The following is a 72,089-nucleotide window of genomic DNA, read 5'->3' as shown; positions in this document are numbered from 1 at the left end:
CATACACACACACGCAACAACTTATTTAAAAAAAAAAAAAAATAAAAAAAGAAGAAAAAAAGCCCTTTAACGACAACCCAACTCACACAATAATAACAACAACCGCCTTTCCCACGAACGACAACCCCACACAACAACAACAACAGCAACAACCGCTATGCCCACGAACGACTACCCCACACAACAACAGCAACAACAACCGCCTTTCCCATGAACGACAACCCCACACAACAACAACAGCAACAACAACCGCCTTTCCCATGAACGACAACCCAACCCAACACACACACACACACACACACACATACACACACACACACGACGACGACGACGACAACAACAAGCGACAATAACAACAACAACCGCCATAATGATGATGATAATTACAACAACAACAACAACAACAACCGCCATAATGATGATGGTAATTACAATAATGAATACTTGTTGAGCGCTTTACAAGAAACATTAAACAGACAAACACACGCAAGAATAAACATCACACACACACACACACACACACACACACACACACACACACACACACACAAAGTCTGTGAACGACAACCCAATTCACAACAACAACAACAACAACAACAACAACAGTGATGAGAAAGAATAGGGAGAGCTGGACAGTACAAGGTCTTCAGAGAAGAAGCCTCCCTCTCCCCCTCAGTCAAGAGTTTCGGCCCTTAACTCCTTACACTCTAAGGGGGCCGGGCCGCACCCAGGTCATGACTCAGGGATGCCCTTGCGTTACCAACAAAAGAACATTGCAGAGGAGAGACGAGCAAGTGAAGGAGGAGCTCCGCACCCTCTTGCAGCGGCACGGGGAGACGCTTCAGCAGGTGATGAGATCCGGCCTTCAGCACCTTCACCACGAGCTCCAGGGGCTGGGCCAGGACGTCAGCGGGCAGCTGGATGCTGTGCTGGAGGTCCTGGCATCCTCCTCCTCCTCCTCTTCCGCCTCCTCCTCTTCCTCCTCCTCCTGTCCGAACAGGCAGCGTGTTGGGGAGGATCGTGCAGTAGTCATGGACTCTGACGTGAAGGAGGTCATGGACAAGATTGTCGACCTCATTGGTGAGTGGGGAAGGGGGGGGGGTGAGATTGTCGACCTCGTTGGTGAGTGGGGGGATGGGGGGGTGAGATTGTCGACCTCATTGGTGAGTGGGGGATTGGTGAGATTGTCGACCTCATTGGTGATTGGTGAGATTGAGTGGAGATTGGTAAGATTGTCGACCTCATTGGTGAGTGGGGATTGGTGAGATTGTCGACCTCATTGGTGAGTGGGGGATTGGTGAGATTGTCGACCTCATTGGTGAGTGGGGGATTGGTGAGATTGTCGATCTCATTGGTGAGTGGGGGATTGGTGAGATTGTCGACCTCATTGGTGATGGGTGAGATTGTCGACCTCACTGGTGATTGGGGATTGGTGAGATTGTCGACCTCATTGGTGAGTGGGGGATTGGTGAGATTGTCGACCTCATTGGTGAGTGGGGTATGGGTGAGATTGTCGACCTCACTGGTGATTGGGGATTGGTGAGATTGTCGACCTCATTGGTGAGTGGGGGATTGGTGAGATTGTCGACCTCATTGGTGAGTGGGGATTGGTGAGATTGTCGACCTCATTGGTGAGTTGGGATTGGTGAGATTGTCGACCTCATTGGTGATGGGTGAGATTGTCGACCACATTGGTGAGTGGGGGATTGGTGAGATTGTCGACCTCATTGGTGAGTGGGGTATGAGTGAGATTGTCGACCACATTGGTGAGTGGGGATGGGTGAGATTGTCGACCTCATTGGTGAGTGGGGTATTGGTGAGATTGTCGACCTCATTGGTGAGTGGGGATGGGTGAGGGGGAAGGATTGTCGACCTCATTGGTGACGAGGTTGAAGAGGGGAGGGGTGACTGTCGACCTCTTGAGACTTGGGGTTGGGAATGTGGAGGGGTGGGGGTGCGGCTGTCGACCAAACTGGTTGATAGGGGTTGGGAACGGGTGAAAAGATTGTCGACCTCATTGCTGAGTAGGGGTGACCTTATTTTAAGAAATTAAGGTACAAAAAAAGAAAAGAAACAAACAGGAAACCAAAATAAAACAAAACAAAACAAAACAAAACAAAACAAAACAACAACAATAAGAACAAGAAAATAAACAACTGAAGGAACAGCAGTTGCACAACCAAAAACAAACAATAAACCAAACCATTATCACCACCACCACCACCACCACCACCACTATTACCAATTTAACTTATTTTCTGACAACCCATGGCCTGACCGGCGCGTTGGGCTTATTCAGATGTCAGGCATCAGCCTTGATGATGATGATGATGATGATGATGATGATGATGATGATGATGATGATGATGGTGGTGGTGGTGGTGGTGGTTATGTTTTTGTTTTTGTTTTTTTTAAAAAATAGAACATATACTGTTGTGTACAATAGATCAATCCACAGACATTGATTCTCCTCTCCTAAAAGAATGACACAGAAACTTTGTGGTTCCCCCACAGGACCCGAGTACGTCCGTCTGGGCAGACGGCTGCACGTGCCGGTACTGGAACTGGAGCTGATAGAGAAGGGGCGGGAGGACTTTGCCGAGAAGACGAGGAGGGTGCTGCAGATCTGGCTGAGGAGACACTGGGAGGAGCAGGAGGAGGAGGAGGAGGGGGAGAGGGAGAGGGAGGGGAGAGACCCGTTGGGGCGCAGGGTGGCCCCTGCCCAAGTCCTGACCCAAGCTCTTCGGGACATTGACAAGGACATTCGTCTCTTCAACCGTGAGGAGTTTTGTTGTTTCATCTACCCCCCCCCCCCCCTCCCGCCTCCTTCCTTCCTGCACTCCCCCTCCACCTCTTTGCTTGAAAGTGTTCTAGTCTTTTTCACAAACAAACCAGATCATGATCTTCTTCTTCAGCGTTCCCAGGCCATGTTCAGACGGTCAGACCAGAGTAGGTTATGAAGTCTGCAGTCCGCTGGAGCTCTGTTGCCGTTCTCCACAACTTGTCCTGGAGCGCTGCGGGACTGGGCCAGATCTGGCGCCTCAGCTTTTTGTGTAGAGGGCAGTCTTACAGGACATTGGCTGGAGTTTGAGGAGCGGTGTCACACGGACATTGGTCTGTGTAGGAAATTTTCAGTTTGTGGAGATGGGAGACGAGCTGGCAGTGGCCTGTGCGCAGTCTGAGGATGATGACTTGCTTGATCATGATCGATTTCATACATTATAGAATACACTTCGTGGCTTTTTTTTATGTTTCGTTTGTTTTTGTTTTTTGTTTGTTCATAGTTTAGAGTCCATTCATTCTTTAACGAACCCACCACATACAACAAACATTCGAATGTCATTAGTGTTCATATTATTATGCTTGTATTGTAAGCATGATGAGCACGACCACATGTTCGTTTCTTTTGAGAGATAATCAAGTTGACTTGCTCGACTGGACGAGTAGCCTTACGAGCTTGTCTTGTTACTTTTAAAATTAAGTTATAGAGTGTTGCGATGGATACGAGTTTTATAAAGCTTGTGTTTTTGATGGTGTTTTTGTCTTTTTGTTGCTGACTGTTTGCTGTTGGCTGATTGGTTGACCAGTCGACTGATTACTTGACCTCTTGAATTTGGATTGGACAGAAAAGATTAAGAGCAATGGAAGAAAAGTATTTCAGTTTCATACTGACTGTTGAATGAACAAGACCTACACTTATCTCTGTTTGTCTCTGCCTTGTCTCTCTCCGTTTGTCTTTGTGTTTATTCATAGCTTCGCTGAGGTTTGTATTGCTCTGTATTGCATTACTCTTTTTTGTCACAACAGATTTCTCTGTGTAAAATTCGGGCTTCTCTCCCCATGGACAGCGCGTCGCTACACTGAGAACACCACTCATTTTTTGGTATTTTTTTCTGCTTGCAATTTTATTTGTTTTTCCTGTCGAAGTGGATTTTTCTACAGAATTTTGCCAGGAACAACCCTTTTGTTGCCGTGGGTTCTTTTACGTGCGCTAAATGCATGCTGCACACGGGACCTTTGTTTATCGCCTCATCCGAATGACATAGCGTCCAGACCACCACTCGAGGTCTAGTGGAGGGGGGAAAAATTACTGGCTACTGACGGTGTGATACGAACCAGTGCGCTCAGATTTTCTGGCTTCCTAGACGGACGTGTTACCTCTAGGCCAACACTCCATATATGCGTTTTCATTGCCCACCCTCATGTTGTTTCTAAAAGTCATCCCGGTGTCTTGGAAGACTTGGAGCTGCTGGAGGTTGACATGAAAACAACAGACCCAGACACTCACTTCAGCTGTAGAGTATCTTAAAACATGACATTCCTATAAAAGCAACAAAAACAAACAAAAAACTGACGTATAACACAAGCAACAAACAAAATGAACATAAAAAAACCCGACTCTCACATTGGCAAGATAAATGTGAAATGGATGATTGATTTGGTTCTAACACCTCAGAAACATGGGCTACACGTGCGCGTCTGTTTGAGCTCTCTCTCTCTCTCTCTCTCTCTCTCCCCCCTCTCTCTCTCTCTCTCCCCTAATCGATTCAAATCGTAACTTGAATCATACAGGTTGTAGAAGATGCATCAGGCCCGATCCTAGAGTATAATGCGTAAGTTGTGTACCTGAATAAGCCAGTGTAATCATATGATTTGACTCATGCAGACAGGGTGTAAAATTCCAACGAGTAATGTTTGAAATAAGCAATAGTAATGGAAGAAGAAAAAAAAAAGATGGAAATTATGATATGAGGATAGGGGGAATGGAAAAAAAATCACACACCCAATTTTGATGATTTTACTGATACTAATGATTAGTGTTTAAAATAAGCGGTAGTAATGAAAAAAAGAAAGAAAGAAAGATGGTAATTACGATATGAGGGTTGGGGACAATAACTCCCCCCTCCCCCCCCAAAAAAAAAGCAACAACAACAAAAAAACCCAAAAAAACCAAAACGATTTTGATGATTTTACTAATGCTAATAATGATTATACCACGATGACCGTTTCAATGGTGATGATGGAGATAATGATGGTGTTTTTGTTTTTGTTTCTCGCGCGCAGATCCCCCGATCTCGGAACCCGAGCGGCGAGCATTGCGCGGTTGCCTGCAGTGCGCCATTGACCACGTGGATCGTCCTGTTGCCGTGCTGGATCATCTGATCGCCCTCAAGGAACTCACCCCCGCAGGCATCACGTTCGTTCAGGAGGTGCAGTCACTGATTGATCGATTTGGATACTTACGATTGATTGATACGGATACTTACAGAGCGTCGATTTGGATACTCATGATATATTGATACGGATTCTTATATGACAATATCATCGATTTGGATACTTACGATTGATTGACACGGATGCTTACATAGCTATAGCGTCGGTTTGGATACCTTCGATTGATTGATACGGGCACTTACATAGCTATAGCGTCGGTTTGGATATTTACGACTGACTGATACGGATACTTACAAAGTGTCAATGTGGGTACTTACGATTGATTGATACGGATGCTTACACAGCTATAGCTTCGATTTGGATACTTACGTTTGATTGATATCAATACTTACATATCTGCAGCATCAGTTTGGATACTTACGATTGATAGATACGGATAGTTAAATGCTGTAGCATCGGTTTGGGTACTTACGATTGATTGATACAGATAATTACATAGCATTGATTTGGATACTTACGATTGATTGATTCGGATAATTACATTGCGTCGATTTGGATACTTACGATTGATTGATACGGATACTTCTATTGCGTCGATTTAATACTCACGATTGATTGACAAAATGGTTTAATTGCATATATGCCTGTGACCCGTTGCAAACATAAATCTAAACGAGGGCAAGAAAATATAATCTTTCGACTTCTCTTAATCAGTTAAAGATCGTCATAGTGAAGGCACCCAAATACAGCTTGACGAAACTTAGTATACTTTCTGGGTTACTCATTGGCACAGACATCTAATGATTCGTTTCGTTAACGCATTTTAATATTGTTGTCTTTATGAGCTTTCCCTACGCTTAAAACCGGAAGACGATTTTGCAAAATAACGAATCTACCATTCAAAATATTTGCATACTACTGACGTCGTGTCAAGTACAACCTTTGTGTACTTTTTATGAGGTATTTCAACCGGAGGTCGCTGTAGTTTGGGCATCCAAACATTGCATGGATTCATCTTCACAGTCAACAAGACAAAGAAGGCAACCCACTTGACCAGCTGGCGAAAAATGATAGGGGTGGCTAACGTGCACAGAGACACAGAGAGTGAAGTACTGGTGTCTCGGCTTATACATCAGAGATTGGCATTAAGCTTAAAGATGGGCCGACAGCAAAGCAAGAGCTGTATGATCAGTGCTTTCTCCACTGCAATGAGAATTCATTTAAAGCTCAGCCTTTTGTGAAGGACTGTGACTCTAAAACTAAGAGCCAAGATGCACTGCCTCTTAGTGTTGCAGCCTTGGGGGCTAGCTGGCCCTTAGGAACCATCCCAACGCCAGTTATCCTAAAGCCCACTTGGTCAAGTGAGTGGAGGTGTAACTCAAGCAGGACGCTCTCTTTACACTGTAATCGAATTCTAGCCCCAGGTAGTAGGGGCAACAGTTGCCTTCACAGCTCTTCTTGGGTGATGATCAGAAGACCCCCGTACGTGCGGGTAATGGTCTGCCTGCTGGTAAATCTACATGAGGCAAGACCCCTTACCCCTTTCCCCGTTTAGACTTACCCACAGGTACACCTTTATCCGCAGGTACGATGGTCAAAGTCGAACAGGACTGACTGTCATACATACCACAGCTGCTGTTCTGATGGTCATAGTCGGACACGAACTGATTGTCATACATTCCACAGCTGCTGTTCTGATGGTCATAGTCGGACACGACTGATTGTCATACATTCCACAGCTGCTGTTCTGATGGTCATAGTCGGACACGACTGATTGTCATACATTCCACCACAGCTTTTCTGATGGAAAATTTGCGTCATTCGGTCTCGCTGAATTCTTTTAAATCTGCTCTGAAAACCATATTTTCCGTCAGCAGTAACTGCAGGGTTTTTTTCCCTGATCTTGGTGTGATCTGGTTTCGGGTGTATGTTTTGTTGTGGAGAGGCTGTTTGCTGTGTGTCAGTGTGTGGCGGGGTGCTGGTGAGTGTCCCTGCATTCGTGCGAGTGCGTGTGACGGAGTGTGCGTGCGTGTGCCACCGTGTGTGTGTGTGTGTGTGTGTGTGTGTGTGTGTGTGCGTGCCCGGTGTGTTGCAGGGATGCGTTTTCTGGAGGGCGTCATGGGTGGGTGGGTGGTTTCCAATGTTCAGTTGCAGTAGTCTTTTCTCAGTGGCAAGTACTTCCAGTGTGTGTGTGGAGGGAGGTAGTGGGGGGGGGGGACAGGGAGGGTGAGGGGGGTGAGGGTGGAGAGAAGTATTGATGGTGGAGGCGGGGATGGGGGGGAACGAAATGTAAAGCGCTTTGAGCAGTATTTCTGGAGAAACGAGCTGTATAAATGTCCATTATTATTGTTATCATTGTTGGACACGACTGATTGTCAAACATACCACCGCTGCTGTTCTGATAGTCATACACATACTGGCGTGTGGGCAGGTGGTGGGGGAGAGCAGGGAGCGCGCGCTGTGCCGGCTGTGGCACGTGACGGAGTACCGAGGCAGCGGCGTCATCTCCCGCCTGGCCCTGGCACTGGAGAGGGCCGGCCATCCCCACGTGTCCAGGCTTCTGACAGGTAACAGACTCAGCAGAGCGCGCGCGCGTGCACATTGCACGTGCACGTGAACGTGAACGCCGCGTACGCGCGCACCAACGCAATATTCAGTTTTCTCTCGCCTTTTCTATCTGTCTCACATTATGCACCCAGTGACACGGCCACGTCACATCATGGACTGCAGTGCGACATGCAACATGCACGCAAAGACTGACTGACGCATGTCCACAGACACACAAATGCGCGCGCACACACGCACGCACGCACGCACACACACACACACACACACACACACACACACACACACACACACACACACTCGCGCGCACTGACAAACACAAACGCACAAACACTGAGCGTGGTAGGAAGAATGGGAGAACAGTGAATGCGGCATGTCGAACAAACACACCCCATTGCATGCGATCACCACGCCGTTGACTGAGTCAGTTGTCCTCAAAGGAGTGGACTCCACACACTGATCTTTCTCCTGCTGTCATTTGAAGCATCAAAATTGTTATTCTTGCTGTCACTGATTATTATGAAACTAGTGATATTAGTAACTATCAATTAGTCACAAAGTCCTTTGGTCAGCGTTCTTTCTCTTTTCATCACTCATCTGTCTGAAACCAACTCCGTGTGTGTGTGTGTGTGTGTGTGTGTGTGTGTGTGTGCCGTGTGTGTGCCGTGTGTGTGTGTGGTGTGTGTGTGTAACAGTTTATCAGTGTAAAGTGCCTAGGGTGCTGTTTACAGAGTAAGTGACATGTGTGAATTAAACTGGCCAGCAGCAGTGTAAAGCTGTATGCCTCGGATCAGTGGTTTCAAGTCTCTTTTGTGAAGGACTATTACACTCAAAAACTATTGAATAAGCAATATTGCACTTGCTCTCAGTGCTGCAGCCTTGGGGGCTAGTTGGTGTTTGGGGACCATCCCGAAGCCGGCAGACTGTCCTAAAGCCGCACTCTTCAAGTTGGCCGAGAGAGTGGGGATGTAACTTGGGCAAGACACACTCCATTATAATCAGATTCTTGGCAAGATACTCTCCACTATAATCATATTCTAGCCCAGACAGTCGGGACAGGAGTAGTATAGCTTCAGTCGCCCGTCTGCTGCACTGGTGGTCAACCAGGAGGAAGGTGGCAGAATGGTTAAGACGCTCAGCTGCCAATACAGAGTCCGTGAGGGTGCGGGTTCGAATCCCGCTCTCGCCCTTTCTCCTAAGTTTGACTGGAAAATCAAACTGAGCGTCTAGTCTTTCGGATGAGACGATAAACCGAGGTCCCGTGTGCAGCACGCACTTGGCGCACTGAAAAAGAACCCATGGCAACGAGAGTGTTGTCCTCTGGCGAAATTACGTAAAATGAAATCCACTTTCATAGGTACACAAATATGTAAGCATGCACTCAAGGCCTGACTAAGCGCGTTGGGTTATGCTGCTGGTCAGGCATCTGCTCAACAGATGTGGTGTAGCGTGTATGGATTTGTCCGAACGCAGTGACGCCTCCTTGAGAAAGTGAAACTGAAACTGAAACTGACTATTAAGCAAATTAGCACGATTATTCATTATCATTCTTATTCCAGAGGAGCTGGCGATCCAAAACGCACGGGTTCACTCCCGCTTCCACCCCTTGGAAGAAGAAGAAGAGGAAGAAGACGTGGACGCCCCCCAGCACGCCGCTTCAGTGGCAGCTCAGCAGTTGGGGTCACGACCTTCACCTCCCAACCTTGGCATGTCAAGGCCGAAATCCGGTTCGACGAGAACCAGGCCAGAGTTAGCCAGCAAGGCGGTGGGCCTCCCTGTCAGACCTGTGTTTTACCTGGAGAGAAACACGGCGCCCGCCGCGCGGCAAGGGGACAGTGGTGACATTGTCTGGGACAGGAGAGTGCCTGCGGGAGCTAACTCCTCAGCAGCTGCTTCCCCAAGGCCTTTTGTTCTGAAGCCAGGGACAAGGGTTTCTAAGGTCTGAACTTTTTTTTATGGGGAGCGGGGAGAGGCGGGGGTGGGGGGGGGGAGGGGAGTTGGGGAGGGGTGGAGGTGGAGGTGGGGTGTTTGTTGGCTGGCTTGGAATAGCTCCAGCATGTTCTTGGGTATTCTATTGAAGGCGGCATCTCTCTTATTACTATTACTACTTTCAAGCCTCCACGTCCTCCTGGTACACTGTGTTCACCCAGGTCTTTGGTTCTGAAGCAGGGGACCACTAGGGTTTCTGAGGTCTAATTTTGTTGTTGTTTTTCTTCTATGCTTTTTCAGTGGGGGTTCATTGGTTTGTTTTGGAACAGCCGGACCTACTAGGCCGCATTCTTGGGTATTTCATTGAAGTCAGCATGTTCTTTAGCTTCTTCCTCCACACCCCCTCCCCTTCCCGCCATGTGGTGGGTGATTAATCAGAATAATTGAGCTAGACAGAAGGTTTACCTCATACTAAAAGAGGAAAGAAATTCGCCCTCTCCATTTTGCCAATTCATTCAGTGGTTTGGAAAAATCATGCAGGGTTTATTTTCACGTGGGTGCTTTCGGGATAAACTGCGTTATAGCCTAGGACCGTGTTACAGACTGTGATCTGGAGTAATTTTGCTTTTTTGGATGGATCCAGTTTTATTCCCTGTCATCGATGGGAAAAAACCCTTTCTGTGCACTTTGATTTTTCTTTCAGCATGGTGCGTTTCAAATTCTTTTAATGCGGTGCATTTCAGTGTGTTTCAGTGATGTGCATTTCAACTTGTTTCAGTGCAGTTCATTAGTTTCAGTTGTCTTTGAGGTCTGTGCATTAGTTTAAATTCCTTTCGGGTCGTTGCATTTGTTTCAGTTTCTTTCAGAGCGTTGCATTGGTTTCAGTTTTTTTCAGGTCGGCGCATTTCCATTTCATTTTATTAACATGGCAAAGGATATCTGTAAATGCAGTAGTCATATTTCATTGTGGCGAAAAGCTGGTTTTAGAATTTAAATTGCAAAATGATGTCAACCATTTAGAAACCCTAGATTGCTTCCCTTGCTTGCTTTATGCGTTCATCGAAAGGGTTGGGGAAAGCAGGTTTTAGATTTTAATTGCAATAGTATGTAAGCCATTCAGAAACCCTAGTGTGCTTCCATTGCTTGCTTTGTGCGTTTGTCGGAGGTTTTGGAGTTGCGGTAGGGGTGCTGTTGCGCGAGCTGAGAAAGCTGCACTGGATCCAGTATATGTGCGATCTCGGTTTTCTTTTCTTTGAGTGATTCCGTTCTGACTCTCATTGTGTGTGTGTGTGTGTGTGTGTGTGTGTGTGTGTGTGCTCTTAGAAAGAGAGAGAGAGAGAGAGAGTGCATGGTGTGTGTGTGTGTGTGTGTGTGTGCTTTAAAAAGATATATATATATATAGAGCTCTTGGATCTCAAATGATGAACTGCTTGTTAAATGAACATTCTCCACTTTTGCTCTGGTAATGTGATGTACAATGCCATGAAGTGAAAGGGACACTTCACTGGGTGTACTGATCGCTGTGTAGTCAGGGTGTACGTTCAGGTGTGTGTGTGTGTGTGTGTGTGTGTTTGCGTATATGTGTGGTGCGCAAGCGAGTGTGTGTGTGTGTGGTGTGTGTGTGTGTATGTGCATGTTATCTTTTCTGTTTTCATTCTTTTTATTTTTTATTTTTTTGTATGTGTGAAATGTTGGTCGAACATGAAGTCTGAAAGCTGTAGTCTGTTTCATTGAGACTGTTGTTGGTTGTTTGTTTGAATGTTTGTCACGACTGCATGGTAAGTATGCAATGAGAAATTCACAGGTGTATGTTGGCCGGTTGGTTGGCAGTGTTTCTGCTCGTTTAAAAAAAATCTGTGCTATCTGTGTGTACATGTATGGATACATGCTCTGTGTGTGTACATGTATGAATATATATATATGTGTATCTGTGTGCGTGTGTCAGTGTGTGTGCCTGTATCTGTGTGTGTGTGTGTGTGTGTGTGTGTGTGTGTGTGTGACACAAGTGATTTTATGAAATAAAATACAACTTTTTGATTCTGATTACAAAAATCCTGCTTTTTAGGATTTTTCTGTGGCTTGTCGCTTGTGCATACCAATACTTTTCTTTTTTCTTTTTGGAATTCTTTTCATGGACCTGAAAATAAAGCTGCAAGCAAGAATGATATTGCCTCGCACTTAAGCCTGGCACAGTTTTGGGGTCACAGATCAAATAATAGTGATAAAAGAGAACAAGGCGGCACAATATCCTCCCCTCTCATCACACATACACACACAAACACCCCCACATGTGCATACAGAGAGGGAGAGAGAGAGAGAGAGACAGAGAGAGAGAATCGAATCTTCTATTCATCGATTTCTCTAAAATGGGTTAAACTTAAGTGTTATCTGTCATTAAGTATTGATGGTAGCGTCAAACATAGCGATGCTGGAATGGAAAGAAGGGAAGAAGATGAAAATGAAAGACACAATTTTATGATGATTATGTTGCTATGTTTCAATTATGTTTATGTTACAATAAAGCTTTGGGTGCTTTCCTGGCACTGGGTGGCCATTGCATTTTGAAGATGCCTGCGTTAAAATCCATTGTGTCCAAATCTGCGTGCAATTTCTTTTCACCAGTTTGCGTGTTGTGATATGCGCTTGTGTGTGTGTGTGTGTGTGTGTGTGTGTCTTATGCATGGATGTATATTTATATGTATGTGTGCATGTATTTATGAATGTATCTTAGTTTGAATGTGACTATGTTGTGCTGTGTGCTCTCTATCTGTTTACTGAACACACACACAAACATACATACGTACACACACGCACTCCCTCCCTCCCTTACTCTCCCCTTCCCCATCCACTCCCCTCCTGTACCACACAGGTGATGTGTCAATTAGGTGCTGCATAGAAGAACTGTCCACCAGATTCCTCCAGGTCTGTCGGTTGTGTGAACCAATTAAACATGAAAAAAAAAACCCCAACCAAACATAAAAAAAACAAAACAAACAAAAAACTGTGCAAAGACAGGGTCTGACGGTCTAAGGGAAAGAACTCACATTTTATAAAATACGCGGTAACTTCCCTTGAGCTTTCTGAAACACGTTCCGACTGTGACCGTTCATGATCGTCTTTTGTTATGTCCTCTGTCCGTCTGTACTTGTCATTTTCACCCCATAAGAATGCGCACATTATTCTCTCATGGTATTATAGTATCATTCTGATTCTGTGTACTCAGTAAAAATCATAATCAAAAGATACATCAAGAAAAGTTTCCATATTACAAGCCAAATCAAACTGATTGATATAATTCATGAAGAAAGTTTGTTGTGGTTTTTGTTGTTGTTTTTTGCTGTAAAATTTTCAACATTTTATGTCAGAAAGGTACATTAAATAAATCTAGATGGCCAGACCTGTCTGTCGTTTGCATTCCCACCTCCTTTCCCTCCGCCACGAACTGGACCTAGTAAAGATCTGTGATCTATGATAAAACATACACATAGGCCTTTAGATGTAATATGAATGTGCATTGATTATGCAGCATCTGTAGATGTAGAACTGAGGTTAAAGACCTTTTGGGTTTCGCCTTAAGCAAAATTAAGGTCAAAATTTTCAGAGCTGGGGTTTTGGTGTTCTTGAGGTTTCATTCTTTGAATGAGTGGAGTCTTGGAGTTTATCTTCAAATATACATAATTCTATGGTTTTTATAACACTGGTTCATACAATTTGTGCCAGACACATCAACGTGAAAGCCCACTTTGGCGCAGAGATGGCTGAATGTGTTTAATCAGTCTGTGCAAATGCTGGTATCTGGTGTACAGTTCGTACATTTCTGAATGTTTATTTGATTTGGTTTGATATAGATACTTATATAGCGCCTTTATCCCTCGGCTGAAGACCCAGCTGTAAGCGCTTTACAAACTTGGGGTCATTTGCACAACAGGATGCCTACCTGGGTAGAGCCAACTGACGGCTGGCACTGGACGCTCATAAGTCATTTCCTGTGTCATTCAATCTGATTTCAGGCACGCACCTATACACACTGAGACAGACATGTAACATTTTAAGTGTATGACAGTTTTGTTTATTCACCCTGCCATGTAGGGAGCCATACTCCAGTTTTGGGGGTGAGCATGCTGGGTATGTTCTTGTTTCCATAACCCACCAAATGCTGATATGGATTACAGGATCTTTAACATGCGTATTTGATCTTCTGCGGGCATATACACATGAAGGGGGTTCAGGCACAAGCAGGTCTGCACACATGTTGACCTGAGAGATCAGAAAAATCTCCACCTTTTACACACCAGGTGCCATTACCGAGATTTGAACCTGGGACCCTCAGATTGAAAGTCCAATGCTTTAACCACTCGGCTATTGTGTCCGTCATGCTTCAGCACACCTATCTGTGCATTGGTAATTATGTGTGAATGCAAAAGAAAGCAAATGTGTGAGCACAAAAGTGCCCAGACTACTGAAATACATGCAAAAATTAAACAGAAAAGCAGTTTCTTCAACACATACAGGTCTTTATTTCTGAGTTGTGACAAATACTGTATTGCTGGCAGTTCTGTGACAAGTTCTGACAACAATCTCCACCACAGTCATTCATTAGGGACATGAATATCATGTCCACTCTTCTGAAGGTGACAGAATTTTCAAAGAAATATGCATCAATATGTGTGCATGTGTGTATGAGCATGTGTGTGTTTGAGAGTAGGAGTATATGCTTGTGTCTGACATATAATCATGTGAATGTGGTTTATATGTAATATATATATATTTTTTTAAAACACTGGAGAGCACTGTCTGGTGTGTTGAAATACGACACAAATAAAATATCCTTTCATTATTAATTTAATAAATATATAACAAATATAATAAAACACATGCCTTATCAACATTTTTAGTTTAAGCGTAGAATACGAAAATTAAAACACATTTGAATAACATATAATAAACATGGTTGTACAAATGGATGGGAAAAAAGTTATTTTGTTAAATAAAAAAGAAGGGAATATGGAGTCATATTCATTGTTTAAAACAACAGAAGTCATAACCAGCTGTTAAAGCAACAAGTTAAATCTGAAACAATGCCATAAATAAATAAATAAATATATATATACATATATATTTTTTTTTTTACATGAGGCACTATCTTCTTTCCACAACTTTAATCCTTGAGCCATAAATATATAACCATTAACTAAACAAGCAGGGATTCTGTGTGTGTGCATATTTCACTGAACAACACAAGCACAAAAAAGAATACTGATGAAGGAAATAATGCATTAAATTGGTATTGTCAGGAAATACTTGAAAAGCATGGAAATAAACAAAGGAAATGAAACAAACATCTTAAACTTCTAAAAAAAAAATTATTAAAAAAACAAACAAACAAAAACAAAACAAGAGAGGCAAGGCCTTCGAGACTCACTTGTGATACACTAAAAAAAACAAAAAAAATCTAATCGTTAAAATGTGTTCTGTATTTGTTATTATAAAGCTTCGCGTTTAAAAAAAAAAAAAAAAGAAGTCCTGAGGTGCAATATTGTTTTAAACAAGATGACTGGAAAGAACTGAATTTTTCCTATTTTTATGCCTAATTTGGTGTCAACTGACAAAGTATTTGCAGAGAAAATGTCAATGTTAAAGTTTAGCACGGACACACACACAGACAACCGAACACCAGGTTAAAACATAGACTCACTTTGTTTACACAAGTGAGTCAAAAACAAACAAAAAAACCCCAAAGGCTTCATTCTACATAAACGACCCACTTCTTTACAAAAATATTCTCTTATACTTACAACAACACTGTACCATCAAAGCTCATACCACTAGCAGGGTGACAGTGTTCCATTCAAGATAACTGAGGCAAATGCAAATGACAAAGTTGACACACTGCAGGTCACATACTTTGGCCTTCAGTGGAACCAGAAAATAGTACATGACCTTCACCTTGGATACCATGTCATAAGAGGCTTGTTAATTTTCCATGTCTGACTCTACAAGTTCAGGTTTCTCAAGCTTCTCATGTGATTTTCACAACGAATCTGCTTCAGGAATGAGAAAATCTGTTCTCTCTTTTCTTTGTTGCATGTTCTCACAAACATTAACATGTTGAAAGTTTGTGACACTGTCAGTTAAGCCAAGGTTTGCTAGTTCTGCGGTTACTTTCTGAGGTTGCTTTCGATTTTCATCGGGTCAGCTGTAATTTGACCATGCCTAAGGGTAATACATGAATAAACTTATAGGCTTATTCCAGGATTTTTCATGAAATTCTGAATATTCAGGCGGTGTGCCTACTAAATAGGAGCACCTCAATCCTTTCACTGCCAGAGAAATATAAATAAATGTTGTTGCAGGGAATTTTCAGTGAAAATAGATATAAATTAACAAAACTTTCTACAGGCTACTTTTTTTGACAAACGTATGCGAACCATGTTTTATTCTGAAAGGAAATTGACCAAGCTTTCCATGAAAAGCACCTCTGAAATTATGGGATGTACAGATTATAATTTAGAGCTGGCTGAACAATCACGTATATTCAAGCTATGTAATTTCACGTTTCTTGCTATATAAAATATACCTATATGATTGTTAATGTTTCAACAAATAATCAATAACAACACAAACATGCAAACAAAGAAAACCCACCGAATGAAGTCCTAATATCGGTGTTGAAAATGAACTAAAATAATAATAATAATAATCAAGACTAACAGACCAGACACATTTTGGAGCAAGTCCAAAATGTCAGTTGTCAACAAAGTCCTTCGTCCCCCTCTTCTTCCTTCTCTCCCTCTGCTTCCTTTCTTTGGCATGTCTTTGACGTCCTTGTGGTACATGCTTTTCCACTTTCCCATGCCCACTCCCCTGACCACACTCCACATAAAAGTTTTTCAACATTTTTCAGGCTTGTGTGATTCACATCACGCCACTATATGTGTAAATCTCAGAACAATCAGTGTCTTCAGTATAATTCTGGGTCATCATATCTGCCTTTGCCTACCTGAAGTCAGCTAACGTTGCTAGTTGTAGTCTGCTGTGCATGTGCTAGCTCGCTTTGATCACTGATCGGGCAGGCTGCTGGTTAATGCTCTGAGCCACAGATCACACCATATAATTCATTACGGCTGTGTTCATGTTTATTCATGACTGAAATTCAGTTTTTCTTTTGGGTTGGACAACAGTTATGACGCCATTTCTCTGTCTGGCTGAATGAAAATTTGAGGAGGCCCAATGATGGATTAACCCATCATGTAGGCAATACGGTCACAACTACAGTATAATGGGTTAACCCATCATCCAGGCAATATAGTCATAACTACAGTATGATGGATTAACCTGTCATGTAGACAATACAGTCATAACTACAGTATGATGGGTTAACCTGTCTTGTAGTCAATAAATTATGGTCATAACTACACACCTGCCATGTAGGCAATACAGCCGCAACTACAGTATGACAGGTTAACCCACCATGAAGGCAATACGGCTACAACTACAGTATGATGGGTTAACCCGCCATGTAGGTAATACGGCCACAACTACAGTATGACAGGTTAACCCACCATGTAGGCAATACAGCCGCAACTACAGTATGACAGGTTAACCCACCATGAAGGCAATATGGCCACAACTACAGTATGATGGGTTAACCCGCCATGTAGGTAATACGGCCACAACTACAGTATGACAGGTTAACCCACCATGTAGGCAATACAGCCACAACTACAGTATGATGGGTTAACCTGCCATGTAGGCAATATGGTCACAAATACAGTATGACAGGTTAACCCACCATGTAGGCAATATGGCCACAACTACAGTATGACAGGTTAACCCATCATGTAGGCAATACAGCCACAAATACAGTATGATGGATTCACCCACCATGTAGGCAATACGGCCACAACTACAGTATGATGGGTAACCCGTCGTGTAGGCAATATGGTCACAACTACAGTATGACAGGTTAACCCACCATGTAGGCAATACGGCCACAAATACAGTATGATGGGTTAACCCACCATGTAGGCAATACGGCCACAACTACAGTATGATGGGTTAACCCATCATGTAGGCAATACGGCCACAACTACAGTATGACAGGTTAACCCGCCATGTAGGCAATATGGTCACAAATACAGTATGATGGGTTAATCCATGAATTAGGCAGTAAACAGATTATAGACTTCAAATGAATGGCAGCAGAATAAACAAATCCCTATACATGTGTGTCTGAAACATCTGGGAAGAACATAGCGTTGAAAACAACAAAAACAAAAACACAACAGAAAAAAACACCCCAAAACAACTAAATAACAAAGTACATGCATGAATAACTCAATGCAGAATATCATATTGTTTTCTGTATTCAAAACAGAATTCTTCATTTTGTACTGTTTCTAACTAAATCAGTAAATGCAAAAATATTACATGTCTTTCTGTATTCAAAAACATGAACCTTCATGTCATTTTCTCAAAGTGTCCTATACATACAGTAAATACATCTTGTACAATATTCTACAGAAGTTGCAACAGTCCATCATGCAACCCATCCACACACTCCTTCTAATGGTGCGCTTCAATGTCACAATATTTTTGTGGTCTTGCTGGGAGTTCCAAAGTCACTTTCTTCCTCTGAATCCAAGTCAAACAGTCGTTTCTTTGGCTCGGGGAGGAACGAATCCTGGTGGTTGGAGTCTGCACGATCCCCTCCTTGAGAAGATGCGTTGGACACGTAACTGTAATTGTTGGGCCTCTTCTCGCGGAACAAGTAGTCTTGTCCCATGTCTGCTGCTGTGAAATCAGGAAGAACTACACTCTTTCCCTGCGCAGGGATGTGGGACGGATTGCTTAAGTGATGGCTGTCACGAATGAGGGAGCCTCCCTGACTGAAGGCCGAGGAAGAAGCGTAACTGGACGGATACACTGACAATCTCTGGCTGGACACTGGTGCTGTCAACCGCTGCCCTTCAGAAGAGAAAGCAGAAACAGAAGGATGTGCTGAAGACAATGACGATGATGATGGAAAGCCAACAGCAGCAGAGGAGGTCGCTGAGGAGGAAGGCAACGTTGACAAATGTTCTGATGAAAATGATCTGGTGAGGTTGCTGCTGCTGTAAGCACCTGACAACAGAGGTTTGGAAGATGAAGGGATGGTTGACGTATGAGAGAAATCGTTTCTTCTTACGTCAGTCAGTGATGATGCTCTGCTGCTGAGCGCCAGTGATGTCCGAGCTGACTGGTCTGGTCTGGACTGTCCGGACAGCAGCCCTAACCCACCTGTCAACAACAATTACAAAATATCACACACTAGATATCATGTCCAGTCACATAACTCTTTTTTTTTCTTCATGACTGCTTGAGAGTCTAAGATATATGAATATTTTCATTACTATTAGTTTTACCTGTCTATATTTGTGAAAAACTATTCACAACAAATACCAGATTTCTGTGCCAAGTCAGTTCAGTGCATCACTTTGGTATGTTTTTAGCCAGTGTGACCAAATGATCACAATAGTTTTTGAAAGTCAGCGCCATCAGTCCACTGAACATTTCAATCATGATTTCGTCTTTGTGACTCAAGTCTGAGGTTTGCATTCTACCAGAGATTAGGTTTGGTTAAGGACACCATGGGTCATTTGATTGGTTCACTACGGGTCATTTTCAAAATTAATGTGTCAGAAAAAAACACACACACACACAAAAAAACAATCTCTTACCACACCCCCATCAGGCCACCCCAAACCCCTGACATTTGTACCTTGTTCATCATACTTGTTGGTATGTAAAATGATTGTGTGTGTGTGTGTGTGTGTGTGTGTGTGTGTGTGTGACAGAATGTAGAGACTATGTGCTTGTGCTCAGTAATTTTTGTTGTGTCATGATGAACACAGAAAATATATTATGGTCATAACTAAACTTTATTCTGCAAACAAAAGAAACAAAAGCAAAGCAGTGCAGCTGAAAGACATCAGATCTCCAGTGTCACTGTCACTTGCGTTGGTCTGACTGTTACTATTATAGTATGAATTCTGGAAAGCACTTCTTTGTGTAAATCCAAATCATCCAAAATGTCTCTATACTTTGTCAAGTACCATGTCAGCATAATGTGCTGTTCTTGTTTATACACAGGAAAAAGATCAAATGCACTTAAAAGATAATGTTATGAATGTCAGTACGTGTAAGTTGGGGTTATGGGAACACGGACACATCCTGAAAACAAAGTTCGGTTGCTCAAATCTAAAATAAAAACGGTCACGCACGCAAAAAGTAAGCTGGTACGCATCTTGATTGAATCTCAGTTTTAATTGTATGGGCCACACTCTTGATAAAAACATTGATAAAGCAAATGCGTAAATTGCCCACGAATACTGAATAAATCCTTCAGATTCCAACTTGCCAGACATGTGCTGAATGGAAGAGACTGCAACTGTTCTGAACGTTCAATCTTTCTCAACATTGGCAGGTCCTTTTGGCGACATGCTTCATGATGCAGATGATGACTTCTTACGGTGAAGTGTTCTACATTCAGTCTAATATCATCATCTTAGATGCACAGACTATAAATAAATAAACGAACGAACGTGTTCTACATGCATCCAAGCCATCCTCAAATTGAAGACTGGCAGGAAAGTGAAAAGCTAAACTGGCACTGTATTCTTCCACTGCAATTCACGATAATGCATTTGTGTCAATGTACCTTGTTTCCTTTCCTGGCTTGGTACAAATTTTGATTCCCCCCCACCCCCTCCTTGATGTTAGTCTGCTCAAGTCGAACTGCAGAGAAACAACAGTAACAAATATATTCAGAGTTTAAAACTGCAATAATGATTGTTTTGCAGGAGAATAAGAGAAATCAACAACAAAAGACCTTTTAGTATGACCAATTTTACAAAAAATCAATAAGTGTCTGACCAGCTGCTGCACTGATGGGTCATTTCAAATACTGTATGTGTCACTGACTGATGACCGAGGCGAAACCTGAACCCTGCTCTACTAAAGCCACTGTTTGAACCTGACAAGAGGTGAGATCATACAGAATACTAACAGTTAACAAAACACCCAACAAACTAACCCTGCATGCAAATTTTTTTTGGATGCTGAAGGCTGGTACAGTGGTAGCATCAAGAACATCTTTCAAGTTTTGCTTGCTAATTTGTTGTGTAATACTTACACAGGCACTTTTGTGTCATAAATCTGTTGAAATGTGTATGGCTGCGTTCACTGAATATAGAAAATCATGAGCTGTTCAAAGTTCACTTGCTAGAAATAGAACTGGACCTTTTTATTATTAAAAAAAAAAAAAAAAAAAAAAAAAAAAAAAAATCAGTCATAAAATACAAATATAAACCCCACACACATGTATGGGTATGCATTCATTGCACAATGTTACGTCAAACACACACACACACACACACAATCTATGATAATGCTGAGCCAGCAGTAAAAGTTTCCATTTGCCCGGACCAGTTTTTGCACACTCAGTGTCAAGCAGTGTGGCAAGGAGACCAGACTCACCTGGCTGGGAAATCCCATCAGAGATGCCCCGCATCTGGCTAGCAGTGTCATGGTGTGTGTGGGGGGCCGCATGCCTGTAGGGGTTCACCCTTAAACTGCTGAAGAAGCCATGCTCCCAACTGCTCATGGCCCCTGTGGTGCCTGGCATGTACGTACCTGCAAACCCGGATGACCCTGAGGAGCCAGGGTATATCCGTTCTACATGACCCTTCCCTAATGTCATCTCCTGCGACGGTGCCGGCAAACTGTGCGTGGTGCCAGGGGGCGCTGACCCGCACCGTCTGTCCAGGGTGGCAGGCTGTCTGGCAGCAGTGGAGGTTGTGCCCCCCCATTCCCTGTGCCCTGACGTCACAGTGCCTGCCGGGGTCACGAGGCACGGCGTTTCGGTGTGACTCACTTTCTTCTCTGCACGGTTCAGCAGCTTGAGGCAGTCAGACAGCTCTGGGGTCATGGAGATGTCCAGATCTTTGAGCTCTGTCTGGATGGTCTGCGTGTCATCCAGACTGGGCTCCTCCAGATTGAAGGAGCTGTTGGAGCCCTTGTTTCTGCTGCTGTCCCTTTGGCCCACAGTCTCTTTGGAAAACGCCCCTCTCTTCCCATAAGACCGTGGCTGACCCAGGTCCAGTTCGTTCAGAGACGGTGGAGTGGAACACCCTGGCTCACTCAGATTACTATTGTTCTTTGGATCTGTCTGTTCCTTTCTGCTGACATGATCACAATGTTTCAACACACTGCTCAACGAACCCTCTTTCATGGCGGAGGAGTGTGATGTCAGTCTTTTGGAGGACAGATCATTTTCTTTCTGCTGGGCCAAGCTGAACTCCCAGTCCCTGGAGGACTGTGACTTGTCTGAGGACCGTGGGGGGAGACCATTCCTGTGGGCTGACTGCAGGCGGGGGGCCACTTTGTCCAGACTGCTGTCCCCAGAAGCAGAAAGAGCGATGGGGCTGGGTGCTTCCAGGTTGAACGAAGAGGAGTCGTCAGATTTCTTTTCAGTCACACTAAAGTGCACTTTTTTGCCTGGGGACTTGTCTCTCTTGTTGGAGTCCGTTTTGGAGGAGGGGTCACTCTTTCTGATGATGGACTCCAGAACACCCTCAGGTCTGGCTGGACTGCTGGACAAAGGGAGGCGGTCAGAAATCTTGCCATCAACGTGATCAGACCTCAGCTTCCCTGTACTGTCTGCTGAGGTCATGGAGAACAGCTGACGCTTCACTGGCAAGCCTGAGTCAGCCACAGAAGGGGCGCCTCTTGCAGCACTGGAAGAGCCTGAAGTCTTGTGGTTGCCATTCACCATGTGGCTGCCTGTGTCCTGGTGATGGGCACTGGGGTCACACCGGTCAAGCTGCTGCTGCAGGGACTCAATGTACTGGTCACTACGCTCCAGGGCTCGGGTCAGACGCTGCACCTCTTTCTTCTGTGACTCCAGCTGAGCTTCCAGAGTTGCTACTGTTAACCGTCCAAACCTGGAGAACAACACACAAGGATGACAAACAGAGCTCCCAGTGAGGAAAATAAAATATCCCTTACATTCTAGGGGTTCTCCAGAAACTTTTGAAATTAACATTCAAGGTGGTGTTATCTGATGCAAATTGGAGCATATACATAGCACTATACTGCCATTAGCAGAAATCTACAATTCGCACAGAGCATCACCAGTCTTACACCTACAGGGATGAAAAAGGCACTGATACATACTTATCAGTTTTCACTGTCACAGCTCCAGTAGTGTCTCATAGAAACAATATTCCAAGTTATCACTCTAACTCTAAGCAAATAAGACTTATTCAGTTCAGTTGCTTTTGCAGCTGCCATTTGCTGAAAAATTTGTTTTCACTGAAATCCCCCCCCCCCCTTCCCCCCCTCGCTGAATCTCATTTTACTTTTTGCTGAAATCCCCAAATTCGCTGAAAAGTGGGAGCCTTGACAAGTCAGCAGACAACATAACAACGTGGACTTTCTGAAAGCAAGCAGTAAAGGTTCAGTTTCAGTTTCAAGGAGGTGTCAGAGCCTGCAGGCGGATCCATATACTGGGTATGCTACACACACACAAACAATTCAAAACAAAAGCCATACTTGTGAGGCGAGCGGCTTGAAATCTCCTCTCGAAGTTTGGCATTTTCATGGGCGAGGTTGGCATTGGTTTCTTTCAGACTGTTATTATCCTGCAAGGAAGGAGAACAAGGATCCATTAAATGGACAGACAATGAACAAGAAAAAAAAATCAATAAGTAATATTCTTTCAAATGTAATCTAGTACAAATCAAGTAAATAATCTTCTTTCAAATCAAACCTTGAACAGGTCCAGTAAATAATGCACTTTCATATCAGATGTAGTATGAATTCTGAAATGGGCAAGAGACCTGATGCATATTTTCTGTACTATGTTGTGGTCGCACTGCGAAAACCAAAAGCTAATCTCAAAACTCATACGGCAGGGACCAGGTACCTAAGTTAAATTTGCTGTTCTGAAGGCTGCACAAACTAAAACATGCATGATCAGGAAATTTGGTTTAGTCTAGAAGATTTACACCTACCTCATTTGTATATGTAGAAATAATTAAAATCTTTTTAAAAAAAATCTATTTATTTATTAAAAAAAAAATTGAATCAGAATTTGGTGTTGCAGAGGAAATAAATTTCTAAAAGTTTACCACAGACATACACACAAAGTCAGGCATATTACACAGACTCACTTTGTTTGCAGAAAAACCACCACCGATGATGTATGTAACTACCTTCTTCAGCTTGGTGATGTCCTGTTTGACACGCTCGTACAACTTCTGTGCATCCTGCAGTTTGGCTGTCAGTAGCTGCAGCTGCTGTTCACTGGTGCCTGTGCTGCCCCCATGTCCTTTAGCGCTGCTGCTGGTGCCACTGCCTGCCTGACCTGACGCCAACTGGGATGCCAGGTGCCCATTTTCAAACCTCAGCTGTCGGATCTCGTGCTCCAGGTGTTCTATAGTGTCCTGCCAACATCATCAGACCATGCATGCTGTGATTTTCTTTCCATTTATTTCAATACATATGTACATACACACACTCACTTATACATACATTCACACACTCATATATACACATATACATACACACACTCACTCATTCATACATACATACATATGTGCGTATGCATGTATGTACATACGTATGTACACACATACATACATACACTCATACATACATACATACATTCATTCATATGTACAACGGTACACATATACATGTATACATACATATATACATACATACACTCATTCATACATGTGTACATAAGTGTACAAGCATTCATACATATATCCCCCCCCCTCCCTCCTCACCTTTTCCACCTTGCACCCAAACTTCCCTGGCCTCCCACCTCCACCCCAACCCCTGTTCTACCAGCAACGCCCTGCAATTTTCAGTAGCCATAAACCATTCATCCCCAGCCACCCGTTCAGCCCTTCCATTTACCACCACCATTCATCTCTCTGTTTTTCCACTCCAAGAAAGCCAACACACCAACCGTAACGCCTTCAACCCCCATGGTCTAAATGTATAGGAAGATTTCAGAAGGCATTCATAAAATGGGTCAGAGAGAGAGATAGATAGATAGAGAGAGAGAGAGAGAGAGAGAGAGAGTGTGTGTGTGTGTGTGTGTGTGAGTGTGTGGGGGTGGGGGTGGGGTGGGGGGGTGGGGGGTGGGGTGCATGGATGAGTGAGTTTCAAACTGTGCATTGGAGCAGAAAGACCTACCCCGATCTTGAGTTAGTCTTGACAACCACCAGCACGTTTGCGCACTTCAGACAAATCTTTTGATTCGGAAGTCATTGCCAACAACAACAGCACACAGATGTGTTAATTTATTATTATTTTTTTTCCATCATTAAGACTTTAATTCTCAAAGCTAGCTATTGAAAAAAAAAATCTGTTCTCCATTAGGCACGGCTAAAAAAACCCTGATACGGTGTTGGTGAGAGTGACTCATAGTACTGACAAAAGGGTTAGACCAACATCATTTCTCTTTCAGTGACAGACCACTGATGGATAGTATGACAACTGAATGATATTTGGATAAAAAGCTCTGACACCATAAATGAATATCAAAAAGGATATCTTCATTTGGGACAAGAAAAAGGTACTCATTTAACTCAATATGAAAACAATCCACAAACCATGAAATTTACATCGAAAGAAAAAATGTCCCACCTCATAGTCTTTGTACAGTAGATCAAATCGAGTTTTACGCAGTTCCGGCGTGCTCTTCTCTCTGTCCTCATTGTCTGCTTGGTTCAATCCTCCTTGAGAACAAGTCAGTGTAAACATCATTTAAATCAATGCTTGGTTTAACTCCCTTCAGAGCAACAACTCAAGACAGTGTGAACATCATTTAAATCAATGCTTGGTTTAACTCCCTTCAGAACAACAAGACAGTGTGAACATCATTTAAATCAATGCTTGGTTTAACTCCCTTCAGAGCAACAACTCAAGACAGTGTGAACATCATTTAAATCAACGCTTGGTTTAACTCCCTTCAAAGCAACAAGACAGTGTGAACATCATTTAAATCAATGCTTGGTTTAACTCCCTTCAAAGCAACAAGTCAGTGTGAACATCATTTAAATCAATGCTTGGTTTAACTCCCTTCAAAGCAACAAGTCAGTGTGAACATCATTTAAATCAATGCTTGGTTTAACTCCCTTCAAAGCAACAACTCAAGACAGTGTGAACATCATTTAAATCAATGCTTGGTTTAACTCCCTTCAGAACAACAAGACAGTGTGAACATCATTTAAATCAATGCTTGGTTTAACTCCCTTCAAAGCAACAAATCAGTGTGAACATCATTTAAATCAATGCTTGGTTTAACTCCCTTCAAAGCAACAAGACAGTGTGTATATCATTTAAATCAATGCTTGGTTTAACTCCCTTCAAAGCAACAACTCAAGACAGTGTGAACATCATTTTAATCAATGCTTGGTTTAACTCCCTTCAATGCAAAAAGACAGTGTGAACATCATTTAAATCAATGCTTGGTTTAACTCCCTTCAAAGCAACAACTCAAGACAGTGTGAACATCATTTAAATCAATGCTTGGTTTAACTCCCTTCAAAGCAACAAGACAGTGTGAACATCATTTAAATCAATGCTTGGTTTAACTCCCTTCAAAGCAACAACTCAAGACAGTGTGAACATCATTTAAATCAATGCTTGGTTTAACTCCCTTCAAAGCAACAAGACAGTGTGAACATCATTTAAATCAATGCTTGGTTTAACTCCCTTCAAAGCAACAACTCAAGACAGTGTGAACATCATTTAAATCAATGCTTGGTTTAACTCCCTTCAGAACAACAAGACAGTGTGAACATCATTTAAATCAATGCTTGGTTTAACTCCCTTCAAAGCAACAAGTCAGTGTGAACATCATTTAAATCAATGCTTGGTTTAACTCCCTTCAAAGCAACAAGTCAGTGTGAACATCATTTAAATCAATGCTTGGTTTAACTCCCTTCAAAGCAACAACTCAAGACAGTGTGAACATCATTTTAATCAATGCTTGGTTTAACTCCCTTCAATGCAAAAAGACAGTGTGAACATCATTTAAATCAATCCTTGGTTTAACTCCCTTCAAAGCAACAACTCAAGACAGTGTGAACATCATTTAAATCAATGCTTGGTTTAACTCCCTTCAAAGCAACAAGACAGTGTGAACATCATTTAAATCAATGCTTGGTTTAACTCCCTTCAAAGCAACAACTCAAGACAGTGTGAACATCATTTAAATCAATGCTTGGTTTAACTCCCTTCAAAGCAACAAGACAGTGTGAACATCATTTAAATCAATGCTTGGTTTAACTCCCTTCAAAGCAACAAGTCAAGACAGTGTGAACATCATTTAAATCAATGCTTGGTTTAACTCCCTTCAAAGCAACAAGACAGTGTAAACATCATTTAAGTCAATGCTTGGTTTAACTCCCTTCAAACCAACAAGACAGTGTGAACATCACTTAAATCAATGCTTGGTTTAACTCCTTTCAGAACAACAAGTCTGTGTGAACATCATTTGAATTAATGCTTGATTTATAGTGTGGAGAGATGGCCTAGAGGTAACGCGTCTGCTTAGGAAGCGAGAGAATTTGAGCGCACTGGTTTGAATCCTGGCACAGTCACCAGTATTTTTTTTCCCCATCCACTAGACCCTGAGTGGTGGTCTGGACACTAGTCATTCTGATGAGATGATAAACCAAGGTCCCAAGTGCAGCATACACTTAGTGCACATTAAAGAACCCACAGCAACAAAAGGGTTGTCCCTGGCAAAATTCTGTAGAAAAATCCACTTGTATAGGAAAACAAATAAAGTTGCAGGCTGCAAAAATACAATACAATACAATACAACAGGGCTTGAGAAGATGACGTCACGTGCGGTGCATTGTGGGACGGGATGCAGTTTTGCCGGCCAGGCGCAACTAACGAAAACAAAACTATGTGACGCAGTGCTAAATTACAATCGTCTCCACAAAGACACTGAACAATGCCACTCACTTGCTGCATTATCGGCTGTACAAGCTGAGGATACAATACTGAATCGGGGCTCACTGGGTATCGATTTTTAACAATTTCCCACAGTTGAAACTACAGTGGGAAGCAGGTTAAAGAAGTCACAGAACAAGGAGGCAGGCATGTATCGCAGCTATCCGGCACACCAGAGTGACGTTTGCAAATACCAGTGAACCTTTGCGTGTTTGTTCAAGACATTTCTGTGGAGAACACAATGTTGTTAGCTACCAAATACAGTGAATTCTTAAGTGTTCTCTCCAAACAGGCTAGTTTTCATCACTCGTGTTGAAACTTTGGCTAACATGAGGTTTTCAAGTGAATTCTGACCCGTGTTCAGATGAACTTATGAAGGCCCACAATCTGTTAGCTTATCATATGGCTTCACTACAGGACTTTGCAAAAAAAAAAAAGAAAGAAAAAAAAAGAGGTTATCCAACAATAACTGATTTTATTTATCTGTGTCTTTTAAGTTTCATCAGTCTTGACCTGTGTCTGTTATTGTTAGTTTCATCAGTCTGGACCGGGGTTCCCTTCTGATGAACAAAGGAGAGATAATTGATGTGGGCCTAGGTTGTCAGTTGCTTTTCACAATTTCAGTGTCACTGTAGATCTTGCTCAGTTGGGAAATTTGGAACACAATGCTCAATAACTGTTTCAAAGAAAACCACAGAAAACTGAAAGAAGACATGTGTCTTCAGATCAGTATATAAAGTGAACATCAAACTGGATGCACACACACACACACACACACACACAAACACTGATGTGCACACACACAAAGTAACACTCACACACACACACACGCACTGATGTGCACATACACATACACACACACACACTGATTGGCTGATGTGTGCACACACACATTCACACATACACAGCAATACGCACAGTGATACGCATATATCTATATATTCATAGAATCAAGCATATATTTCTACTATGAACAATTTGATTGAACTGAGCTGAAACGGTGTGTGTGTGGGGGCGCGCGTGGGGGAGAGTGAGAGAGAAAGAGTGCGAGTCTAAGTGTGCGTACACATGTGTGTGACTGAGTTTGTGAGAAAGAGATTAACTGCAAAGGTCACCATTAAACTTAAAGGTTTAATTATGTTTTCAAGTAGGCCCGCCTGTGATATGTTGAAGTCTCACCCTACTGGGCCCCATCTCTTCACCCTGGGCACAGCAGAGTGAAAATAACAGACAACACCCGACACAAAAAAGTGAAGAACAGGGAGGAAGTATTGAAAAGTTAAAAATTTTACTCATGATTATGATATCCCACTTTTGGGATTTTCCTGACAGTATTACAGTTTTTATTGCCTTCTCTGCCACAAGGGTAGAGGTGCCTCTTCTTGCCAGATGCTGATCATGACTTTAGTGAGACTGTCTAAAATCATGTATGCCGCATCAATTTATATGATCCTTTGGGTAAAAAGTAGCAGCAATAATTGATTGCTTCGAAATTTTAATTAAAAGACCATCTAATCTTCATGCAGGAGACATGACAGATTCTCATTACAAACACAATCATACAGTGATATGTAGGTATAATACGAAAAGGCTGGGGTGGGTGAACAAGTGTCTTGTAAGCACATAAGAGAGGAAAGTGGATTTTAAAAACAACTTCTGCTTGGGGATCTTTTCTTGTTGATTGTGGATTCAATACTGGAGAATAAATGGGACGCTAATGTGTGCTGAAGTGAAAATTCCATCCTTCACCCAAGGCAAATGTCAGATGCATACAAAAGACATAGAACATACATGAAAACTTGCCCACTTTCTTTAGAATGTATACAAATAGAGTAACTGGAAACCTGGGGTGGAAAACAGCAACTTATCCTTATCAGATACTGAGGTAAAATTGTGTGAATTTTGCCCTGTACTGTGTGTGTGTATGTATATGTGTGTGTGTGTGCAGTGTCAGTATGTGTGTTTGTTTTGTGCAGTGATAGTGTGGGTGTGTATATATATGCTTGAGGTGTTGGCTCACATAGCTTGAAACCAACCTCCACACCCAACACACACAGAAGTCACCAAACATACACACACTCTCTCTTTCCTTCCCTCTGTCCCTCTCTAACACAACACACACACACACACACACACACACAGTGGCACACGTTCACAAACTCACACATACAGACACACACACAATGACACAGCACACACACAAAGCACGCAGTGAATCATTCACACACACACACTAACAATTACACTAACACACTAGACACATTGACACACCACTCAGAAACACACACACACACTCACTCACAAGCCACTGGTGTAAATTTTGTTTTGATCAGTGCATACAAGCACATACTGACAGCACACTAACAGAACATGCGTGTGTGCGTACTTTTTTTCCGTCTCAGTGAACAGGCGTAAAATCGAAGAAGAAACACACATGCACACACAACAGAGTGAAAGTGACACATGCAGACACCAGACACACTCACTCTCAATTGAATTGTACTGGTCGAAGCCATTCACAAAGCTAAGTTTATCGATGTATGGACACCTAGCCTCAAGATCAAGCTTGTCAACATTCTTCCTATTTCAAGTTCCTTTGCTTTTCCGTTTTACATTTGTTAATCGATCTAGAGCACAAGATTTTTTTTCACTGTCAGCCGCGCGAAATTTGGCCAAACAGAGCAAACCATAGGCCTAGTTTGCATCAGTTTGACATGGTACAGTATATGACACCAAACATCCCACTTCAGAACTGCAAATCAGTGCATCATTTAATGCTCAGTTCAATCCCCCTTCAGAACGATAAATCAGTGCATCATTTAATGCTCAGTTCAATCCCCCTTCAGAACAATAAATCAGTGCATCATTTTTAATGCTCGGTTTAACTCCCTTCAGAACAACAAATCTGTGCACCCCCTTCAAAACAATAAATCAGTGCAACAGGAGTTTGTATTATACTCCATGTTTGGTGTTACATATACTTACCATGTCAAACTGATGCAAACTAGGCCTATTGGTTTGCTCTGCTTGGCCAAATTTCGCGCGGCTAACAGTGAAAAGACGGGCCCACCCGCTCTCAGCCAATCAAACGCCTCTAAAAACTATAAGCGCTTAATCATTCCGTGGCCATGAACAAAAATGCCCCATGAGAACCACGGCGGAGACGCAGGGACGGACGGGCGGGCATTCGAGTTTGACATGGTAAGTATATGTAACACCAAACATGGAGTATAATACAAACTCCTCCTTTTGGTGTCATATACTGTACCATGTCAAACTGATGCAGAATTTAAAGCAAATGGAGGAGGGCAACGCCTACTGGTTCATATGCGGAGCCCTTGTAACTGAGACGGCAGTGTTAGCCGCGACAAAGGAAATCCCCTTGGAACCGTCAGCCCTGGTCATACGGAAATTCCTGAGGTAGAAGTTGATGAAGGGATTCTCAGACCGCCAGAAGGCTGCCTCCAAGACATGCTGCGTTGGCACTGAGTGCTGGAAAGCAGCCGAAGTAGCTATGGCCCGCACTTCGTGTGCTCTGGGATGAAGACAGCTGATATCCCTGTGTGCATGAGAGTAGGCTCTACGAATGACTTGGGAAACCTGGCGGGAAATGGTGCCTGCAGCGATGTCTTTCTTGTAATTCTCATTGAGGGAGATGAGCAGGCACCTCTGAGAAGAACGCCTATGGCGAGACCTATCCCAATAATATTTGAGACACCGAACAGGGCAGGTGCCTATCCTCATCATCTTGGGCAAGAATATCAGACAAAGGTCTGACCCTCAGAGAGGGGGAAGGAACCTCAGGGTCTTGGTTCTTAGCCAGAAACTCTGGAAGGAAACGAATAGTGATGGAACTATCTCTGTGGAAGGCCAGATCTTGTGGCATTCCACTAAGCACATGCAGCTCACTTCTACAACTGCCTGTGGCCAGCCACAGAAGGAAAGTGGTCTTGAGGGTGAGGATGTCAAAAGGAATAGTCCCCAATGGTAGGAAGGGCTGTTTTCGAATGAAATCCAGCACCAGGAACAAGTCCCAGAGGGGCACTCTTCTGGGGTCTCTAGCTTCCTTCAGAGGGGCACCCCTAGCCACCTCTCTGAGCAGGCAATCCGCTTCAAAGGCGGAACCACCTAGCTGTTTGCATTGTGGTACAGAAGGCAGACCTGTACCCTCGCACAGAACTAGCAGACAGGATGAGAACCGAGGAGCAGAGAGCCAGAAAGTTGGCCAGCTGCATGCTCGTAAGGTTCGTAGGGGTAATGCCCTGAGCTGTACACCACCGCAACCATTTCTTCCAGCGAAAGTCATACAAAGTCTCCGTTCCCTGCCTCCTTGCTCTGGTGACTATGGAGAGGAGGTCAGAGGAGGCACACCCCTGGGTCAGCACAGCCGACACAGAGGCCGACCGAGGGGTCAAGGACTTCAATGGTGATGCTGACAGTTCCGACCGCACAGCAGCCATGCGTGCTGGTGGAGCAGTTGAGGATTGGAATGCGGAGTGCCCGAGCAAGGCTGCCTCAGCAGATGAGATTTGGTTTCAAGTTCCAGGGGTGGGAACATGTGTCAGGGACTGAAGGTCCGGAAACCAGGTCTGGGCTGGCCATTTCGGCGCAATGAGGATCAGCTGCGGGTGTTCCAATCTGTCTTTCCGTATCACCTTGGACAGAATTGGAAAGGGAGGAAACGCGGAGGCAATCAGACTGCTCCAATCTAGAGAGAGAGCATCCACTGCCCACGCTTCTGGGTCGGCAACCGAAGAGACGGAAGTGGGAAGTCTCTTGTTGAACAAGGTCCACCATCGGCCGAAACCACTGTTCCCACACCCCCTGAAGGCTGTCCTTGTCCAGGGTGCACTCTGTGCGTATGACACTCTTGGACCTGCTTAAGAGCATCTGCCAAGAAGTTGGTTTTTCCTGCTCAGTGTCTCGCTGAAAGTGCAATGCCCTTGCTGTGGCACCAACGGAGGAGAGCCTCAGTCCGCATGGAGAGGTCTGCCGAGTGCGCTCCCCCCATTTGTTCACATAACATGCGACTGTCGTCTTGTCCGTGAACAAGCGGATGGTCTTGCCAGTGGCCTCCCCCATGAAGTGCAGGAGAGTCCTGCGAACTGCCTCCAGTTCCAGAACATTGATGTGGCATAGGCGCTCCTCCGGGGACCAAGTCCCTGCTGCATAGAGTGAGTCCATGTGGGCTCCCCAGCCCAGGGAGGAGGCGTCTGTGAAGAGTGCCACCTGAAGAGTAGGTGGGGCTAAGGGCACCCCCTGTGTCCGAAGGGGGGTGATTAACCACTCTGATGTCACCTCGAGGAACCACTCGCCCAGACATATCTGGGTATCCCATGGCTGAGTGCTCTGGGACCGGCGTAACCTCAGTGCCCTCTGGAGAGGGCGCTTGAAAACCCTGTCCAGGGGAATGAGAGGTGCCGTGGACTCCATCATGCCCAAGAGGGAAGAAAGTGTGTGCGCTGTATCTTGGGAGGAGTGGCGCCAGTGGCTGAGGAGGCCTGCCAGACGGTCCCAGTGATCTGGCGCCAGAGAGACTATCATAGACCACGTGTCGAATCTCATCCCTAAGAAGTCGAAGGACTGACGTGGGGACAGATCGCATATCTGCTGGTCCCTGAGGAAGCCCAGTTGGGAGCAAAGGTCTAGAAGTCTGGCCGTATGACTCAGGCACAGGGCCTGCGACTGGGCCAGGATAAGCCAGTCGTCCAGGTACACACAGAGACAAATGGATTCCGAGCGAACGATGGACACCAATTCCCGCACCACCTTGGTAGACAGGAAAGGGGCAAGGGACAGACCAAATGGGAGGGCCGGAAACTGGAACCCCTTGTCCCTCCACACGAACCTCAGGTACGACGGGATGCCGAATGGATGAGTATATGAAAATAAGCATCTTCCAGATCGATAGAGGTAGGCCAATCACCTTGTTGGATGGTCTCCCGAATCTGTGCCTGTGTGTCCATCTTGAATTTGATTTTGGGGAGGAATTTGTTGAGGGGGGACAAGTCCAAAACTGGTCTCCACCCTCCCGAGACCTTTGGAATCACCAACAACAGCCATAAAAACCGGGGCCCGGGTCCGAGAGTTGAGATATAGCCCTGATGAGGAGTGGGTGCGATATCTCTTTTTCTAGGACGCTCTCCTGCTCCGTCGAGCTGGGCACCTAAGGAGGAGGAGTGGATCTTAGAGGGGGGAGGTCCTCCACCCAAGACAGCATGTACCCCGACTCTAGCACCGACATAATCCCGTCGTTGAGTCCCAGAGCACACCACTGATGTGCATGCCGGGACAAGTTTCCTGCTTGGAGGGGCTGAACGACTGGTGGTGCTGAATCGGGGCCCAGTCATTGGGGGTGCTGCCTTCTGGCCTTGGGCATGGCCGGTCGGCTTGGACGGACATAAGGTGGTTTATTCCTCTGCCACTGATTCAGCACACGCTGCCTTGATAGGCGGCGTGGTATATGGAGGGGCCCTGGTGGCCGGTCTCTTCAATGGCATAGAACCCTGGAGCCCATGAGAGGTGTGGGACAAATATGAGGCCACCTCCCTGTTTGTCTCTGCCCTGTGGCTGACAAAATGGGGCGGGAACTGGCCGAAGAGGGAGTGCTGCTGTGCTGGGATGGACCGCAGGGCAGCCCTCTCCTCCACAGGAATGTTAGAGAGGCTGAAAATGGCATCACGCTGCGCTAGCACAGTATTGAAGTGAAGGCTGGTAGCTGTGTCTGCAGCTGCCGTGAGACCAGATGCTACCCTATTGCCAAAAGCGTGTAACCTCTGGTCGGTGAAGAGGCCCGGCAGGACAGAGGAAGGAGACCCCTTGTCCTGATTAACCGGACACTGTTCCCACAGCTCATTGGCCCTGTGAAGGAACGTGTCGAAGGTGTACGCCATGGAAACCTCGAGGGGGCAGCGGCGGGCCAATTTGTCCCACTCTGCTAACGTTTTAAAGGATAGGTTAGCTGAAGTGGGGAAGGTGGTGCGCTGTGAGACCAACATCCTGTCCTGTGCGGAGGGTTCTGCTCCGCTGTAGGCAGGGTGGTCCTGTGTGTACCAGGACCACACCCCTCCCTTGGAGGAATCTTTAAGAAACTTTCCCGGGGAAAAGGCGCCCGGGGCAGAGAGGGACTCCCTGTCTGGAGGAGGGATGGAAGCAGCACCCCTGACAGTGCGGGCTGGCTTATTAAGCCATACCTGCACCATTTCTGGCACTCTGAGTTGCCTTGTGGTTCTGGAGTTAGAGTCACATGGCGTAAGGAGGGTCAAGGGTAACAAAGTAGCCTGAGGGACTGATTCGGCATACGTGACCCTATTGGGGAGGGTCAGTTCGAGCTCGGCAAAGTCCGAGTTTGGTTCAGGCTGGTCCCTAGGGAGGCACGGGCTCAATCTGTCCCCCCTGGGATGTGGGCGAAGAGTGCTCATCTGCTTGTTCGTCCTCATCCGAAGACAGGGGCTCCCACTCTTGTTCGCAGTCCATCCCCTGCTGGGTGCCATCCCAAGTGGATGTACCCACTGGGGCGTCCTGTGAGCTGTGGTCAGCCCAGCGGGATGAGCTGGGACGATCCCGAGCTGGGACCATGGCCGCCACTATTATGTCCTTGACACCTGAAGCGGGTGGGGAGCGTGTGGACCGTAGGTCCAACCATGCTTGGGATGGTGGGTGCCACACCTTTTCAGAGAGGGCGTCCCTGGATGCAAGAGTGACCCACGAGTGCTGTGTGGGGACAAACACCCACTCATCTCACTGTAGGACCGAGGGCTCGGCAGGTGGGGACTGCCGGCTCCGCCGGGCTGAGTAGGGCCCCTGAGCAGCCGTTGGTCCTGACAAGGAGGCCGTTGTGACCGTGGAGGTCACCTGTGGGTTGACAGAGGCCCGATTTGTGGACAGAGTGGCAATATTGGTTGAGGAGCTCGACCTGACCGACAAGAAGTCGATCCCACTTGTCGGGGCTGTGTGTGTCACCCTGTGAGATGTGCTGGGTTGGGTCCGGTGGGGAGCGGACAAGGGGCTGGCCCTTGGTGCTCCCGGCAACCCAGTGTACACCCTAGGTGCGCCCCAGTACGGGTAGAATGGGGGTAACCACCCGTGGGCACCAGCCATACTGTGACCCGAACCCCAAGGGTCACTGGTGCGTTGACCTCCATGAAGGGAACAACCTGGCCAAGTCGGAGGGAGGTCAGGTCCGACTTGGGTGTCAGTCCCGCCCGAAGACGAGCGGGCTGACTGCCCGGAACCGCCTGACACGCACGGGCCTCCCCCAGCAGGGGAGTCCGGCCGGATAGCGGGAAGACCTGCAGAGCAGGTTGCCACGCGCCCCGAATCCCCTCCCGTGGGGAGACTGGGGTGGCTTGGCCCGGGGTGGGCAAAGTAGAGACCCCCCCCCCGGAACCAAATTTTTCTCCCCCCCCAAAAGGAGGTGGGGGAGGGGGGTCGACAGAGAAGGGAGGAGGGGGAACAACAATGGGGCACGTGAGGGCCGTCTCCGAGTGGGGACCCGGGTAATGGCCGGGCGCGGCCTCCCCTTGGGAGTCCGCGCCTAGCTGCGAGTCCCCACAGCACGGAGATGACTTGCCATTCACCCTTCTCCCTGCCTCACGCTGGGACATCTCGGGAGGCGACGCTCGTACCTCTTTCCCCCGGTCCCCTTCATGACCGTTTTACTGGTACGAAAGTCGCCTCCGCGATCAGTGTCTAACGACGCATCGCCGCGGTCCGTATCGGGAGGAATCATGAGCTCCGGGCCTGGGAGAGTCTCTTACCGAGTCTCAATCCCAGCATCATGATCCCCTGCCTTCGTGGTATGGCACACGAGGCATGGAACCCGCGCTTAGGCACCCAGCGAAAATCCGACCCCCAACAGAGAAAGGAAAGACAGGATCGACTTAGAGGCAGAAAAAATCGAACGAATCGAGGGTGCCGAGTCGAATCGAGTACACAGAATGTAAGAATACAATAAACACAAGCCGCATGCAATAAAATAAGGCCAAAAGGATACGCTGAATAGCCGAAAAAAGCGTAAGACGAGACAGAGCGTAAACCTGACAAGATGGCGTGGAGAGCCTTGGCCAAAGGAATAATTAAGCGCTTATAGTTTTTAGAGGCGTTTGATTGGCTGAGAGCGGGTGGGCCCGTCTTTTCACTGTTAGCCGCGCGAAATTTGGCCAAGCAGAGCAAACCAATAGGCCTAGTTTGCATCAGTTTGACATGGTACAGTATATGACACCAAAATTAAATGCTTGGTTCAAACTTCCTCCAGAACAATACATCATTTAATGCTTGGGTCACCAACCAATCCCCCCTTCAGAACAGCAAATCAGTGAATCATTTATAGTCTGGTTCAACCACTCTTGATAACAAGGAACAGTACATCACCAAATCAAATGATCGGTTCCATTCACCCTTCAAAACGACAAATCAGCATTTAATGCTTGGTTTGACTTCCACTCAGAACAATGAAGCAATGTATCATTTGCTCTTCAGAACAACAGACAATACAAAAAACTTTTTTTTTTTTTAACAATAAAATAAAACAAAGGTATAAATGTAAACATACATAGTCAAATACAAAATCGTAATGTCTTTGGCTTTACTTTATCAGTTTAAATATATGAATGTAGATGGTACTGTAGCAGAACTGGTTAGGCTAGGGACTTCCGATCCAGCATTCACCAGGCATTAGGGTTCAAGGCCCTGTTTCTGCATGGTATTGTGTCCTTGGGCATCTATAATACTATATATATATATATATATATATATATATATATATATATATATATGGTAAGCTCTCATGGCCTGACAATCACTTTGGGTCTATGCATAGTTCTGACATCTGCTCCATTTTCTTTTGTTTTCTTACTTTTTTTTGTGAGGCCTCCTTCCTTCTCTCCCCCCCACCCCACCCCCCCACTTTTTTTTTCTTTTCTTTTCCTTTTTTTGTGGGGACTCCATCCTCTTCTTTTTCCCAATTTTACTTTTTTCTTTTCTGTCTTTTTTCTCTCTCGATTAACTATTAAACACACTCTTCACTCACACACACCGCGACTGATAGTTTTCGTTCCTTTTAACTTACTGTCTGGCACAGCAATTGCCCCAGTGTCTTGCAGCACGCAATCTAGGGAATGTTTGATGACTGTATATAGTTGTCTGGGTTTTTCATTGCTCTGGTGTGTTGCTGCATGCGTTCCTGAGTGTAACAGGAGGTGATTTCTGTCTGGGTTTATTATTGCTCTTGTGTGAGTTGCAGTGGTTTATTTATTTATTTATTTATTTTTTTAGCTTCCTTGAAACTGAAACTACATACAGATTACAATATGTATGTATGTATGTATGTATGTATGTATGTATGTATGTATGTATGTAATGTATGTATGTATGTGAATGAAAAAACATTACAATCATCATAGGCTATCACTCTTTTACAAAATTACTGGGAATGCCTGTTTCCTTACTCCTAGTCCTATTCCCTGTTACTTAATGAAAGTCATTGAGAGCAACTGGGAATGTCTGTTTCCTGATCATATCCCCTGTCGCTCACTCTCAGTCATGGTTAGATGGATTCAGAAAGGATGGTGACTTTTTTTTTTATGAAGTAGGACTAAGAGACAAAATGATTATGTCAGAATCTGATCAGATTCAATGAAACCAAACCATTCTTATCCTTTGTCTTTATTCAAATGGTGAAAAATACTTCCCAACCTCCTGTTGTGCACTCTCTCTCACTCACTCACTCTCTCTCTCACACACACACATACACACACTGCAGCAATAAATTATACAACACACACGATCCCTGGAAGCTGACCTCTGATATGTTGGACAGGGTTTGTGTCATCAATGAGAACACGACAACTTGGGCAGCGATGACTCCTCTCCAGCCAGGTGTCGATGCACATCCGACAAAACACGTGGAAATTGGAACATAGGACTGGCTGCCTCACCTGCCAGGTCGACAAACCATGACACTTCTGAATCATCAAATCCTTGTCACTGCTTAATCCTAAAGCAAATAAAATATCCCTTTATTTGAATCAGACTGAGCAAGAGGCAGACTGAAGGATTAATGTAGCAATGGATTATTAACATGTCACACATATATATATATATATATATATAGATAGATAGATAGATAGATAGATATACATGTATATATATAATTATGCAGGAGGAGAAAATGAAAAGTGCTCAATAACTGAATAACTATCTGAACAGTGAAAAACTACAGGAACAACAGAATGACAATTCACTCAATGAAATCCAAGCTATGTCAAATATCATTCTCAAAAACTGTAATCTGCTCAGGAAGGCAATGTGGGGTAATGGTGATGGCCCTCCTGCAGGAAACATGGCCTTTTCACAGCATGATTTCCACACTATGATCCATTATGACACCTGCCAATGCAAATCGTCCAATAAAATAATCAAGAGTTTGTCACATTGCTTTGTCAATCAAGCTCCACGCAGAACAACAATTTTAAACTGGTTCAAAGAATTAAAGACTGGGAGATCAGTGCTCGAAGATCATGACTGTTGTGGTCATCCAGAAATCATTATTATTCCACAGAAGGTTACCCAGGTAAGGTCAGTGACTGAGGAGAATCCAACCTATTACCTATAATGAAACAGAAAATACAATGAATTTTTCATCAGGAAGTATCAATCATTCAATGCCATTTTCCATGATCACTCTGGGGAACTGCTGTGCCCGTTGGGGTCCTCATAACTTGCTTGATGAACAAAAGAAAGTAAGGGTTTACTGGAGCATGTACATGCTCCAAAACTTTGACAGAAGAAGATTAAATTGTGTTTGGGACATAGCAACCAGAGAAGAGATGTAGGAATTAAAGTGTGATCCTGAAACAAAGTAACAGTCAGCAGTCTGGGGCTTCCCAGGTAAGAACCTACCTGTAAAATTTAAAAGATCCAGAAGTGCAGACAAGCATATGGTGCTATATTTCTTTTCAAAATCCAGCTATATAGCCATCATACCACTAACCACTTAAGAAAGACAAAAATTTCAGACAAGAATGCCAACCACTGCCCACATAAAATATTTCATGCATGATGCAGACTGTGTCCCCACACTGGAATCCAGGATCTCCTGCCGCATCATGACAATGCCAGTGCACACACTACTGTGACTACAGCAGGAATTTTTGACTTTCTGGCAGAATATCCCCCAAATTCCCTCGATCTGTTCCCTTGTAATTGATTCCTGCTCCTTTTGAACAAGCGACCAACTGAGTGAAAGGCAGTTCCAGAGTGCTGAATATGTTCAAGCTTTCTTAATGTTCAACAGTGTTATTTTACTATTTTTAGGTATACCTATTCAACACAGTTGGGTGATAAGGACAAATGGTTTAAAGGAATGGGAAAATGCAGGAAAGCTGCGGGAGGATATCAATTACTGAATAAACTGGAAAAGTAATTTATTTCATGTATGTAAGCATACCCACATGGCTGCATTCAAGTACTTATTGAGCGCCCCTGTACAAGACAAAAATAATAAAAGGAAAAGAATGAAAGAATACATACATGCATACCTTGCAAAACTCAGTCAGTGACTCAGTGCATCTACAGATGCAAGTTCTCTCTCTCTACCTCTCTCTCTCTCCCACACAAACATCGCACATAGAGACAAAAATCATTATTGTTATTTTGAAGTCATCTGATTTATGAATTCTTTACAAGTAATTTAACTCTCTAAATATCTTCCTCCTTTTCTGAGGTTCTTGGGCTAGAACTCCTGCCTTCTGTTCATGTCTAGATACACATACACACACACATATTATATATACACACATATATATGTATTTATATACACAAATTTGCAAGTGGACTTTCATGTGTATGATCATATCCTGGAAATTTTGACCTGTCATTTAGGCAGTGAATGAGTGATACTTCATTTTGTGAGGATTTCAGTGAACTTTATATAATGATACTAGTCAAGTGCGCATACCTTATCTATCTTCTAATATAAGGCTGTATGTACAATTTAGTTCTCTTTACATAAAATGATAATTTGATATATAATGTATTCCATGTGCAGCTTAGTTCTCTTCATGATTGAATATGATATTGATAATGATTATATTTTATCTTATCGTTTAAGCGGCACCTGATTTTCAGATGATTTCAGTTCTCTTCATGTAGAATAATATGATAATAATGTATATAATATACATTGTATATCTAACTTAGTTTTCTTCAAATAAGTTAATGTGATCATATCTCTTCATACAGAATAATGAAATTATGTATGCATGTATACCTCAGTTCTCTGCGAATGAAATAATGTATAAATACAAACTATAATGACGTAATGTATAATGTATACCTAACTTTGCTCCATCTGAATCAAAACTGGTAATTCACATAATAAAATGAATTATATGCACAAACATAACTTACTTTGCCATGTTATTTTATCATAATTGCCATAGCTCTCCTCGTCCTAGTTTTCACTCAGTGAATTTGATGGCAACTGAACAACGAAGATACCGAAAGATGCTCAAGATTAAGAAATGTTGTTCAGCTGTCACAACACGGCAGACTCTCTTTTTATTTATTTATTTTTTAATTTACAGTTTTATACTTTATCAAACAATAATGTCTTTCTGAGTTACTTTGTTTCTTAAGTTTCTTCTGTTCTAAGCAAAATTACTTTGTTTCTAAATGTTCTTCTTTCTAAGCAAAATGATGATCGGTAGAATGGGCAAAGAGAATTGCGAAATTACACACCTTTCCAAAACAGATTTGACATGACACAGGAAGAGTATAAACACTTGATGTTTTTTGTGTTAATTTGTCTTGGCCTGTCGGTCCTTTCGCCGCCATGATTGGTATGGACTCGATCAGGTCACATCTTGTTTTCATTTTATACAACGATAAACCGGAACCGAACAAAATCTTCTCCATAGCGGATCGAGGAGAAGAAAGCGTGGGGTTGTCTATATATCGAAATTGGATAGAATCAGTATCAGTCGCCCAGTTTCAGTTTCAGTTTCAGTAGCTCAAGGAGTCGTCACTGCGTTCGGACAAATCCATATACGTTACACCACATCTGCCAACCAGATTCCTGACCAGCAGCCGGTAACCCAACGCGCTTAGTCAGGCCTTGAGAAAAAAAAGAAAAAAAAAAAAAAGAAAAAGAAAAAAAGGTGAATAGATAATATATAAATACATAAAAAACAACAACAAAAAAAACCCCCCCAAACCAAACCAAACAAAAACAAACTACTACCACCACTAATAATATGTATAAGGCGCAAAAACTTGAAGTCAACTACTAGTAAGCGTATATAAATAAGTAAATAAATAAATAAATAATAATTATTATATAAAAAAGGCAGTAATAATAATAATAATAATAATAAATAAGACAACATTGATGATAAATAAGCAAATAAATGTAAAACATTAAGACACATTCACACATACACCCACACATGCATAACAGATATCGGCACCAAACATGCAGTTTCACAGATATGAAAGCACAGTCAAATACACATAAACGAAGATGAGCCCCAACACACACACACACATATTACCCTGCACCTCCTCTACCCCCCTCCTCCACACACTCATTTCTAGGCTACGCGTATCGCAGCTTCCACGGCACACACACACACACACACACACACACACACACAGACAGAGATGAACACTTCCTTGTACAATCGCACACACATACGCCCAGATCCCCCACCCCCACCCCCACACACATTTTTCATGACACAGCCCACACTTGTGACTCGATGTGTCTGCTAAACGTTGCATGAGCACAACGGTCGTCTTCGCGCGGTTTCGCCCGGTGCTATACCAATTTTGGGCCCTCTCTGTAATTCACTAATAATTCAATAATTAAACAATATCAGTAGCTCAAAGAGGTTTCACTGCGTTCGGACAAATCCGGATACGCTAACCACATCTGCCAAGCAGATGCCTGACTAGCAGAGTAACCCAACGACGGCGCGTAATCAGGCCTTGAGAAAAACAAAACAAAACAAAACAAACAAACAAACAAATCATAAAGAAGTAAACTGAATATTTAGACACGAAACAACAACAACAACAACAAAATTACTACTACTACTCACTACTACTACTACTACTACTACTGATAAAGATAATAACTGAAAAACTGAAATAAAATAAAATAAAATAAAAAGACAATAATGATAATAAATAAACAAACTTAAGCAAATCATGTAAAACGGCATACAGACACACATACACACACATGCATAACAGATATGCAACAAACATGCAGTTTCACTGATATGAAAGCACAAACTTGAGCAAATACACATCATAGTAAACGTACACGAGCCCCGACACACAGACACACAGACACAGACACACTACCCTGCACCCCTCCCCTCCGCAACACACTCATTCCTAGGCTACTGTGACGTATCGCAGCTTCCACCACACACACACACACACACACACACGTGCACAGAGCTCTCCTGAAACATGTGTACGGCTTACACACTCGCGTGCGCACATACGCACACACGCACACACAGACACAGACACACACACACACACACTGGCACACACACACACACTGAGACACAGGCCCCTGCCACTGATTGGCCGTAAGAGGGGTGGGAAAAGATCTCTAGCGTGTTGCTCAGTCTATTGTATTTGGAAAAGCCAAGAGAGACTCTGTTCTGTTTTGAAGAAATTTGCGCAATGTTTTGTTTGGAAATGATGCCATTATTCGTTTGATTTGCAAAGCATCGTGCTCTACCTTTCATGCTAGACTTTCGGCCGCTCTCTCTCTCTCTCTCTCTCTCTCTCTCTCTCTCTCTCTCTCTCTCCCTTTTTTTCTTTGAGGCGATCGATGGCATGATGGCCTTGTACCTGTTCTTTTTGGCTTAAATTTTTTTTTATTTTTATACTTTTCCGAGGATTTCCGATTTTCCTAGATGTAGGCCACTTGTTGTTGTTGTGTTAAAGCCAGAAACCCAAAACATAACTGATATAAAATGCAAAAAACAAAACAAGCAAATATCATTTTAGAATAAAAGGAATCTCATCAGGCTTCCTCAAACCGTTACAATCATCAACTTCTACTACTGGTTGACCATCTACGGAAAGAGGTGGAAGGTTGTGTGAACAGTTTTGGCGTATTCATTTCGTTTCGTTTGGATGGAAATTTAAATTTGACCACTCAACTATGTCATTAATGCTTTGTTGCAGAGTATAATGCGATTTGTCTCTTGTAGTGTGGTTTATATTTGCTGTTGTATCATCTGCAAACATCTCACATAAGGCATTAATAAATAGAGGCAAATCATTTACATAAATAGAAAATAATATTGGACTAAGAATTGAGCCTTGTGATACTCCATTACAGATAGACTGTAAAGAGGATTGAGGTTCTTAATAGATACAATTTGTCTTCTGTCTGATAGAAATGAGGATATGAATTCAAGTGTATTCCGGGTCCCAAGTGTTTCGGCAATTATAGAAGCAGAGAGTTTTAAAATCTTTCCATCTATACCGTCAAGACTTTTCGAACCTGTTTGTTTTAAGTGGCAAAGAGAAAAGTAAACTTCATGTACACCCATAAGAAGAATATCAAGGTGTGGTGAAATATTTTAGAGTTACAAAAGGTTTCGAGAATATCTGGTGAATCAATGATGATGTGTTTGTACTTACTGCTACAATAGAAAAATGTATATCAGGTTTTTCTGCTGATATGTGGATTGCGTGTTACTATGTTTATCATTCAACTAATTTATGGCTTTCCAAATGAATTTATCATTAGATTTTGAGAAGATAAGTTCTTGAAAGTGTTCATTTTTTTCTGACTGCTTTAAAGCATTTACAAGATTACGCCGTTTTATAAATTCATCTTCTTACCTCTGAGAGAAAAAAAAAGTCTCTTTTCTTAATCTCATCATCAATGTTTTAGTAATCCATGGCTGTTTAGGATAGTTCTTGACATGTTTTGTTATGACTGGAGCATGGTTATTACATACATTAAGAAAATTATGATATCAAACCTCAAGTGCTTCTTCAGGATAAGAGATTTTATAAACAGCTGACATGTTGGAATTCATCAAATTCTGTAGGAACAAATCCTTATCAAACTGTCTAGAACCTCTATAGGCAATAGTTCTACGCCCATTTGCAGGAATTTTTACACCTGGTTTGGACCATGTGAAACGTAAGAGAATGGTCACTGCAGCCAGGCGAAGGGGAATATACTTCTGGTATAGAGTTTGAAGTTGAAACATATCAAATGATCTACAAGTGTTTTGACGTTGCAGTTACGCTCGTAGGTATGTCAGTTAATTGCGTCAGGTGAATTGATTCATAAATTTTTGCCCAGAGTTTGTTTAATTTGATTAAGTCAGTATTAAGTTCACCCAATAGTATTATTTTGGATGAAGACAAAGAAGCTTCTTCCATCATCAACATAAACTTGATTATCCAATCTACATATTCAGCTGGAGTTTTGTAGATAAAACCGAATAGGGTTGGCTTTGATTTTTTAAAGCGTATTTCGATCCATACATATTCTTCTTGATACTTTTCAAGTGATTCAATCCGTTGAAAGTTCATGTTTTGTTGACTGTATACAACCAGCGAATAGTTAGCCATGTAGATAGATATACATAGAGCTGGAAACTCCACACAGTGCATAGATAAGACAAGACAGTGCTAATACTGCTATATTAGATTACGTGATGTTTGAAATTTATCGTTTTTGTTTTGTTTTCTCTGTGTTTTACTTTATTTCATGTTGTTGGTCTTTGTTTTCATTATACTTTTGTAGGTTCCAAGAATAAAGGTAAAGTATTTGAAAGAATGCTTATCAAGTGTCTATGTATGTATGTATGCATGTATGCATGGAAAATAACAATAATGATGGACATTTATATGACGCGTTTCTCCAGAAATACTGCTCAAAGCACTTGACATTTCGTTCCCCACTTCCCGCTTCCCACATCAATACTCCTCTTCACCACCACCCCTACCCACCACACACGGAAGCACGTGCCAGAAATCTCTTACGCAACAGAATATTGGAAATCACCCACCCACCCATGACGCCCTCCAGAAAACACATCCTACAACACACACTCAGGCACACACACACATACACACACGCGAATGAATATGGCCTTTGTGAAAGAAACGTATCTCCTTACAAGGGCCATGAGCCAAATAAGCCATTATTACAATGTGTGAGAGAGAGACTGAAGATGGTTCATTCACACTAGGCCTCAGCCCCTCGTGAAGGGGAATGTGAACAATATCTAACGAGCTGTAATCATGAACATAAGGACTGTATAAGATACAGAAATAAATGTTACAAATCTTTGATCAGATTAAGAAACAGCAATTTCTCTATACTTAAAGGCTTTGTAAAGATAAATGGACACATTTCTAACATCGCTGTCGTCAGAACAAGATAACAATAAAGTCAATTTAAAGAGACAGGGGTGTCGATAATATTTGGGCCGAATATATTTCTCTGTAATATCTTTGAGTGCTTCGCAACTGAGAACAAAATGCACTTCATCTTCCTTTGATTGTTTACACATAAGGCACATTAGATCAGAATCTCTAACTTCTTTGTATCTAAAGTAATGCAGTCAAATCAGAGATACCTAGTCTAAACTTCGTTGTCACATATTTCAAATGTCTTTCCAGATTTAAACGCAAATATGGCTTTAAATCATGCAAAACACAAAACGTTCTATACACACCAAACCTTTCACTTGTGTAAATATGTCGATTCCAATCCTGCCATCTACAATCTATTAAACGTTGCCGAAATGCATTTACAAAACCAGCTTCACAACCCACTCCCTGACTCAACCATACATGTCCAAACCCATATTCAAACACACACGCACGCACGTTTGTAGCCCAATTCTTTAGGTAAGGGACATTCAATTTTTACAGATGAATTGGTGGCCATTCTTATGGCTTTAAATCATCTTGTTGATATACCAATCATAGTAAGTAATATCCTATTTTGTGTTGATTCTCAATCTGTCTTAAAAAGTTTGCTCCTTTTTGAGAATAATCAAAGAGAAGATTTATTGTCTGAAATTAAGTATTTATTGCACTCCCTATTTGTGAAGGGTACAAATGTTGATTTTTGTTGGATACCATCCCACACTGGATTCCTTTATAACGATCAAGCAGACAGGGCAGCAAAAAGGGGAGCAAAAAATCATATAGATAGTTTTAAAGTATATTGCCCATTGTCATACAAGGAAATAAGCAATATACTAGAAAGAGACTTTTATAGGTGCTTGAGTTCAAGTCTAAAACCTCGTCAGTTGACTCTCTTAGACTTTGGTCCGATTCGCAGACCAATTCTGAGTTTAGCTCTCAGACTATTATCTGTAGCTTGATGAAGCCTTATGTACACGAAAGTGTGTCTTCACAAATGACTGAGAACGTTGATGTTTTTGACTTTTTGCATTCATTATCAGTTGTTTCGCTTGTCAGTTTAACGACTTCTCTTTTACGAAGTCCTTTAAGTAATTTCCTGTAATTGTATTTAGAATTTTTTTTCTTTTTATTTCAAATTTCACCCACATTTCACCCTCATTTGCCCAGTTTCCCCCAACCCTCCATTCATTCACATCTCCCACCCCTTCTAACCGATAATACTCGAATGTATTCATAAATACTTTAACAAAATGTCTTCAATCACCGATATGTGTGACGGGACATTAAACAAATTCCCCCTCTTTTTGCCCCTTACATCTAAATCGTATAACAATTTGTAAGCTTTATATGGTAGTCTTAAATCTTCCATTTGCAAAATTCTTAGCCAGTAGTCTATACAATTAACTGCAGAATTTACATATACAGGATAACGATTCGTTTCACCGAATACAAGGTCATTTGGGGTTCGCTTATCAATGCCCAGATATCTTTTTATAGCAAACAAATGAACAGGACCTCCTCACAGACTGTCTAGATATTGCAGATGATATACAGTTTGACAGGGGACACCGTCTTAACATGAGGCCTGACTCTCCTGTCATAGCGCGCTGCTGTTTCTATAAAGTAGCTATCCTGAAATCGAAACAGAAACTGAAAGGAACCAATATTTTCATTGTGGAAGATTTCTCTACACGAGTTAGGGAAATAAGACGGAAGTTAACGCCTCATCTGAAAGCCGACAGAAATAATGGGCAAAATGCTTTCATGGTTTTCGACCATCTGATTATAGAAGAAAAGAAATTCTTTCTGGATGGTCAGGACAACCTGAAAGAGACCAGATAGGGGGTAGGCCGGTCCAGTGATGAAGGGTGCTTTTGTCCTGGTCCTGAAAACAGGGATGGACGGTTTGACGAAGCACCGGAATTGACAATGACCTGTTCATGTCACCAGAGAATGCTTGAGTTCTTGCAGGACAACTTGTATGAGCAGTCATGCGTTCACAATCACGTGAAAACACACGAGTGACAAGTGCTGAAACACTTTTTATTCTTGGCGTGGAATGTGAATGGCTTGATGTCGAAACTTGTTGACAATGATTTTATGACATTTATTCGTGGTTTTGATTTTGTTTGTTTGGTTGACACGTTTATAGAAAATAATGAATTTGATTTATTTGATGGATATAAAATATTTCACAAACCTGCTGTAAAGTTTTCTAAACAGGGACGACGATCCGGAGGTGTGATGTGATGTGTTTGATAAAAAATGATTTTCTTCCTTTCTTGAAAGAGAGAGAGAGAGAGAGAGAGAGAGAGAGAGAGAGAGAGAGAGAAACACAGACAGACAGACAGACACAGACAGAATGACGACCAAGTGTGCTTGTGTTCTCTATCCGAATGTTTCCAGTCACAACTATTCAAAAACTGTGCAGCAGCTGAGGCAACCAGTCAGCAACGGCAGGTGTGTGGGACGTGGTGTGTTGCCTGTGGCTTCAGCACACCAGCCACTTGCGCTGGAGGAGACGGGTCTGTGTCTTTCCACACCAACCATGAAGCTCAAGATGTCCATTTGGTCCTGTCTGGTGGTCGGATTGTCCGTCAGTATCTGCGGACTGGTTTACCTTTCCACTGGCAAGACAACTGTCATGAAGGTAGCAGTGGTTGTGTGTGTGTGTGTGTGTGTGTGTGTGTGTGTGTGTAGTGGTGGTCGTGGGGGGAAGGTGGTGTTAGCTGAGTGACCAAGCCCGTGGATAAAGTTAATTTTCAATTTGATGAATAGAGAGGTTTTGTAGTGTGTGTGTGTGTGTGTGTGTGTGTGTGTGTGTGTGTGTGTGTGTGTGTGTGTGTGTGTTTTCAAAGTTCAGTCATTTTGTAAATCTTGTTGGTGCATGGAGGACGTCACCTTAAAATCCAACCCATAATCTGAAAGAAAGCTGCTACTATCTCTTCTGAATGTCCACATTCAGCAAAAAAAAAAAAGACTGATGACAAGCTGGCACATCTCTGTCTGACACGCAGGTCGGCGACAATTCAGCTGAAGTCTGTCAAATGTTGATTTGTTGTCGGTCCGCTGATTTGTCACCAGTGACTTCTTCTTCGTTCGTGGGCTTGAAACTACCACGTTCACTCGTATGTACACGAGTGGGCTTTTACGTGTATTGTCGTTTTTTTTGTTTTTTTTACCCCGCCATGTAGGCAGCCATACTCCGTTTTCGAGGGTGTGCATGCTCGGTGTTTTATTGTTTCCATAATCCACCGATTGCTGACATGGATTACAGAATCTTTAACGTGCGTATTTGATCTTCTGCTTACGCAAACACATGATGAGGGTTCAGGCACAAGCAAGTCTGCACATAATTATGTTGATCTGCGAGATCGGAAAAATTTCCACTCTCTACCCACCAGGTGCCGTTATCGAGATTCGATCCCAGGACCCTCAGATTGAAAGTCCAACGCTCTAACCACTCGGCTGTTACTTCCCTCGTCATCGCCAGCGACAATTCAACAGTTAACGTGTTACGACAGCCACCAGCCCCTGCAGGCTTTGTCAGTCATCAGAAGGAAATGTTGGCGGATTACGTGTGGAGGCAGTGTCAGCATAAACACATGGTGTCATCGCCAAAGCCACGATCCCTCAGTCATCTCCTAGTCGACGATAAAAACAAGGTAACTACAGAATAAGTAATCGTAGTGCCTGTAGTCAAGGCTGGAGACAGAATGAATACCAGCTATATGCCGTGTCTGTAATTATTTCCTTGTAATGGCTTTCGTCAAGATAGGGGACAGCTGTGGCAACAGCGATGCATCCCGTGTCTGAAATCAGTTCTTTGCAGTGGATAAAGTCAAGGTAGGAGTCAGTAAAAGTAGCAATAAGTAACATCATCATCATTATCAACATCAGCAACAGCAGTAGCAGCAGCAGTAAGTAATATCAGCAGTAACATCATCATCATTATCAACAGCATCAGCAGCAACGGTAGTTGCAGTAGTATCATCATCATTATCAGCAGCAGCAGGAGTCAGTTTAATTTAGCAGGAGAAGCAGTAGCTTCATCATCATCGGTAGTAGCAGCAGCAATAGCATATGATTATCATCATCATCATCGTTATCATAAGCAGCAGCAGTGGTCAATTTGGTTTGAAACTCAAGATGATGAATCAAATCAAAACTGATGGTACTGCAAAGCTGTGCTAGAGAGAGAGAGAGAGAGAGAGAGAGAGAGGGGCAAGATGTCACTGACATTGTTGGTTTGAGAACTGGGTGTGTGCAGGTGCTGTTCTGTGACATGTGTGTGCAGGTGCTGTTCTGTGATAATGGTGTGTGCAGGTGCTATTCTAATACCTGTGTGTATGCATGTGCTGTTCTGTTTCCTGTATATGTTCTGGTGCTGTTCTGTTACCTGTGTACATGCAGGTGTTGTTCTGTCACCTGTGTATGCAGGTGCTGTTCTGTTACCTGTGTATATGACGGTGCTGTTCTGTTACCTGTGTGACTGTGTATCTTGGGGTTGGAGATTGCTCTGTTACCTGTGTGTGTGTGTGCGCGCGCGTGTGTGCAGGTGCTGTTCTGTTTCATCCCCAAGGTGGCCTGCAGCAACTGGCGGCGCGTGCTGCTGGTTCTGAGAGGGCGTGTCAGTGCCGCTGACATGATGAAGATATCCGTTCACAGCCATCCCGCCCTCGACTGGCTGCCTTCCCTCAGAAGCTACAACCGAACAGCCGTCCGCTACCGCCTGCGCCACTACTTCAAGTTCGTCTTCGTCAGAGACCCCCTGGAGCGGCTCTTGTCAGCATGGCGCAACAAATTCCAAGCTAACAAGCCCACCTCCGTTGCTTTCAGGAGGGCTTACGGCCATACGATAGTGCAGCACTATCGGGACGTTTCAAACCGGAGCAGCTTAGGTCGTCGCGCCTCGGGCCGGCTGATGATTGGTTTTGACGAGTTTCTGCGCTACGTCGTGGATAGGTCTGCAGGCGGGATGAACGAGCACTGGGAACGGTTCCACCGACTGTGTCTGCCTTGTGCGGTGCACTACGACTTTGTTGGGAAGTACGAGACAATGGAGGAAGACGCTGGCCACGTGCTCCAGTTGCTGAACGCATCTCACAAAGTCAGCTTTCCCAAACGTTCCGCCTCCTACCTTCACAAACCCACGTCAATGTTTGTCAGTCAGTATTACCGAAACTTGTCTGCTTCACTGCTGAAAAGGGTCGCGGAATCGTATGATGTTGACTTTGACTTATTCAATTATTCCGTTCCAGAATACATGAACACATAGTAAAGATACCAGTATGCTAAACGGTTGAAGAAGTGAACTGTTTTTTGTTGTTGTTTTTTTCTGGCTGACCGATGTTCTCGAAAATGATTGGAAATCAAGTTGGGTAAAGAGAAAATGGCTGACCGATGTTCTCGAAAATTTCTTTCTTTAAAGTATGTAAGCTAGTGGAAAGAACGACTCTCTCTCTCTCTCTCTCTCTCTCTCTCTCTCTGTCTGTGTGTGTGTGTGTGTTTGTGAACAAAATGCTTAAAATCGACTTGAGTTTGTCTTGATTAGATATTGAAAGATATATTCGGCTACTTGTTCTCTTATACGCAGATGATATCATTTTATTGGCTAATTCTTGGTCTGCTTTGTAAAAAGAACTCACTACCTTATTAAGGTATTGCCAGAAATGGAAACTCGACGTGAATCCAAGTAAAACCAAAATTATTGTTTTCCATAAAAGAAAGAATCCTCGAGATGTCTTTACTTTTAATGATCAAACGTTGGAGGTTGTTAATTCTTTTAAATATCTAGGCATTTTCAACAGAACAGGTACCTTTTTTAAAGGAGCACTGACAGCAATGTATTCATTGTTAGACACAGCTAGAAAACAAAAACTTGTCTCTTAGAATTTGTTTGGAACTTTTTAATACTATGGTCATACCAGTTTTGTTGTATGGCTGTGAAATTTGGCCGGGGTGTGTGAAAATGTAGATATTTTGGGGAAACTACAATTGAAATTTAAAAAAACATTTATTCCGTTTGAAAAGAAATACTATGACTCATATGATTTATGGAGAAACAGGCATTTATCCTGTCTCGGAGCTAGTGAAGACAAGAATGATCAGTTTTTCGGCTGATATAATATCGTCTACAACACAGAATTATTCTTGTAAATTATATGATATTTCGTTTGAGTTGTATAAAGAATGAATTTTTACATCACTATAGGTAAATTGCGTAAGATATATTTTAACAGAAACTGGATTCGATTGCGTATGGGATTCCCAGTCATGTTTTAACAAAAACATGTTTTGTTTCCATGTCAGACAGGAATTGCAAAATAATCATATTCGGATGTGGCGTGACGCACTGGAAAATATCAATAGATGTTTATATTATCGAAACTTTAAACTAGATTTTGGAATAGAAAATCATTTTTCCAATCTACCTGACTGTTACGTCTTATCATTAATACTGTTCAGATGTAGTGGTCACAAATTGAGGTCAGTTTTGAAATCCTTGATATCCATTGAAGCCAGCTTATGCACTTACCTGTAGCTTCGATTGTGTATACATTTCCGTACATACCGTATAATCTAATTTCTCAGTGACATGATACTGCCACGTGTTTAATGTTTCTTGCACGTGTGTGTTTGATACTTGTTCTCACTCCTTTGTTGTGACAGTAATAAGCGTTTTGTCAACAGAACACTTGTATCAGTAGTCATTTTTCCATCACCGGCACAGGTGTGCATGTCATATTTTTATTCCATACGTGTTATTTTTTTTTTTATCATTATTGTGTGTGTGTGTGTGTGTGTGTGTGTGTGTGTGTGTGTGTGTGTGTGCGCGCGCGCGCGCGCACTTTGTCATTCCATTTGTCTTGTTTAGATCATCAGATTTTTGAGCCCCTGTGATGATGATTGAGTCTCCCGTCGGACCGACGGATGAGTAGGCAGCCAGGCTTATCTGTCGGTGTGTGTCCTCATATGGGAGAAGAGGCCGATTCTGGATGCGCAGCACTTTCCACTGGTGTTGCAAGGGAAAACGTCTCCAGAAGGTGAGCCATGTCTCCTTCGCTCACGCTTCTCCTTAATGGCCAGCGTTCTCTTGCTTTTCGTCTTTATGCCACTAGAGCACAGCATCCTCCAGCGAGAGGCGGTCGGTCAAGGGCATCAGTTTCCCAGGAAGCGATGTCTATGTCACAGGCTTTGCGGTTTGTCTTCAGGGTGTCCTTGAAGCGCTTGCAGGGTCTTCCAAGTTCGCGGTGGCCTTCCTTCAGCTGGCCATACAAGAGCATCTTCGGGATCCTGCTGTCTGTCATGCGGACAACGTGTCCTGTCCAACGTAGCAGGCACTGGATCAGCAGGCTTTCGATGCTGGGTAGGCCGCTCCTCTATAGGACCTGGAGGTTGGAGATCCTGTCTTGCCACTTTATGCCGAGGATCTTTCGTAGGCATCTGTGGTGAAACTGCTCAAGTTGTTGAATGTGACGCGATACGTCGTCCATGTTTCACAGCAGTACAACAAGGAGGTCAGCACAACAGCTCTGTAGGTTTTGATTTTTGTGCTGAGCCTGATGCCTTTGTTGTTCCACAGCTTGTTCTTGAGTCTGCCAAAGGCGGAGCTGGCCTTGGTGATGCGCAGCGTCACTTCTGCATCAAGGGCTCCGTTGCTGCATAGGGTGCTGCCCAGGTAGCAAAACTTGTTGACTGACTTGATCTCTGTGTCATCCATCTTGATTGCAGGTGGGGGGGGGATGACTGGCGTTCTGTGAGCTAGCTGGTTGGTACATGGACTCAGTCTTGCTGAGGCTGATGGTGAGTCCAAAGTGCCTGCAGGAGGTTGAGAACCTGTCCATAATGAGCTGCACGTCCTCATGGGTGTGTGCAGCAAGCGCGCAATCATCAGCGAAGAGGAACTCTCTCAACAGTGCCTCAAACACCCTGGACATGGCGTGGAGTTGCTGCAAGTTGAAAAGTTTGCCATCTGTGCGAAACTGAATGTAGATGCCCCGGTCAGAGTCTTGGAAGGCGTCAATCAGCATGGCAGATAAGAGAATAGAGAACAGTGTGGGTGCCAGGACGCTGCCCTGCTTCTCTCCATTTACCACAGGGAACCGATCCAACATGTCAGTATTTTCCTGTACTCTCGCCTGCGTGCCATCGTGGAATGACGCAATCAGCTGGATTAGGCTCTCTGGACAGCCGAACTTTAGGAGGATCTTCCACAGACCGCGGCGGTTCACCGTGTCGAAGGCCTTAGTCAGGTCTACAAAGACCATGTGGAGCTCCTTGTTCTGCTCACGGCACTTCTCTTGCATCTGGCTTACGGCAAACACCATGTCACATGTTCCCCTGCCTAAGCGGAAGCCACACTGTGCTTCAGGGATGGCTGTTTTGGAGACATGGACAACCAGTCTGTTCAGTATGATGCGGGCGAAGATCTTGCTGGCAATGCAGAGGAGAGAGATTCCACGGTGGTTATCGCAGGATGTTTTGTCTCCCTTGTAAATGTGGACAATTGAAGCATCCTTGAAATCCTGGGAGACCTCCCCTATCTCCCAGACAGACTGGAACAGGTCGATCAGCTTGTCTGTCAGCACCTTGCCTCCTGTGCAAGGTAGGTAAAGCACATCATAAATAACTATTATTGTTTTAATCATTATGATCATCATCACTATCATTAGTTGCAGTAGCAGAAGTAGTTGTTGTTGTTACAGCACCAGCACGTCTGAATCTTGTCAGACACTAACTGCAAAGATCACAATCACCAAAGACGGATAGAAACAGACACAGACATAAAATGAACGAACAAAGAAACGAAGTTTAAAAAAAAAAAACATATTGAAGGAAGTGGAATGAGCATACATGTTTGTTGTTTTTTATCCAGTCTTCTGGGCAAAGAAAATGAAAATGAATTTAAAAAAATGTTCACAAAGTTACAAACAGATGTAGATGTAAGAACATGACATTCTCAAATACACACTGAAACACTGAATCTATTTCTAGCAAACACATACTCTTTGAATATCAGAATTTGAAATCGTTTTTACCAAACTTCTCGGAAAATTCTTGTGAATGTATTTTTGACAATTTCAAGATGTTATCTGCTACTGCAGAAGGTTTGCTGCATAGTCCAATTGGACATTTGTTATAGTTGTTACAGTTGTTTGATGTTAGCGTTTCCTTCTATATGCCTATGTCTCCCCTTTTAATGTTTTATTTTTTCCAATGCTCTGTATCTTTCCACACCACACACACACATGCGCACACACGCGCACACACACATACACACACACACACCATTCTTCACCCTCTGCCCAATACTGTTCCCACCACCACGCCCCGCCCCCCACCCCCCACCCGCACCCCCCATTCACCCGTTTTTGACTCACTTGTGTAAACAAAGTGAGTCTATGTTTTAACCCGGTGTTCGGTTGTCTGTCTGTGTGTGTGTGTGTGTGTGTGTGTGTATCTGTGTGTCTGTGGTAAACTTTAACATTGACATTTTCTCTGCAAATACTTTGTCAGTTGACACCAAATTAGGCATAAAAATAGGAAAAATTCAGTTCTTTCCAGTCATCTTGTTTAAAACAATATTGCACCTCTCTCTAAACTTGGCACTTTGATCTGATATTCTGACCCAACAACAAGAGCAGTCATTATTATCATTTTTTGTTCAAACAGGAACTTCTTTTGATAAGCATGGAAGTTTTATTTATTTTGCAAACGTTTTGGTGCAGATAGTAAAAAAGGGAAATTACTCTGTAATTAATGCTATGGGGCTTAATTTGCTTTAAACTGATCTTTCTCATCTTAAAAATTACATTTTGAAATTGTATTCAATACATAAAAAGCTTGTGTGTTTTACTCTCAGTGTACAGGGCTTTCACTATGTTCATTCGCCCAAGTGGTCTTTTTCGGAAAATACTAAAATCAATACGACGAGTGGACTTTACAGATCTGTTGGCTGAGCCCTGAAGGTCATGGGCAAAAATCGATGGGCATGTTCATATTCTTCGCGAACGCAAACGACGCCATTTTGTTTCAAGTTGTTGACCTGCCCGTTCAATCCTATATTCAATGGACAATACACAATAATATGTGATGGAAAGTTGGAGAAGGAGACCGTTAAATATTTATTCAGAGAAAGATTTGTGAACGCCTCATCACTTACTGGATTATGCCCCAAACTGCCATAAAAATACCCACAGAATCAGTCGGAATTCACAGTTAAAAATTGTAAACCATGCGAGTTAATACCCTTGAACTGATCACGATGAAACGAAAAAATTTCCAGTCTTGACGTTTCTCAAAATGAAGTCCTTTTCACTTCTTACGACGTTTAGAAGTACTTGAACTTGGCTCTACATGTTATTAGTTTAACAAAATTCTAAATTTTCATATCAACTTTAAAACTATAAAACTAGAATGAACATAAAAGAGAAATTGAATCGACCGTGTCATACTACATTCCCGGCGGGTGTAACTAAACTTGTACATCTATCTAGATCTAGTGAAAACGGCTAAATGTTGCAGTGTGATTGCGGCGATAGCCATTAAAAAGAATTTTGTATTGCCCTTAAAGATTTTTTGAATGCTCAAGATACACCAGAATGATATGATTTAAACAGCGTTCTCACTGCGAATACGGCAATTGATTTATCGCCCTTTAAGTATGTTCAAATGTTAAATTTTAGAACGTGAGTTAAGGAGCCACGATAGTGTAATGGATAAGGCAGTTTCTTCTCACCCGAACACACGAGGTTCGAATCTGGTTAGGACTTTTTCTTTTCTTTTTTTTTTTTAAACGCGAAGCTTTATAACAACAAATACAGAACATATTTTAACGATTAGAGTTTTTTTTAAAGTGTATCACAAGTGAGTCTTGAAGGCCTTGCCTCTCTTGTTTTTTTTTCCGTCTAGTATCACTTAAAGTGGAAGACGTTAAACTGAAGACTACTACTACACTGAAACATGCACATGTACATAATCATGATACAAACATCATATCATGAAGGTGCAAATGACCTAAAAACAACAAATGACAAACAAACAAATGTAGGACAGTGACTGATGTTGTATATTAAGTATTGCAATAGTGGTTAGACATGCAACTATACTATATATGTATTCAATAAAATCAAATCAAGTATTGTCGACACATTTGTCCATAGGTGTGTATGACAATTTGTTTTAAATTCTTGAATGCCTTTTTTCACATCAACATTGGATGAAATATTACTCTATAAACAGCCTCCTGAATAAATGAGACTGGATTTAATCAGATCTACTCTTTGGAGGGGGATCTTAATCTTGTTGGTCTGTCGGATTAGCGTGGTGGAAAATCTATCTCTCAAAGATGGAGCATGATTAGACATGATTTTAAACATAAAAAGTGCTTTGTTGTATTCAAGTTTAAGCTTTAGGAGAATAATATTTAAGCGTCTGTAGTCAGCAGTCAATGATGAAGATCGATTTCAGAAGGATCAATTTAATAACTCGTCTGTGCATACTTTATAGTATGGTTTGAGTACATTGTCGCTAGCTGAATCCCAGAGTGTTGACGCATAGTTGATATGTGATTCAGTATAAGCAAAAAAGATTAAATTTCGACAATGTAAATCAAGAAAATGTTTAATTCTGAATAGCTGATAAATCCTTTTGGATAGAGTTTTGCATAATGACATAATATGATTATACCAAGATAAGTTGTTATCAATGGTGGCTCCCAGAATTTTATGGTTATCAACTTCTCTTCTACTGCTTGTCCATTTACGGAAAGATGTGGAAGGTTGCGTGAACAGTTTTGGCGTATTCATTTCGTTTCGTTTGGATGGAGATTTAAATTTGACCACTCAACTATGTCATTAATGCTTTGTTGCAGAGTATAATGCGCTTTGTCTCTTGTAGTGTGATTTATATTTGTTGTTGTATCATCTGCAAACATCTCACATAAGGCAATAATGAATAGAAGCAAATCATTTACATATGTAGCCATGTTCTGAACCCCGAGTGGTATATAAGGGTATGGACAGTACAAACAACTAACTAAATGATGATTTACTGTATTGAAGGATAGACAAGAACTCCCACGCACAGGCCAGGAATATATAGAGGCCAGTCACAAATGGGTTTTTCTATTGTTTATTTTACAATAGTTATGTGGAGAAGAACTAAGAAGAAGAAATAATGGAAAAGAGATAATGAGAAGAAGATATAAGAAGAGAAGATATAAAAAGAGAGGACAGTGCAGCGATACATAGCGAGATGTCAGCCGTTGTGGGAACACACATGACACACACTCGCACAGTGCCTGTGATGCAGCAAGAGAGAGAGTGCGGCTCTGGTCAGATGACTGACCAGGTATGAAGTGACCACTCATCACTCACTGTGCCAATTTATGCAAGTTAAGTGGTCTGCAAAGACAATCACGTGTGCTGCGAGCAGATCGGCCCAAATCAGGCCAATTCTGAGAGAAACTGTGTTTCTAACAAGGTGTTCAGTGATAGATTTCAAAATGATTCCTGAACCAATTTACGTCGGATAAGTCGCAAAAGAAAGAGCTCAACACCTACTTTATAATGACTATAAAATGAAGTGTTGATTATTTATGATGAATTTATAATCTTAATTTAAGTCACCTGAACAGGGTCAGTTTTAATGAGCTCGTCGCTGAAAATTACAAACTGCTTTAAATCAGTTTAACATAGGCAAACATAAATGGAATAGATTTAAAGATGGAATTGAGACAACTCTGCCAGTATATAATACTTGCAGTTTACTGGTCCAACGAAAGAGATATTAATTAAATACGGTGGAGCAGAAACACAGATTCCAGCTCAGCCAATAGCGTACCGCGACACTGGTCGAGCAGTGAGTGGGTCGTCTGGCGAGAAGGACAAAATGACGTAAGCGGCCTTGCATTCAAACTGCAAGTGGCGTCACACATTCTGCGTGCGGGTTAGTTGCGAAAACTGTCGTCTGCTAATACAGCTTGTGTGTGAGCAAAGTTTTGAAGCAAGCATAGCACTTGGTTACACATAAATAGAAAATGATATTGGACTAAGAATTGCGCCTTGTGATACTCCATAATAGATAGACTGTAAAGAGGATTGAGGTTCCTTAATAGATACAATTTGTCTTCTGTCTGAAAAAAAAGAGGATATGAGTTCAAGTGTATTCCGGGTCCCAAGTGTTTCGGCAATTATAGGAGCAGAGAGTTTTAAAATCTTTCCAGCTATACCGTCAAGACTTTTCGAACCCGTTTGTTTTAAGTGGCAAAGAGGAAAGTAAACTTCATGTACACCCATAAGAAGAATATCAAGGTGTGGTGAAATATTTTAGAGTTACAAAAGTTTTCGAGAATATCTGGTGAATCAAGGATGATGTGTTTGTACTTACTGCTACAATAGAAAAATGTATATCAGGTTTTTCTGCTGATATGTGGATTGCGTGTTACTATGTTTATCATTCAACTGATTTATGGCTTTTCAAATGAATTTATCATTAGATTTTGAGGCGATAAGTTCTTGGAAGTGTTCATTTTTTTCTGAATGCTTTAAAGCATTTACAAGATTACGCCGTTTTATAAATTCATCTTACCTCCGAGAGAAAAAAAGTCTCTTTTCTTAATCTCATCATCAATGTTTTACTAATCCACGGCTGTTTAGGATAGTTCTTGACATGTTTTGTTATGACTGGAGCATGGTTATTATATACATTAAGAAAATTATGATATCAAACCTCAAGTGCTTCTTCAGGATAAGAGAATTTATAACAGCTGACATGTTGGAATTCATCAAACTCTGTAGAAACAAATCCTTATCAAACTGTCTAGAACCTCTATAGGCAATAGTTTTACGCCCATTTGCAGGAATTTTTACCACTGGTTTGGACCATGTGAAACATACGAGAATGGTCACTGCAGCCAGGTGAAGGGGAATATACTTCTGGTATAGAGTTTGAAGTTGAAGCATATCTATGATCTACAAGTGTTTTGACTTTGGTGTTACGCTCGTAGGTATGTCAGTTAATTGCGTCAGGTAAATTGATTCATAAATTTTTGTCCAGAGTTTGTTTAATTTGATTAAGTCAATATTAAGGTCACCCAGTAGTATTATTTGGATGAAGACAAAGAAGCTTCTTCCATCATCAACATAAACTTGATTATCCAATCTACATATTCAGCTGGATTTTTGTAGATAAAACCGAATAGGGTTGGCTTTGATTTTTTTAAGCGTATTTCGATCGGTACATATTCTTCTTGATACTTTTCAAGTGATTCAATCCGTTGAAAGTTCATGTTTTGTTGACTGTATACAACCAGCGAATAGTTAGCCATGTAGATAGATATACATAGAGCTGGAAACTCCACACAGTGCATAGATAAGACAAGACAGTGCTAATACTGCTATATTAGATTACGTGATGTTTGAAATTTATCGTTTTTGTTTTGTTTTCTCTGTGTTTTACTTTATTTCATGTTGTTGGTCTTTGTTTTCATTATACTTTTGTAGGTTCCAAGAATAAAGGCAAAGTAACTGAAAGAATGCTTATCAAGTGTCTATGTATGTATGTATGCATGGAAAATGACAATAATGATGGACATTTATATGACGCGTTTCTCCAGAAATACTGCTCAAAGCACTTTACATTTCGTTCCCCACTTCCCGCATCCCACATCAATACTCCTCTTCACCACCCCCCCCCCCCCCCCCCCCCACCACCCCCCCCCCCCCACACACACACACACACGCAAGCACGTGCCAGAAATCTCTTACGCAACTGAATATTGGAAACCACCCACCCACCCATGACGCCCTCCAGAAAACACATTCTACAACACACACTCAGGCACACACACACACACACACACACACATACATACATACACACACGCGCGCGCGCACACACGCACAAACGCGCAAACACTCGCGTGCACCCCACCACACAAACACGGCAAACAGCCTCTCCAGAGCAAAACATGCACCCAAAACCAGATCACACCAAGACCAGAAAAACAACAACAACAAAACAAACTTGCTGTTACTGCTGTTGCCAAAAAAAAAAAAAAAAAAAAAAAGAAAAAAGAAAAAAAAAAGTTTTCAGAGCAGACTTAAAAGATTTCAGCGAGACAATGAAGTGTATTATTCTAACCACTCATGGATAGCTAACTATGGCCTTTGTGAAAGAAACGTATCTCCTTACAAGGGCCATGAGCCAAATAAGCCATTATTACAATGTATGAGAGAGACACTGAAGACTGAAGATGGTTTATTCACATTAGGCCTCAGCCTCTCGTGAAGGGGAATGTGAACAATATCTAACGAGCTATAATCATGAACATAAGGACCGTTTAAGATACAGAAATAAATGTTACAAATCTTTGATCAGATTAAGAAATAGCAATTTCTCTATATTTAAAGGCTTTGTAAAGATAAATGGACACATTTCTAACATCGCTGTCGTCAGTACAAGATAACAATAAAGTCAATTTAAAGAGACAGGGGTGTCGATAATGTTTCTCTGTAATATCTTTGAATGCTTCGCAACTGAGAACAAAATGCACTTCATCTTCCTTTGATTGTTTACACATAAGGCACATTAGATCAGAATCTATAACTTCTTTGTGTCTAAAGTAATGCAGTCAAATCAGAGATACCTAGTCTAAACTTCGTCGTCACATATTTCAAATGTCTTTCCAGATTTAAACGCAAATATGGCTTTAAATCATGCAAAAGTTCTATACACACCGAACCTTTTACTTGTGTAAATGTGTCGATTCCAATCCTGCCATCTACAATCTATTAAACGTTGCCGAAATGCATTTACAAAACCAGCTTCACAACCCACTCCCTTACTCGACCATACATGTCCAAACCCATATTCAAACAAACAAACACGCACGTTTGTAGCCCAATTCTTTAGGTAAGGGACATTCAATTTTTACAGATGAATTGGTGGCCATCCTTATGGCTTTAAATCATCTTGTTGATATACCATTCATAGTAAGTAATATCCTATTTTGTGTTGATTCTCAATCTGTTTTAAAAAGTTTGCTCCTTTTTGAGAATAATCAAAGAGAAGATTTATTGTTTGAAATTAAGTGTTTATTGCACTCCCTATTTGTGAAGGGTACAAATGTTGATTTTTGTTGGTGTAAAGAAAGTGCCAGATAGACAGAAATAACTGAATAAGAATGAATGTGTTTGCTTGTAAGTGCATGCCTGCTATCTGTTCACTTGTCACTCCAATCAGAACGTGTTTTCCCCAAAACACGGAAACACTTATTAACCACACCCTTTTATCTATTACTAAGAGATATCAAAAGCTGCTACTCATGGCCTGGACTGGAATATAATTTTTTTATGGGGGAAACAATTTTAACTTCACCGCCGTGAATGTTCTTGATCAGTCTCCTCAGCTCCTGGTTCCTCACTCAGCACGTCCCGATGGTCCCACCGTCACGTTCATCTTCTGTGCCAATAGTTCGTCCCGATGGTCCCACCATCCAGTTCTGTAAGTCCCGTGCCCAGTCCCTGGCACCTCGGCACAAAACCAAACCCGTGGCCTGTCCCCAGCCACTAGATGCCTGCACATTTTTAGTATGCGTCAGTTCCTTGACTTTCTGGATGCAAACCCCCCTCATTTCCAGTCCCACTACAGACCATGTTTTGAATATTATTCCTAGAAACCTAAGTGGACAAACAAGACAACATAGACACCATACCTTTACATAAACACTATTGACATAAATTCCAATTATCACTGAAGCTGATATAAAAAAAAATATTCGCTTGGAAAACGATGTCCATTCACCACCCTAAGTGATGCAAAATACAATTACCTTAAAATGATTCCCATTCATCCCATCAGGAAATACCAAAATGTAGCTGCTTAGCTACTACACAATTCAATGTTTCAAAAAAACCAAAACCAACAACAACAAAAAACAAAACAAAAAACAACAACACATTTCTTAGCCATCGAATAGTCCAACAAAACTTAAGACAAATTTAAGTAACTACTATCTATTATCAACCTAACTGTATATCATCAAAGCACCAAGTACTGATTACCCATACAAGCTTTACAACAACACCAAATCAACCACAACATATCAATGTATCTCATTTAAACGCTACCTAAATTATCCATTCAAATGTCCTGCTTTTATATACTATGGTCAATATCCCATCACAAAACGTAGTCAAAGTCATTTCAAACTGAGTGCAATAATGCTCAACATACCTTTACAGGCAAAAATATGTCCTTAACCTGGACAGCTTCATGACACCATCTGGCAACAAATCTGCACTTCACAGCAGCACATCACATTCATAACTCGTGCTATGATTACAAAAATGCACGTGAAACCATTTTTCAAAAGAAACAATTCCAATCCCCAGATATAAACGTTGCCCTGTAAAAAAATGGATCAAGGAAAAATAGTATATCAAAATAACAAATTCCAATCCCCGATATAAATGTTGCCCTGTAAAAAAATGGATCCATGAAAATAGGATACCATTTTCCTTACAGTTGGATACCATCCCATACTGGATTCCTTTATAATGACCAAGCAGACAGGGCAGCAAAAAGGGGAGCAAAAATCATATAGATAGTATAAAAGTATATTGCCCATTGTCATACAAGGAAATAAGCAATATACTAGAAAGAGACTTTTATAGGTGCTTGAGTTCAAGTCTAAAACCTCGTCAGTTGACTCTCTTAGACTTTGGTCCGATTCGCAGACCAGTTCTGAGTTTAGCTCTCAGACTATTATCAAATTCATTACGGACCAAGAATTGTTCTAATGTCAAGTGCATATGCTTTAGTAACCTGACAATTGACCATATAATTTTTGACTGTAGCTTGATGAAGCCTTATGTACACGAAAGTGTGTCTTCACAAGTGACTGAGAACGTTGATTTTTTTGACTTTTTGCATTCATTATCAGTTGTTTCGCTTGTCAGTTTAACGACTTCTCTTTTACGAAGTCCTTTCAGTAATTTCCTGTAATTGTATTTAGAATTTTTTTTTCAAATTTAACACACATTTCACTCTCATTTGCCCATTTTTCCCCAACCCTCCATTCATTCACATCTCCCACCCCTTCTAACCGATAATACTCAAATGTATTCACAAATACTTTAACAAAATGTCTTCAATCACCGATATGTGTGACGGGACATTAAACAAAATTCCTCCTCTTTTTGCCCCTTACATCGAAATCGTATAACAATTTGTAAGCTTTATATGGTAGTCTTAAATCTTCCATTTGCAAACTTCTTAGCCAGTAGTATATACAATTAACTGCAGAATTTACATATACAGGATAACGATTCGTTTCACCGAGTACAAGGTCATTTGGGGTTCGCTTATCAACGCCCAGATATCTTTTTATAGCAAAAAAATGAACAGGACCTCCTCACAGACTGTCTAGATATTGCAGATGATATACAGTTTGACAGGGGACACCGTCTTAACATGAGGCCTGACTCTCCTGTCATAGCGTGCTGCTGTTTCTATAAAGTAGCTATCCTGAAATCGAAACGGAAACTGAAAGGAACCAATATTTTCATTGTGGAAGATTTCTCTACACGAGTTAGGGAAATAAGACGGAAGTTAACGCCTCATCTGAAAGCCGTCAGAAATAATGGGCAAAATGCTTTCATGGTTTTCGACCATTTGATTATAGAAGAAAAGAAATTCTTTCTGGATGGTCAGGACAACCTGAAAGAGACCAGATAGGGGATAGGCCGGTCCAGTGATGAAGGGTGCTTTTGTCCTGGTCCTGAAAACAGGGATGGACAGTTTGACGAAGAACCGGAATTGACATTACCTGTTCATGTCACCAGTGAACACTTGAGTTCTTGCAGGACAACTTGCATGAGCAGTCATGCGTTCACAATCACGTGAAAACACACGAGTGACAAGTGCTGAAACATGGTTTTTATTCTTGACGTGGAACGTGAATGACTTGATGTCGAAACTTGTTGACAATGATTTTATCACATTTATTCGTGGTTTTGATTTTGTTTGTTTGGTTGACACGTTTATGGAAAATAATGAATTTGATTTATTTGATGGATATAAAATATTTCACAAACCTGCTGTAAAGTTTTCTAAACAGGGACGACGATCCGGAGGTGTGATGTGATGTGTTTGATAAAAAACGATTTTCTTCCTTTCTTGAAAAGAGAGAGAGAGAGAGAGAGAGAGAGAGAGAGAGAGAGAGAGAGAGAGAGAGAGGTGTACAATGAGAGAGAGAGAGAGAGTGAGAGAGAGAGAGAGAGAGAGAGAGAGAGAGAGAGAGAGAGAGAGAGAGAGAGAGAACAGACAGACAGACACAGACAGAATGACGACCAAGTGTGCTGTGTTCTCCATCGGAATGTTTCCCGTCACAACTATTCAAAAACTGTGCAGCAGCTGAGGCAACCAGTCAGCAACGGCAGGTGTGTGGGACGTGGTGTGTTGCCCGTGGCTTCAGCACACCAGCCACTTGCGCCGGAGGAGACGGGTCTGTGTCTTTCCACACCAACCATGAAGCTCAAGATGTCCATTTGGTCCTGTCTGGTGGTCGGATCGTCCGTCAGTATCTGCGGGCTGGTTTACCTTTCCACTGGCAAGACAACTGTCATGAAGGTAGCACTGTGTGTGTGTGTGTGTGTGTGTGTGTGTGTGGAGTGGTGGTCGTGGGGGGAAGGAGGTGTTAGCTGAGTGACCGAGCCCGTGGATAAAGTTAATTTTCAATATGATGAATAGAGAGGTTTTGTAGTGTGTGTGTGTGTGTGTGTGTGTGTGTGTGTGTGTGTGTGTGTGTTCAAAGTTCAGTCATTTTGTAAATCTTGTTGGTGCATGGAGGACGTCACCTGAAAATCCAACCCATAATCTGAAAGAAAGCTGCTACTATCTCTTCTGAATGTCCACATTCAGCAAAAAAAAAAAGACTGATGACAAGCTGGCACATCTCTGTCTGACACGCAGGTCGGCGACAATTCAGCTGAAGTCTGTCAAATATTGATTTGTTGTCAGTCCGCTGATTTGTCACCAGTGACTTCTTCTTCGTTCGTGGGCTTGAAACTACCACGTTCACTCGTATGTACACGAGTGGGCTTTTACGTGTATTGTCGTTTTTTGTTGTTGTTTTTTTTTACCCCGCCATGTAGGCAGCCATACTCCGTTTTCGAGGGTGTGCATGCTCAGTGTTTTATTGTTTCCATAATCCACCGATTGCTGACATGGATTACAGAATCTTTAACGTGCGTATTTGATCTTCTGCTTACGCAAACACATGATGAGGGTTCAGGCACAAGCAGGTCTGCACATAATTATGTTGATCTGGGAGATCGGAAAAGTTTCCACTCTCTACCCACCAGGCGCCGTTACCAAGATTCGATCCCAGGACCCTCAGATTGAAAGTCCAACGCTCTAACCACTCGGCTGTTGCTTCCCTCGTCATCGCCAGCGACAATTCAACAGTTAACGTGTTACGACAGCCACCAACCCCTGCAGGCTTTGTCAGTCATCAGAAGGAAACGTTGGCGGATTACGTGTGGAGGCAATGTCAGCATAAACACATGGTGTCATCATCGCCAAAGCCACGATCCCTCGGTCATCTCCTTGTCGACGATAAAAACAAGGTAACTACAGAATAAGTGATCGTAGTGCCTGTAGTCAAGGCTGGAGACAGAATGAATACCAGCTATATGCCGTGTCTGTAATTATTTCCTTGTAATGGCTTCAGTCAAGATAGGGGACAGCTGTGGCAACAGCGATGCATCCCGTGTCTGAAATCAGTTCCTTGCAGTGGATAAAGTCAGTAAAAGTAGCAATAAGTAACATCATCATCATTATCAACATCAGCAACAGCAGTAGCAGCAGCAATAAGTAATATCAGCAGTAACATCATCATCATTATCAACAGCATCAGCAGCAACGGCAGTTGCAGTAGTATCATCATCATTATCAGCAGCAGCAGGAGTCAATTTAATTTAGCAGGAGAAGCAGTAGCTTCATCATCATCGGTAGTAGCAGCAGCAATAGCATATCATCATCATCATCATTATCATAAGCAGCAGCAGCAGTAGTCAATTTGGTTTGAAACTCAAGATGATGAATCAAATCAAAACTGATGGTACTGCAAAGCTGTGCTAGAGAGAGAGAGAGAGAGAGAGAGAGAGAGAGAGAGAGGGGTGGGGGGTGGGGTGAGGAAGATGTCACTGACATTGTTGGTTTGAGAACTGGGTGTGTGCAGGTGCTGTTCTGTGACATGTGTGTGCAGGTGCTGTTCTGTGATACTGGTGTGTGCAGGTGCTGTTCTGTGATACTGGTGTGTGCAGGTGCTGTTCTGTGATACTGGTGTGTGCAGGTGCTGTTCTGTGATACTGGTGTGTGCAGGTGCTGTTCTGTGACATGTGTGTGCAGGTGCTGTTCTGTGATACTGGTGTGTGCAGGTGCTATTCTAATACCTGTGTGTATGCAGGTGCTGTTCTGTTACCTGTATATGTGCAAGTGCTGTTCTGTTACCCGTGTACATGCAGGTGTTGTTCTGTCACCTGTGTATGCAGGTGCTGTTCTGTTACCTGTGTATATGACGGTGCTGTTCTGTTACCTGTGTGACTGTGTATCTTGGGGTTGGAGATTGCTCTGTTACCTGTGTGTGTGTGTGTGTGTGCGCTCGCGTGTGTGCAGGTGCTGTTCTGTTACATCCCCAAGGTGGCCTGCAGCAACTGGCGGCGTGTGCTGCTGGTTCTGAGAGGGCGTGTCAGTGCCGCTGACATGATGAAGATCTCCGTTCACAGCCATCCCGCCCTTGGCTGGCTGCCTTCCCTCAGCAGCTACGACCTGACAGCCGTCCGCTACCGCCTGCGCCACTACTTCAAGTTCGTCTTCGTCAGAGACCCCCTGGAGCGGCTCTTGTCAGCATGGCGCAACAAATTCCAATCTAACAAGTCCACCTCCGTTGCTTTCAGGGGGGCTTACGTCCATAGGATAGTGCAGCGCTATCGGGACGTTTCAAACCGGAACAGCTTAGGTCGTCGCGCCTCGGGCCGGCTGATGATTGGTTTTGACGAGTTTCTGCGCTACGTCGTGGATAGGTCTGCAGGCGTGATGAACGAGCACTGGGAACGGTTCCACCGACTGTGTCTGCCTTGTGCGGTGCACTACGACTTTGTTGGGAAGTACGAGACAATGGAGGAAGACGCTGGCCACGTGCTCCAGTTGCTGAACGCGTCTCACAAAGTCAGCTTTCCCAAACGTTCCGCCTCCTACCTTCACAAACCCACGTCAGTGTTTGTCAGTCAGTATTACCGAAACTTGTCTGCTTCACTGCTGAAAAGGGTCGCGGAATCGTATGATGTTGACTTTGACTTATTCAATTATTCCGTTCCAGAATACACGAACAAATAGTAAAGATATCAGTATGCTAAACGGTTGAAGAAGTGAACTTTTTTTCTTTTCTTTTTTTCTGGCTGACCAGTGTTCTCGAAAATGATTGGAAATCAATTTGGGCAAAGAGAGAAAGAGAGGTACTAAACAACAAACAAGTGCTCTTCATTGGACATAGTTGCAGACTGAAAGACAAGTCTTGAACGAATCCTGTTTTAGTTATCTCATTTATTTCGCCGATGTTACTGGGTAAACACATCAAATTAGGGATACACGAACGGACTTCAAGTTTCATTTTTGAAGATGTTTCCTCCTGGTATAAAGATAACTATTTAGATCTTAATGTTTAGAAAACTAAAGAAATGATAATTGATTTCAGAAAAAAACTCCTCTCCAGTTCCTGACCTGTTCATCAATGATACAAAAGTTGACAGAGTGCATGAATATAAATACCTGGGAACTATTATTGATCATAAGCTGAATTTTACTCCTCCATGTTGAATGACTGTGATTTCCGTGTATCGTTTATGTGTTTTACACCACAAATGAATTTCTCTTGTTGAGATCATAAAGTATTCTGTTTGTTTTACACCACAAATGAATTTCTCTTGTTGAGATCATAAAGTATTCTGTAATCTGTAATCTGCATATATACGTTCATCTTTCTTTCTTTCTTTCCTTCTTTAATGTCGGAAAGCTGGTGGAAAAAATAACTCTGTGTGTGTGCGCGCGCGCACTTTGTTGTTCTATTTGTCTTGTAAATAAGTCTCTGATTACAATGAACTATGTTTTTAATTTTAGGTAGGTACTATTCTTTTCTCAAACGATGCTTATCGTTAGATTTTTTAGCCCCTGTGCTGCGGAGGTAAAGCACATCATAAATGACTATTATTATATTATTATCGTCATCATCATCGTCATTATCATCACCATTATCAGTAGCAGCAGCAGAAGTAGTAGTTGTTGTTATAGCACCAGCACGTCTAAATCTTGTCAGACACTAACTGCAAAGATCACATCCACCAAAGACGGATAGAAACAGACACAAATCGAACGAACGAATTAAGTTTGCTTTTTTATTGAGGGAAGTGGAATAAGCATACATGTGTTGTTGGTGTTTTTCATCCAGCCTTAAGGGCAAAGAGTTAAATGAAAATGAATTAAGATATTCACAAAGTAATAAAGAGACAAATATAGAAATAAGGACATGACATTCAAACATACTCACATACACACTTAAACATATACATGTACATAATCATGATACAAACATCATATTATGGAGGTGTTAATGGCTAACAACAACAACAGCAGCAACAAAGAAAGATAGAAAGAAAGAAAGAAAGAAAGAAAGAAAGAAAATAAAACAAATAAACAAGCACGTGCCAGAAATCTCTCACGCAAATGAACATTGGAAACCACCTACCCACCCATGACACCCTCCAGAAAACGCATCCCTGGAACACGCACTCAGGCACACACACACACACACACACACACACACACACACACACACACACACACACACACACACACATACACGCACGCACACGCACGAACGCACGGACACTCGCCAGCACTCCGCCACACACACACGCGGCAAACACCCTTTCCACAACAAAACATGCACCCAAAACCAAATCACACCAAGACCAGAAAAAAAACACAAGCAAAAAAATCTGTTGTTACTGCTGTTAGAACATATGTGTTTTCACAGCAGACTTCAAAGATTTCAGCGAGACAGAAAGACACAAATTTTCTGGTAGTTTGTTCCAAAGTGACAGAGCCTGGAAAGAAAAAGATCTCTGACCCAGTTGCTTCTTCTTTACAATAGGGAGTTTTGGTAGCCTTGTATCAGAAGAAGAACGAAGGTGACGATTGGGAATGTACACTTCAAGGCCTGACTAAGCGCGTTGGGTTACGCTGCTGGTCAGGCATCTGCTTGGCAGATGTGGTGTAGCGTATATGGATTTGTCCGAACGCAGTGACGCCTCCTTGAGCACTGAAACTGAAACTGAAACTTCAAGGTGGTCAGAGAGGTAGCGAGGACAAGAGCTTGAGAGGGCAGACAACGTCAGATCAGAAAGCCTGTATTGAATTCTTTTTTAAACTGGTAGCCAGTGAAGAGAGTAGAAGAGAGGAGTAACGTGAACAAATTTGGCGAATCTGAAAATAAGTCGAGCAGTATTGTTCTGAACTCTTTGAAGTGTATCCAGTGAAGTTTTTGGAGTGCCGACAAAAACAGAGTTGCAGTAATCAATCCTGGACAAAACAAGGTAATGGCGAATAGGATTAATTCTTCGCAACTCAAGATAAGCTGATTTGCAAATGTTTGAAATGTGTTGCTGAAATGACAGAATGTGGTGAAGACTGACACTGAGGCTCCACAATGATTGGGAGACAGGAATAACTGTGTTGTTTACCCGAAGAGAATGAGGGAGAGACAGGTGGTTCATAAATTTGTTGGGGCAAGCAAGCAACAGACCACTCTTTTCATCATTTAGCTGTAGTTTGTTGAATGTCATCCAAGACTTGAAGTCTGTTTTACACTTTTGCATGTGTGTCATCAGTTTGTCAGTTTCAGCAATAGAAGCCGACTGAAATATTTGAGTGTCGTCAGCGAAGCTTTCGTGCGAGAGAGAGTGACTGTTTATAACATCAGACAGTGGGGTAGCATACAGAATAAACAGAATCGGGCCAAGGACTGATCCCTGTGGGAAACCATATGATAACCGAGTTTCGTTAGAATATTTGCCATTAATACAGACAGTCTGGGTTTGACTCGTTACGAAGGACTGTAACCAGGAAAGAGCAAGATCGTGAATGTCAAAAGAATTTTTGAGTCTTTCAATGACAAGTGTATGATCAATTGTATCAAATGCTGCAGTAAGATCTAAAAGAGCAAGAACTGAAATTTCGTCTTCATCAAAACCACAGATAATGTCGTTTACAATCTTCAGCAATGCTGTTTCGGCACTATGGCCTTGTCGGTAAGCAGACTGATGGTGGTCGAAATGATCATTCTGCTCTACGTGTTTAAGAAGCTGGGAGAAGATGAATTTTTTGTTTTGTTTTGCTTTTTGTTTGTTTTTTTTGAAAGGAAGGACACATTTGAGACAGGTCTGTAAATTTTTCAGATTGTTCTGATTTAAGGAAGGTTTCTTTGTGAGTGGACGAACAACATGTTTAAAAACAGACGGAAAGCAACCAGACAGAAGTGAATAAATAACAACATGAGTGATGTACGGAAGCAGGACAGCTGAGGGGTTGGGGTCGATTTCACAGGACTTTTGCGCTGCGTTTCAGCAGATTTTCTTTACAGCTTGTTCATCAACCGGTTCAAACTGGAGGAGACAATGACATTTGTACAGACAATCAGCTGCTGGTGAAACCAAGGGAACAACAGAATCAAGATCATGGCGTATCATCGTTATCTTATTTGTAAAAAAAAAAAAAGTCTGTAAATTTCTGTGAGAGTTCCCGGCATATTGTTGGAAGGTGTGTTGTTCTTCCTATGCCAAAGAGAGTGTTTGTGATTATAAACAATTGTTTGCTTGTTGTGCTTGCCAGAAGTTTTG

The 72,089-nt window shown here is 42.5% G+C and overlaps 4 protein-coding genes across 10 annotated transcripts in view; 3 read left to right on the top strand and 1 right to left on the bottom strand.

Annotated features, from left to right (window-relative positions):
* Positions 1-9,724, top strand: part of LOC143283954 (uncharacterized) — a 37,856-nt gene extending 28,132 nt beyond the window's left edge. For all 5 annotated transcript variants that reach the window (XM_076590419.1, XM_076590420.1, XM_076590417.1 and 2 more), the window contains 5 exons: positions 780-1,080; positions 2,515-2,778; positions 5,065-5,210; positions 7,607-7,742; positions 9,300-9,724. In XM_076590419.1, the coding sequence (XP_076446534.1) occupies positions 780-1,080; positions 2,515-2,778; positions 5,065-5,210; positions 7,607-7,742; positions 9,300-9,685 (1,233 nt within the window). In that variant the 3' untranslated portion in view covers positions 9,686-9,724. The remainder of the gene's footprint in view (positions 1-779; positions 1,081-2,514; positions 2,779-5,064; positions 5,211-7,606; positions 7,743-9,299) is intronic.
* A 3,988-nt stretch (positions 9,725-13,712) lies between these two features.
* On the bottom strand, positions 13,713-41,555 carry LOC143283953 (uncharacterized). Its single transcript, XM_076590416.1, has 7 exons — positions 41,434-41,555; positions 38,495-38,630; positions 25,372-25,463; positions 23,925-24,155; positions 23,263-23,351; positions 21,187-22,652; positions 13,713-18,948 (listed from the first exon to the last, which is right to left on the bottom strand). The coding sequence occupies exons 1-7, from the start codon at positions 41,527-41,529 to the stop codon at positions 18,254-18,256; spliced, it is 2,805 nt and encodes a 934-aa protein (XP_076446531.1). The 5' UTR covers positions 41,530-41,555; the 3' UTR covers positions 13,713-18,253.
* Positions 41,556-48,122: 6,567 nt separating this feature from the next.
* Positions 48,123-51,605, top strand: LOC143284228 (carbohydrate sulfotransferase 11-like). Of its 3 annotated transcripts, none has more exons than XM_076590900.1 (4): positions 48,123-48,153; positions 48,560-48,775; positions 49,530-49,790; positions 50,684-51,589. In XM_076590900.1, exons 2-4 carry the CDS (start codon positions 48,674-48,676, stop codon positions 51,401-51,403), a joined length of 1,083 nt encoding a protein of 360 aa, XP_076447015.1. In that variant the 5' UTR covers positions 48,123-48,153; positions 48,560-48,673; the 3' UTR covers positions 51,404-51,589. The 3 variants fall into 3 exon arrangements, with proteins under 3 accessions (XP_076447015.1, XP_076447014.1, XP_076447013.1); XM_076590899.1 differs by lacking the exon at positions 48,123-48,153 and adding an exon at positions 48,207-48,364; XM_076590898.1 differs by lacking the exon at positions 48,123-48,153 and having other exon boundaries at positions 48,375-48,775; positions 50,684-51,605.
* Positions 51,606-65,554: 13,949 nt separating this feature from the next.
* On the top strand, positions 65,555-69,169 carry LOC143284227 (carbohydrate sulfotransferase 11-like). The gene is made up of 3 exons (XM_076590897.1): positions 65,555-65,763; positions 66,498-66,761; positions 67,813-69,169. The coding sequence occupies exons 1-3, from the start codon at positions 65,662-65,664 to the stop codon at positions 68,530-68,532; spliced, it is 1,086 nt and encodes a 361-aa protein (XP_076447012.1). The 5' UTR covers positions 65,555-65,661; the 3' UTR covers positions 68,533-69,169.
* The last annotated feature ends 2,920 nt before the right edge of the window (positions 69,170-72,089 follow it).

The sequence above is a fragment of the Babylonia areolata genome, chromosome 7, assembly GCF_041734735.1.
Source record: "Babylonia areolata isolate BAREFJ2019XMU chromosome 7, ASM4173473v1, whole genome shotgun sequence".
In the NCBI taxonomy this organism is placed as follows: domain Eukaryota; kingdom Metazoa; phylum Mollusca; class Gastropoda; order Neogastropoda; family Buccinidae; genus Babylonia; species Babylonia areolata.
This window is presented reverse-complemented; position numbering and strand designations above follow the sequence as displayed.

What these genes read in the sequence shown, in the direction of transcription:
- LOC143283953 (XM_076590416.1), bottom strand. Translation starts at nt 41,529, where the DNA reads ATGGCGGCGAAAGGACCGACAGGCCAAGACAAATTAACACAAAAAACA. An exon ending in TACTGTACAAAGACTATGAG is followed by an intron (nt 24,156 to 25,371) that starts GTGGGACATTTT and finishes TGATGTTGGCAG; the next exon opens with GACACTATAGAACACCTGGA. An exon ending in ACATCACCAAGCTGAAGAAG is followed by an intron (nt 23,352 to 23,924) that starts GTAGTTACATAC and finishes CCTTCCTTGCAG; the next exon opens with GATAATAACAGTCTGAAAGA.
- LOC143284228 (XM_076590898.1), top strand. Translation starts at nt 48,488, where the DNA reads ATGACGACCAAGTGTGCTTGTGTTCTCTATCCGAATGTTTCCAGTCAC. An exon ending in GCAAGACAACTGTCATGAAG is followed by an intron (nt 48,776 to 49,529) that starts GTAGCAGTGGTT and finishes TCTACCCACCAG; the next exon opens with GTGCCGTTATCGAGATTCGA. An exon ending in TAGTCGACGATAAAAACAAG is followed by an intron (nt 49,791 to 50,683) that starts GTAACTACAGAA and finishes GCGTGTGTGCAG; the next exon opens with GTGCTGTTCTGTTTCATCCC.
- LOC143284227 (XM_076590897.1), top strand. Translation starts at nt 65,662, where the DNA reads ATGAAGCTCAAGATGTCCATTTGGTCCTGTCTGGTGGTCGGATCGTCC. An exon ending in GCAAGACAACTGTCATGAAG is followed by an intron (nt 65,764 to 66,497) that starts GTAGCACTGTGT and finishes TCTACCCACCAG; the next exon opens with GCGCCGTTACCAAGATTCGA. An exon ending in TTGTCGACGATAAAAACAAG is followed by an intron (nt 66,762 to 67,812) that starts GTAACTACAGAA and finishes GCGTGTGTGCAG; the next exon opens with GTGCTGTTCTGTTACATCCC.